The sequence below is a fragment of the Grampus griseus genome (assembly GCF_964374135.1).
Source record: "Grampus griseus genome assembly, chromosome: 1".
NCBI lineage: Eukaryota > Metazoa > Chordata > Mammalia > Artiodactyla > Delphinidae > Grampus > Grampus griseus.
This window is the reverse complement of record NC_139017.1, coordinates 182668387-182736031: the sequence shown is the minus strand read 5'-3', so window position 1 is coordinate 182736031 and position 67645 is coordinate 182668387. Positions and strand designations below refer to the sequence as shown.

Below are 67645 nucleotides of genomic sequence, written 5' to 3'. Positions count from 1 at the left end.
AATGGGTGAGGGTACCAATTTCTGCAAATCCTCACCAATACTCGTTATTATTAGTTTTTTTAAAGTCCTGTATAGTTATCCTAGTAGGTGTGAACTGGTGCCTCGTTGTGGTTTTGATTTGCGTTTCTGTAATTACTAATGACGTTGAGCATCGTTTCATGTGCTGTTGGCCATCTGTATGTGCTCTTTGGAAAAGTATCTATTCACCCAGTCTAGTCCTCTGTGCATTTTTTAGTTGGGTTGTTTGTCTTTCTGTTAGGTAAGAGTTCTGTATATATTCTGATTAGCAGACCTTTATCAGATACATGATTTGTAAATATTTCCTCCCATTCTGTTGGTCGTCTCTTCACTTTTTGGATAATATCCTTTAATGCACAAAAGCTTTTTTAAAAATATTTAATTTAATTAATTTGTTTTTTTGGCGTCTCTGCCCGGCATGTGGGATTTTAGTTCCCTGACCGGGATCGGACCCAAGACCCCTGCAGTGGAAGCTCGGAGTCCTAACCACTGGACCGCCAGGGAATTTCCAAATGCACAAAAGCTTTTAATTTTGATGAAGTCCAATTTACCAGTTTTTTTCTTTTATTGATCATTCTTTTGGTATCCTATTTGAGAATCCATTTTCAAATTCAAGGTCATATCTACACACTGCTATATTTAAAATGGATAACCAACATGGACCTACTGTATAGCACAGGGAATTCTCAATATTATATAACAACCTAAATTGGAGAAGAATTTGAAAAAGAATATACATGTATATGTATAACTGAATCACTTTGCTGTACATCTGAAACTAACGCAACATTGTTAATCAACTATACTCCAGGATAAAATAAAAACTTTTGGGGCGGCAGGGAGGCTCAAGAGGAAGGGACTCTATGTATACATACAGCTGATTCACTGTGTTCTGCAGCAGACACTAACACAACATTGTAAAGCAGTTATGCTCCAATTAAAAAAAAGGTCACACACTAAGAATATCTACATGTCTGCATTTAGGAGTTCTTTTAAGGTTTTTTAAAAAATTTAATTTTAATTTTATTTTTGGCTGCGTTGGGTCTTCATTGCTGTGCGCGGGCTTTCTCTAGCTGCAGCGAGCAGGGCCTACTCTTTGTTGCGGTGCGTGGGCTTCTCATTGTGGTGGCTTCTCTTGTTGCAGAGCATTGTCTCTAGGCGCACGGGCTCCAGTAATTGTGGCACACGGGCTTCATTAGTTGTGGCTCGCAGGCTGTAGAGCGCAGGCTCAGTAGTTGTGGTGCACGGGCTTAGTTGCTCTGCAGCATGTGGGATCTTCCTGGACCAGGGCTGGAACCTGTGTCCCCTGCATTGGCAGGGGGATTCTTAACCACTGCGCTACCAGCAAAGTCCCTGCATTTAGTATTTTTAATATAAATAAAATAGTTATTCTGAAAAAACCCAGAAAGTTTTAAAAAATAATAGAAAAAAATTCAAGATCGTGAAGACTTACCCTGTATTCTCTTCTAAAGAGTTTTATAGTGTTAGGTCTTACATTTAGGCCGTTGATCTATTTTAATTTTGTAGGTGGTGTGATGGTGGAGGTCCAGCTTCATTCTTTTGCATGTGGCTACCCAGTTTGCTGAAGAGGAAGTTTTTTCCCCATTGAATGGTCCTGGCACCCTTGTTGAAAACCAATTTGCCATAGATATATGGATTTTTTTCCAGACTCCTGGTCCTACCCCATTGATCTCTATGTCTGTTCTATGCTGTAACCACACTTTTTTTGTTGTTTGTTTTTCTCTCTCTCTTTTTATTTTTAAATTATTTTTTATTTTTGGCTGTGTTGGGTCTCCGTTGCTGCGTGCGGGCTTTCTCTAGTTTCAGTGAGTGGGGGCTGCTCTTCATTGCTGTGTGTGGGCTTCTTGTTACGGTGGCTTCTCTTGTTGCGGAGCACGGGCTCTAGGCACACGGGCTCAATAGTTGTGGCTCGTGGGCTCAGTAGTTGTGGTGCATGGGCTTAGTTACTCCGCGGCATGTGAGATCTTCCTGGACCAGGGCTTGAACCCGTGTCCCCTGCATTGGCTGGTGGATTCTTAACCACTGGGCCACCAGGGAAGTCCCACAATGTTTTGATCATGATAACTTTGTAAGTTTTGAGATCAGGAAGTATGTCTTCCAACTTTTTTTTTTCAATATTGTTTTGGCTATTCAGAGCCCCTTGAGATAACATGTGAATTTTAGGGTCAGCTTTTCCATTTCTGCAAAAAAAGATGTGGGAATCTTAATAGGGATTCCCTTGAGTCCGTAGACAGCTTTGGGTAGTACTGCCTCCTTACCAATATTAAGCCTTTCAATTCAAGATGGATGGATGGATGTCTTCCCATTTATTTAGGTCTTCTTTAATTGCTTTCCACAGTAATATGTAGTTTCTGGTCTTTCATCTCTTTGGTAAAATTTGTTCCTAGGTATTTATTTTTTTTGGATGCTATTGTAAATGGAATTGTGTTCTTAATTTCCTTTTCAGATTGTTCATTGCTAGTGTGTAGAAATAGAACCAATTTTTTAAATAGTATTTATTTATTTATTTAGTTTCTGTCTGTGTTGGGTCTTCATTGCTGCGTGTGGGCTTTCTCTAGTTGCGGCGAGTGGGGGCTACTCTTCGTTGTGGTGCGTGGGCTTCTCATTGTGGTGGCTTCTTTTGTTGCGAAGCACGGGCTCTAGGCACGTGGGCTTCAGTAGTTGTGGCTTGTGGGCTCTAGAGCGCAGGCTCAGTAGTTGTGGCGCACAGGCTTAGTTGCTCCGCGGCATGTAGGATCTTCCCGGATCAGGGCTCGAACCCGTTTCCCCTGCATTGGCAGGCGGATTCTTAACAACTGCACCACCAGGGAAGCCCCTATAACCAATTTTTCTGTGTTGATCTTGTATCCTGCAATTTGTTAAATATGGTTATTAGCTGTGGTCATTATGGGAGATTTCTTTAGGATTTTCTATATATAAGATCAAGTCACCTGTGAATACGGGTAGTTTTACTTCTGCCTTTCCCATTTAGATGCCCTTTCTTTCTTTCTTTCTTTTTCTAACTGCTTTGGCTAGAATTTCCAGTACAATGTAGAATAGAAGTGGTGAAAGTATAGTTTACCTGTCTGTATTCATGTTTTAAGTTTTACTACAAAGAACAAGGAAAGGACATCTGAAAGGCCACTGACTGTTCAGAAAAGTTGGAAAATTATTGGAAAGGTGACAGAGAAAGCAAAAATACTCTATCATGGGACAGAGAGAAACGTGTCATTGTGATTTTTATTAAATCTATAAACATCTGTTTAATAAAAATTACAATGACACGTTTCTCTCTGTCCCTATTTTATTTGTGTCCTCTTTTGTAAAAGTCTTACATTTATGTATATTAAGAGTACAAAATATTATTATTTTTGATATAAAGAGTTAAGAGACAAGATAAATCCCTGTATCACAAAACAAAAAGAAACATCATGAAAGTATGTTATATGTTTAGCACACATATTGTTTGTTTAATTAGTCCTACTGTTATTACTAATGCCATGTTAGTCATTGTTATTTTGTTTAAAAATAGCATTTATGTAACAGAAAAGTAAATAACACAGAAGAACATATAGTTTCAAAAAGCCCTGTTTCTCATTTTTTATGTTAAAGTAACAACAGTTGTTAGGGGACTTCCCTGGTAGTCCAGTGGGTAAGACTCCCAATGCAGGGGGCCCAGGTTCGATCCCTGGTCGGGGAACTAGATTCCGCATGCATGCCGCAACTAAGAGTTCTCATGCCACAACTAAGAAGTCCACATGCCGCAACTAAAAGATCGTGCATGCTGCAACTAAGACCTGGTGCAGCCAAAATAAATAAATAAATAAATATTTTTAAAAAGTAACAACGGGTGTTATACTATGTTGTGTAATTGTTTATTACATAGGGTGTTTCTCACACATGCTGTTTTATGTACTGTGCACAGTAGTAAACGTCGGCAGTGCTGTGTCTCTGGCTGGATGGCTAAAGGTTGGTCGGGAGCAAGCCTCAAAGGCACCGCCGCTGGGGGAGCAGAGATCTCGGCAGGTGTGTTTCTCTCTGACCCGAGGGTGGACACGCAGGGGGCCCTGAGAGAGGATCAGGAGAGAAGATGGGAGGGTTAGCCGGGGAGCCCCACAAGGCTTGGGACAGAGAGCAGTGCCCTCATCTAGGGACCATGGCCTGAGCAGGTCACAACTGGTGCCTCACACTCCAGGGTGCCTGCCCCTCCCTGGTAGGCAGGGTTCGCCCACCGCCCGCTTCTGTTTCTGGAAGGAAGAGGCCCAGGCTTCACTCAAGGGGAGAAATGGAAGAGTCCCAGAAGAAACAGAAAAGACGGTCCGCTCTGGAAGGTGGAGGATTCTCCAGCTCCCTTGGGAGGCCTCTGGAGGGGTCCAGGTTCGCAGCGCTTCCACCAGCTTCCGAGGGCGGAGACGCTAGGTCTCCCTGATCTCTGAGTAACTCCACCTCGGGCTGACCTGGGTCCTCTGCAGCAGCTGGACCAACAAGTTCTGGCCAAGGGGACACCAGCCGGTGGGGCGGCCCTCCTCCCTCTCCCTCCCGGGCTCACAGGTGGGACCTGAGCCTGGGCAGGAGCCCCCGTCGAGGAAGTCGGAGCCGTCAAGGAGAGTCAGGCGGGTCCCTGAGTCCTGGGGACCCTGCATCCAGCCCTAGACCACCTCTACTAAAGGGGGAAATGTCCTCTGCCCTTTTTAAAAAAATATTTATTTATTTATTTGGTTGCACCAGGTCTTAGTTTGGGAAGGCGGGCTCCTTAGTTGTGGCATGAGAACTCTTTGTTGCAGCATGCACGTGGGATCTAGTTCCCTCTTCAGGGATCGAACCCAGGCCCCCTGCATTGGGAGTATGGAGTCTTATCTACTGCGCCACCAGGGAAGTCCCCCATCCTCTGCCTTTTCAAGCCACTTTTATTTAGAGGTGTCCCGACACTCTCAGTTGAGCTGGATCCCAGCTGGTACGGCGGCCCCCCTGACGAAGGCTCCAGAGACAGCAGGGAGTGGGGAGACCAACGCAGACAGAGGAGAGGGACCTGGATGAAAGGGGTCAGTGCAGAAAGCAGAAGACAGGCCTTTAGAAATCTGTAATTGAACTAAAATGAGAAAAAAAGCTGCACTTAGGAAAGAGTACTATCTATGAGGAGAATCAGAAAAAAACAACACGAACTCAGGTAAATAACCCAGCCATTCTCCACGTCTGTGTGGACACTGACCCGTGTCCTACAATTTAACTAAATTTTTTAAAACCAAATGAACTAAAAGGCTTTATTGACATCACAGTATATTCGAGAATCATTTTAAGAGCATTACAGCTGAAAGAGAATGGCATGTTTACCGTCTTGTCATGCACTATTTTTTTGGAAAAAAAATAGAAAGTAATACAAAGAAATCCTATTAAGTAACTTGGAGCAGCATTTGGAAAAAGTACACCTATTTACAGATTTTTAAAAAATATGGTTTTACCTACATAGTCACAATGTGCCTCTATAATGAGACAAGCCCTTAAAGCTCATGGGATTTTGTAAACATCGTGGCATTCTCACCACGTCATTTCTCAGCATTTTCCATGGGGAGGGTTGATCATCGTGCATGGGACTGATCCCATCAAGGTTTCCACACAGCTCGTCAATTCGCCCCCATCCGGACCCCTTCTGCGCTGGACCATTGGTCCATTTGTCCCTCCAGCATCTGTCCCGCTCCATGTGCCTCAAGGAAACCTGTGATTTCCTGCTTTTTCTCTTTCAAGGCCGCTTGCCTTACCTCCTCAAACCTCTGACCCTTGCTCTAGACAGCTTGCTCTCACTGTACAAATAATAAATGTTGGAGAGGGTGTGGAGAAAAGGGACCCTCTGACGCTGTTGCGGGGAATGAAAGTTAGTGTGACCACTGTGGGAAACAGTATGGAGGTGCCTCAGAAAACTAAAAATAGAACTACCAACAATCCCACTCCTGGACATCTATCCAAAGAAAACTCTAATCCAAAAACATACATGCACCACTATGTTCATAGCAGCACTATTCACAATAGCCGAGACGTGAAAACAGCCTAATGTCCATCAACAAATGAATGGATAAAGAAGACATGGTACATGTGTACAACGGAATATTACTCAACCACAAAAAAGAATGAAATAATGCCGTTTGCAGCAACATAGATAGACCTAGAGATTATCATACTAAGCAAAGTAAGTCAGAGGAAAAACAAATACCATATGATATCACTTATATGTGGATTCTAAAATATGGCACAAATGAACTTATCTATGAAACAGAAACAGACCCACAGACACAGAGAACGGACCTGTGGTTGCCAACGGGGAGGGGATTGGGGGAGGGGTGGAGTGGGAGGTTGGGATTAGCAGATGAAACCTATTATATACAGGGTGCATAAGCCACAAGGTCCTGCTGTGGAGCACAGGGAACTATATTCACTCTCCTGTGATAAACCCTAATGGAAAAGAATATTGAAAAAAGAATGCATATATAGATATAAAACTGAATCACTTTGCTGTACAGCAGAAATTAACAAAACATTGGAAATCAACTACACTTCAATTTTTGAAAATGTAAAAAAGTAGGCAATTTGCTCTTGAAACCGGGAGGGGGTGTCCCTGTAGGCTCCAGGGCACAGAAGCCTTTTTTTGTCCCCGGTTTCTTGTAGGCAAGACTCCAGTCCATGACCTTCCCTGGGTTCCAAAGGGCGGATTCGAACAGTTCCTAATCAGGGGGGAAGCAGCCAGGAAACCACCTGAGGCGAGATTCGAGGGACCCGAGAAGCCCCTCAAGATTCGGAGAGCGACCAGCTGAGATGAGATTACGGGAGTACAAGCCCTGCACACACCCTGATCTTGTCAGCAACCCCTTCCTTGAAGTACTGAGTATTGATGGGTACCGCCTCATCAAATCGTCCCGGGTGGGGACACATAGTTTTTCAAGGCAAGTGTCCCCCTGTGCCTGGCAGAGCAATAAAGCTATTCTTTTTCTACTTCACCCGAAACTCTGTCTCCGAGATTCCATTTGGCACCGATGCACAGAGGCTGAGCTTTCGGCATCACTCTCGATTTTCATTCTGTGAGAGTAACCTCTCCTACTGTGTCCAGCTTTAGTGGTTGAGGATCTTCTCCTATTCTGCCTCATTTTCCTCTTAGGAGATGACAGTGTGGCGGCTGCCGGCATTAGAACCGCGCGCAGAACTGGGGGTGCCCAGCTGGTCCTGCGGGAACCACCGCCCCAGGGCTGCCTCACCTACTTCTTGTCTGTTTCTCTCTTTCTTTTCTTTAAATTTATTCATTTATTTATTTATTTTTGGCTGCGTTGGGTCTTCGTTGCTGCACACGGGCTTTCCCTAGTTGCAGCGAGCGGGGGCTACTCTTCGTTGTGGTGCGCAGGCTTCTCATTTTCACCACTTTATTATAAAAGGCTGTAACTCCGGGATGGCCAAATGGAAGAGGCGTGTAGGGCAAGGTGTGTGGCAGAGGGCATGGAGCTCCCTGCTCTCTCGGAGCACAACGCTCTTCCTGCATGTTCACCAACCCAGAAGCGCTCCCAGCCCCATCCTTTTGGGTTTTTATGGGCATGACTGACTAAATTATTGGCCAGTGGTGATTGAGCTCAATATCCAGCCCCTCCCCGCTCCCCAGAGGTCAGAGGGTGAGGTTGAGTCCCAACCCTCTAATCACTTGGTTGGTTCCCCTGGCAACCAGCCCCCACTCCTAGGAGCTTTCCAAAGACCACCTTGTTAACATAAACTCAAGTGTGATTGAAAGAGTCTTGATATGAATATCAAAATGCACCTTTATGACTTTTTACTTTAATAGACAGAATTATTATTTGTAGTATTTACACACATAGTCTTCCATGGTAATGTTAAAGTTACCATTTTCTTCAAATGCCCCTCAAAATAACACACTTTGCCTTCCTAAGTGAATCTTGGACAAGGAAATTCAGTGAAAGTGATCTACTTACGACTGTGTCCCATGTCTCTCTCTCTCTTTTTTTTTTTAACATCTTTATTGGAGTATAATTGCTTTACAATGGTGGGTTCGTTTTTGCTGTATAACAAAGTGAATCAGCTATATGTGTACATATATCCCCATATCTCCTCCTTCTTGCGTCTCCTTTATGACTCTTCTGACTTAGCAAATTCAAGGGCTTTAGGAGCTCTGTGCCAGAAGCTAGGGACAAAGACCAAAGGTTTATTTCTTGTTATAAATCACAATATCAAAGAGCTTAACTAACGAAAAGAAGGGATGGAAGGTAAATTTAGGAATATTTACCAGAAAAAGAGGTAAACACTAGGTGAGAGAAGAAAATTAGAGGTCCAATCAGAATGTGAGTAACAGGAATTTCATCAAGAGATAACACAGAATATGGAAGAGCCTTGTTCTTTACAAAGTTCCAAAACTAAGGACATGAGCCCGTAGGATGGAGAGAACCACTGTGTGCACAGTCCAATGAGCAAGGCCCACATCAAGGTATATTGTTGTGTCAGTTGAGAACACCAAGGATAAAGAGAAGATCCTAAAAGCTTTCAGAGAGAACAAACAGATCACACACAAATGGACAGGAATCAGAATGGCTTTGGACTTTTTAACAGCAGCCCTGGAAGCTGGGAGCTAAAAACTATGAATTGAAAAGTTTTGAAGGAAAAGTATCTCCAATCTAGAATTCTGTATATATCCTACCATTAGAGATGAGAGTAGAATAAACGCATTTCAGACACACACCCTTCCCAGGAAGCTACTAGTGGACTGACTTCAGCAAAATTAGAGAGTAAACTACAAAGGGGTTCCAGGAAACAGGGAATCAACACAGGAAAAAGGCAACAAGTCACGGGGATGACAGCAGAGGAAAGGTCAAGACAGCAGAGCTGTGCGGTGGGTTGAGAAAGCCATCAGTCTGGAGGGAACACGGGCCAGGGGGCTCTGGGAGAGGGGCCTCCAGGAATTAAACAGCTCTAAGGTGTTTGAGCCTTTGCAAAATGTTATTGATAGGCAAGTGGCAAAGAAAACTAGCCACGTAAAAATCTAGGCACAAGAGAAATACTAGGTAAGTAAGAAGGAAAAAAAATGCGGTACAAGATGGAGGCGTGGTTTTACACCGTCACCCGCAAATAGTCGTGAAAATGTGGGGGTGGGGCGGGCGGGGAGTTGCTTGGAAAGCCTGCTTCCTCCCTTACTTCGGGAAGTCCATAGAAATGTCTATATTTAATATATCAAAAACTAGCAGTCTCTGGTTGAGAAACGTGGAGGTTTCTGCCAGAGGAAAAGCTACAAGGGTTGGAAGTATTTGCCCCTGGAGAGACTGGCACGGGACCGCTGTTGTTCACTACGTCTTCAGTTCTGCGTGAATAAAAAACCATGCACTGGCGTGACTTTGATTTTATTTAAAAAACTTAAAAAAAAATTTTTTTTATACAGCAGGTTCTTATTAGTTATGTATTTTATACATATCAGTGTATACATGTCAATCCCCATCTCCCAATTCATCCCACCACCACCCCCGCCACTTTCCCCCCTTGGTGTCCATATGTTTTTTCTCTACATCTGTGTCTCTATTTCTGTCCTGCAAACTGGTTCACCTGTACCATTTTTCTAGGTTCCACATATATGCGTTAATATACAATATTTGTTTTTCTCTTTCTGACTTACTTCACTCTGTATGACAGTCTCTAGATCCATCCACGTCCCTACAAATGACCCAACCTCGCTCCTGTTTATGGCTGAGTAATAGTCCATTGTATATATGTGCCACATCTTCTTTATCCATTCGTCTGTCCATGGGCATTTAGGTTACTTCCATGACCTGGCTATTGTAAATAGTGCTGCAATGTACATTGGAGTGCATGTGTCTTTTTTTTTTTTTTTTTGCCGTACGCGGGCCTCTCACTGCTGCGGCCTCTCCCGTCGCGGAGCACAGGCTCCGGACGCGCAGGTCCAGCGGCCATGGCTCACGGGCCCAGCCGCTCCGCGGCATGTGGGATCTTCCCGGACCGGGGCACGAACCCGCGCCCCCTGCATCGGCAGGCGGACCCCCAACCACTGCGCCACCAGGGAAGCCCGCATGTGTCTTTTTGAATTACGTGACTTCGATTATAAAATAACTCAAGTCAAAAGGAGTTGGCTGTAACAACCCGGCCTAGCGGGTCTCCACGGCAACCGAACGCGTCTCCGAACTCAGCGGCGCCACGTAGGGTAGGGCAAGGGTGACGCACTTCCGCCTCAGGCCCCGCCAGGCAAGGCCGCCTGGTTCGCGCATTCCGCGCCCGCGCGTGCGCAGTCTTCGGTAGCCCGGGCGGCTCTGGGTGGCAGTGTACCCGCGCCCTCCGGGCCGCGGCCCCGGGTGGTGAGAGGCCCTAGAGTCGCCACAGCCTGCAGTCCGCATCCCTCTGACGACGTGCGCACACGCTGTCAGACGCGAGCCCATCCCCAGTCATGCGACGAACAGCCGACCCGAACCCTTCCCGGGAAAGCAGAGCTGGAGGCCCCCCTCTCCCAATCAGGGCGGGACTGGAGCCGTAGCTCACGCCCTCGCCCCCGTTACGTCACGGCGCTGTCTGCCCTCCTGGGAGTTGTGGTTCGGACCCGCCCCCCGGCCACGGTCTTAGCGGGCTGCGGACTACAAGTCCCGGCAGGCCTCGCGGCGGCCCCAGAGCCCCGAGCGCCGGGGGCTTCGGGCGGCCTTGGCCGGTGGGCTCTGGTGCTGCGCGGCGAGGCGGGGCGGCCTGGCTGGTTGGCTGACTCTGAGCAGCCTAGCTCGCTGGCCGGCCGCCGCACACACTGAGGCCGCAGTCGGCCGGCTGACAGACTCGGCTCTCTTCAGGCCCCCGGAGCCCCCACGCGAAGCAGGCGGGACGCAAACTTCGGGGCAAGTGGAGGGGTAGACAAGGGCACCAGGGCCGGGGACTGGCAGCGGCGGGGGCCCGGGGCGGCTTCCTGAGGAAGGTGACGAATGACAGGGGCGGGGCGGACCCCAGGGAGTGAGGGGGGAGTCAGTTTCGGGGCGGGCGCCCGGCCCAGCCTGTCCAGCCCCGCCCCCCCCGCAGGCCAGCTGCTCGAGTCCAAGGCTCAGCCCGGGGCCTTGCCGTTCGCCAGCCCTGCGACCCCATCCCCGGCGGCCCCAGACCCCAGGGAGCCCTGCAGGGCAGGAGCCAGGCCCCTGGGGCAGCTCTGGGGTCGTGGTCGTGGGCCCGGGAATGAGCCTGTGGACAGCGGGCGTGTAGATTGTGCGTCTTGGCATGTCCCCGCCGCCGCAGGGTCGGATGGCACAGGGCTTGCGCTGAAGCTCAGCAAGGCTCGAGGCCAGTCCGCAAGTCTCCAGACATCAGGGCTGCAGCCCACCAGTCTCTGGGCGGGCGGGGGGCGTCGGAACAGCTGGACAGGTGAGCTCTTGAGGGGCTCGGATTCTGTCTGATGCTATGTCAGAGGGTCTTTGCTTGTTTTTGAGCGTGTCTCTGGAGTGGTGGGGTGGTAGATAATCCTGCCTCTCCCTCTGAGCTCAGAGCCAATAGAGGCAATAAGCAAAGGTGCCAGACAGGGTCCTGGGGGGCCCAGCGGGGCTGGGGATGAGGCAGCGTGAGAGTGGGAGCCCTGGCAAAGCTGGTCCTTCCTGGCAGGTGCCCTCGTCTTGCCTTCTCACTTTGGCCTGTTGCTGCAGGTGCAACAAGTATCTGAAGGTTGTGCTCCCGTCCAAGATTGGCCCTGTGCAGTGGCTGGGTCGTGACACCGCAGTCTGCAGGGTGCCTGAGGGCTTCCATCTGGGTGGCCAAGATTTGGGTGATGACCTCCCTCTACTTCCTTCGGGCCTTCCCCCAGCTGGTGTGTTTGTACTGGGCCAAGTCGGGTCTCAGGGCTTCACCTGGTCTCTGAGGGGCCAGACTCCCTGGGCACCCAGGATGGCCACCTCTGCCTTAGCCAGAGCTGCCGCATGACCGGAGACTGTGAGTCACCAAGTCTTGCCAGTTGACTGTGCCACACATGGTGTGGATTTAAACAGCATCACCAGCCCAGCCGGAGGTGCCGGGGAAGGAGTGGCAGCCTCTGGTCGTGAGCAGTCAGCACACAACTTTATTCTTCTCAATAAAGGCAGTTTGCCAGCTCGCTAGCTAAATGGGATTTCATCTTTGCGGCTTGTTGAAGTTTATCCGATGAAATTGTCCAAATAGGGCAAACACCTTATTTCTCTACTGTCCCAATGTGTGCTTTAGAAATAGTTCTGCATTCCAAGAGACGCAAGTTTCTTGTGAAAAGAGAAACTAGTAAACCAACAGAGCAGATCCAGGTGTCCACCTGTTTGGTTGCGATGGTAAATACTAAAAGTAAAACTGCCTTTTAAAAACCATGTTTCCCCAGACTTGCTGGCTGGCTACCTGTTTGGTTTGCTGTGTTCTGTGTCGGCAGTCGCTTCTAGTTTCCAACAGGAAATCTTGGTGTCTGAGCAAACCCGTGACCCACGAAAGAGCAGCTAAGCATCCGGGATGCTGACGAGAGGCTGATGTGTGCTGTAAGGTAAGTGCCGACTGCTCGCACCTGGAGCGCTTCAGGGTAAACCGTCATAGTGTCGGCCTCGGGGGGTTCCGGTGCCAGCCAGGGGTGGGCTGTGAGCTCTGAGGAAGACGTTAAAGTACGGCGTTTCTGGCAAAGGAAGAAGAAGGAAGAATTCTTTGGGTGAATTTCGCACTGAAACGGGGGTCCCCTTCCTCCCTAGCCCCTCAGGGTTTCTTCGCTGCCCCCCTGCTCCTGACCCCGATCCATTCCTCGCTGGCCACCCCCTCTCCTCACACCCGGGTGGCACCTTCCGAGGTGAGGTAGTGACCCCTGACACTGGGCAGGCCGGGGACCTGAGGTCACACAGAGCACGAGCGGCCATCTGCTGGGCCCTGGTGAAAACAGTGACAAAGACCAAGCACGTGGTGGGAGGAAAGTGGCAGAGAGGCCTGGAAAGCCACCTGGCCTGCTTGACAAGGGTCCTGCTATGCTGTGCCCAAGCGCTGAGGCCCGGGAGCCAGTAGGGCGAGCAGGGAGGCGTCTCTGGGGGCCCTGCTCAGGCCCCAGGCCGGGTGACGCCAGGCTGGGCACGGGTGCTGCGGCTGAGGGCCAGCCCCGGGCCCCCCAGGGCTGGAGCGTGGAGGGGAGGTGGAGAGGCTCCCAGGCTGTGGGTGCCGCAGGGCGGGCTGCTCCTGTCTTCTCACCGTCCTCCTCAAGGGCCACTGGTCTGCGTGGGAGGAAGCCCGAGACTCAGCGAGTCCTTTTGGCTCTGTCCCCTGTGGGCCTGTGGGCTCCCGGGAGGGGCATCCTTGGGGAGCAGGGAGGCTGCTGGCCAGCACTGGAGAGCTGTCTGACTGTGCTCAAATAGGGGTGTGAAGGCAGCAGGTGCTGGTCAGAGGTGCTTCTCGCGACAGGCTGGACTTCCCTGGTGCCCCGGGGGAGCCACTGCTGGCTGGGACTTGGTCCTGTTTTCCCACAGGCCCTGCTGGGCGTCCTCCACCCTCTGTTTGCTCTCTGACCATTCCCCTGAGGGCAGAGCCAGGCACTGGGCACACCTGATATCCTGCTCAGGGGGTCCGCTCCCCGTCCCCTGTCTTGATGGAGATGGTTCTGCAGCCTGTGACCGGTGGGTCTGTAGGCTGCCAAGAGGGTGGGGGTGACAGCTGGCCCGGCAGGCGGAGGGGCTGGGCTCACAGGCAGAAGGCGTGCCACTGGCTGCAGAAGGGCCACAGTGCCGGCTCGTGGGACTGGCGTCCTTTCCTGCCCCTTTATCGCAGCGTAGGGCCAGTTTCTGGCCCTGCAGATGGCCTGCCCCTTGCTAGCAGGGGTCTCTCGTTGGGCCTGTCTCCCCACACTTGTTTGGGTCTGTGGTTGCCTGGAACGAGGTCGAGTCTGACTGGCTCAACAGGCGCGCCTGGGAAGGGCGAGAGGCAGCTCAGCACTGCCCACGGGCCACGACCAATTCTGGAGGCTCCCGGCGGGGAGGAGGGCTTGTGCCATCTGGCTGAGGTTGGCAGCCTGACCATGACAGGGCCTGTGCCCTAAGCGGCAGCGCCACCACTAAGCCACTGGGCCACTGGCTCAGGCTGTGCTGCTCTGCCTGAGTCAGACACGTGTGGCATCTGCTGACGGAGAGACACCAAGCAGGAGGCCAAGGCCACACGTGAAACGGCCCGCCCTGCGAGGTGGCGGCCCACAGGCCCTCAGCCCTCGTCTGGGGCTCGCTGGCAGTGAAGAGCCACGGGCATTCTCGTGTGGCCTTCTTGCTGTGGCAGGAAGGACGGCGAAGCCCTGGTGCCCCATCTTTGCAGGGGCCAGAGACCACAGAGGGGAGGGTGGCTGGAGGGCGGCAGGAGATGGAGGTGGCATGGCCCCGGGGGGGGGTCAGCCGGCCAGGTGAATGAGCAGCGAGTGGTTTCCCTGAGGAGATTGGCCACCGGGTTGGGAAGGCACGTCCTTTTAGATCGTCCACCTGCGTCTGGAAGCCCTGGCGGTCTTGGGAGGGGTGAGGCAGGAGCGGTCACAGACGCCTGCCCGGGAGGCAGGGGGACTTGCAGAAGCCGAGCTGGCTGAGCAGTTCATGCTGCTGAGAATCTGAGGGTCCTTCACTTGGACCCTAGGCTGGGCATTGACCAGGAGCCTCGCCCTGTGGGCAGTGCCCCTCCCCTGCACACCCTGTGCTGGCGCAGACCTCAAGGTGGGGCTGGACAGACGGTGGCCGTCAGATGACCTGTGGGCTCAGGCCTGGGATTCTGAGTTTTGGGCTGGGGGGGGCGGGGTCCAGGTGGAGGGGTGACGTGTGGTTTTCTTGTTGCTGGCTAAGCTCTGGGCTGGCCTGGTGGCCTGTGGCTTCACTGGGCCACTGGGCGCTAACAGGAACCAGCTGCACCCCAGCCAGCCTCAAGGTCTCCCTCTGGCATCCCAGGAGCTCTGCAGTGGGACTGCTGGGGGCCCCAGGCTAGCGTCTCCCCAGCCTCGGGGTCCCGATGCTGCCTGAGAGCCCGCTCCACTGCAGAGGCTCAGTCTCCAGAGATGGAGCGGCGACTGCCCCCTCCAGTCCTGGAGCCCTGAGCCCTCTCCCGCATCAGGTCCTGTTGATTTAACATCTCAGGCGTTGTCCACATCCATTCATGTCGTAAAAAAATTTATTGAGGAATCACATATACAGGGAGGCCCAGGTCATAAGTGATCCAAGTTAGCAAAGTGAACACGCGTATAATTGGCACCCAGATCAGGAAGTAGCATGTTCCCCTGGGCCCAAGTCCCCCGTGACCGCCTCCGCTGCTGTCTCCCTGACTCTGGTGCCCTGGATTTGTCTGTCCCATTTGTGAACTTTCTATTGGTGGAATCAGGCTCGTGGCTTCTTTCCTTGAATACACGTCTGTGAGCTTTGCTGTGTGTAGTGCAGTGGTTTGTGCTTTCTTGGAGGTAACTCACGTGTCACGACCCAGTTCACCCTTGAGCACTCGGGGCGGGCGCTGCTGTGAACAGTGCCACCTCCGTCAGGGCCTGCCTGGGGTGGCCGGCCGACGCTTCTCGGAGAAGGACCACGCAGCACTGCCCACTGGGCTGTGGGTGGCAGCAGACCCTGTGTGTGTTAGCTGCTGGGGGCACCTGTTCCAGCGTTTTCCTGTTTTCTCTTGGGTTATCTGCTTTGTGCATGAGATCTGCAGGCCCTCCTTCCACACTCCAGGTACAGGGCCTTTGTGGCTGGCGTACGTGTTGCTGCCTCTCCAGGCTTAAGTGCCGTCCAGCTTCTCAGTTGGCTACACAAAGAAAGTCTGCTTTCTTCGGGAAGTTTTATTGTCTTACCTTTCATGTTGATGTGTGCAATCCTGGCGGCCCCCTGTACGCCAGCCACCCAGAACCGAATCTGCTAGTGCGGGCAGACCCTCCTCTCAGCCGGGTCTTGTCCCCTGGTTCCCTGGGGACCTGCAGTCCTGTCACCAGGATGTCCCCCACACTTCTGCTCCAGCTCCCCACAGCGGCTGGCAGGCCCTTTTCAAAGAGGTGTCCCACCCTCCCTCCAGGACGGGCCCACCTCTGCTTTTGCAGCTGGTCTCCCGTGCTGCTGGCGGGTGGCCACGTGGGCCCCCTTTGGTCTCTACTGCACAGGCCCCCCTCCAGCCCCAGGGCATTCCCCGTGTTCCACCCCACCCCCGTTCCCATCCATCTCTCCCTGGAAGCCCTCTCAGAACTGGTGCAAGCCCGTGTGGCCTTCTCGATGTGGCCTGAGGGTGCCCTCTGCCCGCAGGTCTCCCACCATGGAGCCAGACCCCCAGGCGGGCGTGCAGGTGGGCATGCGCGTGGTACGCGGCGTGGACTGGAAGTGGGGCCAGCAGGACGGCGGCGAGGGCGGCGTGGGCACGGTGGTGGAGCTCGGCCGCCACGGCAGCCCTTCGACCCCCGACCGCACGGTGGTCGTGCAGTGGGACCACGGCACGCGCACCAACTACCGCGCGGGCTACCAGGGCGCGCATGACCTGCTGCTCTACGACAACGCCCAGATCGGTGCGCGGGCCCCGGGGGCGGGGCTGGAGGGGGCGGGGCCGGGCAGAGGGGGGGGCCGCGCGGCGCCCCCTGACGCTGCCCGCCCGCAGGCGTCCGCCACCCCAACATTATCTGCGACTGCTGCAAGAAGCACGGGCTGCGGGGCATGCGCTGGAAGTGCCGCGTCTGCTTCGACTACGATCTCTGCACGCAGTGCTACATGCACAACAAGCACGACGTGGCCCACGCCTTCGAGCGCTACGAGACGGCCCACTCGCGCCCGTGAGTTCCCCTGCCGACCCCGGTGTGGGCGCGGACTCTGACATCCGAGCGGCCTTGGTCCCCGAGGACTGGAGCTGCCTCCCGCTGGCCACTCCCCAGGGTACAGGTCGAGTCCTTCCTGAGCCATTTCCTGGAGGAGTGGCCAGGGTCGTGGTCATGCCGGGGGGCCTGGGCATTGACACCAGTCCCTACTCCCTGCGGAAGGCAACCGTGTCCACCGGGCAGGTCTGCGCAGATGGGTGCTGTGAATGGGGCCTTCTCCGGTGTCCCGGGCCCCTCCTAGAGCCAGGCTCCCCAGTGGTCCCCCAGTGCCGCCGTGGCCGGGGCGCTGAGGGTGGCCTGCCTGGAGTGTGCTGCCGGCGTCCGCACCTGTGGAGGTGCTGTTGGCCTGGCTGGCAGGCTCCCTTGCTGTGGTCGGGGTGGGGGGACCAGGCCGGGGAGGAGTCCACTGGGCTGCGTGGGTGCCCAGAGGTGCACCCCTGTTCCCTGCACTGTTGCCCTCGCCTCCTTGACACCCCCCACACACGGAGGGGAGGGGTGTGCTCCACGTCCCAGCCGCCCCTGGCCAATGTGGGAACCAGGATCAGCTGTCCGGGCGCCTCAGGCCAAGCCGGCCCTGCTCACTCCTCTGCTTCCCACGTGCTGAGCTTCCCTGGGCCAGGCCGTGCGCTGAGCTCTGGGGTCAGCTCTAACGGGAGGTAGCAGGTCTGGCGTGAGCGCACGTAGAGGGGGTGTGGTGAGGGTGGGCCTGGGGTGCCCTTCTCGCCTGACATCGTGAAAGGTCCCCCAGGGACTTCCCTGGCAGTCCGGTGGTTAGGACTCTGCATTCTCACTGCCGAGGGTGCGGGTTCAATCCCTGGTCGGGGAATTAAGATCCCACAAACTGCACGGCGTGGCCAAATTGAAAAAAAAAAAAGAAAGGTCTCCTGGAGGGACCTGGGCCGCAGCCCCACTCTAGGCCCAGAGTGTGGAGGGCATTGACCTGTGGGACCAGTTGCTCCGGGGGGAGGGAGAGCTGGGCCTGGGAGCTGGCGGCGCCCCATCCTTTAGATTCCAGGGCTGGGAGTGGAGGAGCAAGGCTGGCAGAGCCGGTCGCCTGCTCTGTTGCACGGTTGCTTCCATGGTCTGGGACCCACTCTTTCTCTCGTAGGGTCACGCTGAGTCCCCGCCAGGGCCTCCCAAGGATCCCGTTAAGGGGCATCTTCCAGGGAGCGAAGGTGGTTCGGGGCCCCGACTGGGAGTGGGGTTCGCAGGATGGTGAGTGGGGTCCAGGGTGGGAAGGTGGGGGCTGGGCTGCCACTGGCCATGGCTCATCCCCGTGGCGCAGGCTTAGTCTGCTGGTGGGGCCACTGTCTCCCAGGAGGGGAAGGGAAGCCGGGCCGAGTGGTGGACATCCGTGGCTGGGATGTGGAGACGGGCCGGAGTGTGGCCAGCGTGACATGGGCCGACGGCACCACCAACGTGTACCGCGTGGGCCACAAGGGCAAGGTGGACCTCAAGTGTGTGGGCGAGGCAGCTGGCGGCTTCTACTACAGGGAGCATCTCCCGAGGCTCGGTATGGGCGGGCCCCACTGACACCCACCCGGTTGCTCTCTGTCCTGGCTGAGCCTCAGTGGCAGCCCTGCGCCAAGGGTGGCCTGTGAAGTCACTGAGGGGAGGGGAGGGGTGGGGGCGGAGGGACCCTTGTGAGCTGGGCCTGCCACCTCGTTCCCAGGCAAGCCTGCAGAGCTGCAGCGCAGGGTGAGTGCTGACGGCCAGCCCTTCCAGCACGGGGACAAGGTCAAGTGTCTGCTGGATGCAGACATCCTGAGGGACATGCAGGAAGGCCACGGCGGATGGAACCCCCGGATGGCCAAGGTGAGCCGCCCCACCTGCCAAATCCCCATGCCCCCCCCTCCCCACATCCTCTGGACCCCCGCCCTCGTGCTCCACCTGGCCACAGCCTCCGTGACCCGCCGCAGTGTATCGGACAGATGGGCACCGTACACCGCATCACGGACCGTGGGGACGTGCGTGTGCAGTTCAGCCACAAGACCCGCTGGACCTTCCACCCTGGGGCTCTCACCAAGGTGCATGGGGGGCCGGGCTGAGCCCCTCTGCTCACTTCCGTACCCCCTTCAACGTGCTGGCTTGGCCCTGGGAGTGCCTCCCTCGGGCCCTGAAGGAAGAGGGGAGGGCATGGTGGGGTCCAGAGGGGACTAGGTCCAAGGAGAGGGGACCCTGGTGTGAGGCACGGGGGTGGGGGCCATGGGGAGCTGTTGGAAGCCGGGGCAGCAGGTCAGGCGCGAACATCTGTTCTGAGGGCCAGAGGGGCCTCTGCAGCCTCACAGGCAGGAGGTGGCGGGTTGGGGTACTTTCTTAGGAGGGCGGGGTGGGTGTGGTGAGAGCTGTCTGGGAAGCAGTATCCCTTGGATGAGGGATGGAGGGGGTGGGGGGCAGCGGCGTGTCCAGTGATGGCACCTGGGCGGGGGCAGCGCCAGCACTCGGCTCTGGGACTGCTGGGGCACATCTGCCTTCAAGGATGGGGGATGGTGGGGTCATAGGACAGGTGGTTTGTAGAGTGATCTCTGTACCCACGAGGGCACGGGTGAGGAGTGAGTTGCTAGGAAAGGTTTGGGGGTGGGGGAGATGCAGCCCTGACCCCCTCTGTGCTGTTCCGGCCTGGCCCCTGGTCATCCTGTGGGCCCCCCTCCCCCGAGCCAGGCTAGTCTGGTCTTGGCTGTGCTGCCCGCTCCCCGTCAGTGTGCAGGGACAGGCCCACCCTGGCCTGCACACCCCCCCCCCCACGCTGGCTTCTGTCCCGTCTAGATGTTGATGTCCACTGCCTCTCTGGCTGTCACCCGCATGGCTCTGAGGCTAGGCCAGCAAGGGCTGCCCTGGTGACCTGTTGCCCTTATCGGGCCAGACCCTCCGGCTGTGCTTTCGGGCAGGGGCTGGGGTCCTGTCCAGGCCTGTCCTGTGGAGCTGGGTGGGGGTGCTCTCCTGCTCTATGACCCCAGGCAGCCACACCTGCCGGGGGCCCCTCACATGCTTCTCTGTCACTCAGCACAACTCCTGCTCGGTGGGTGACGTTGTGCGGGTCATTGATGACCTCGACATGGTGAAGCGGCTGCAGGCCGGGCATGGCGAGTGGACAGATGACATGGCCCCCGTGAGTCCCTCAGCCCTGCCTCCCCACCCCCAGCTCCCTCGCCCCTGGGAGGCCCACCTGAGACCCCGCCCTCTCCCCACCCAGGCTCTGGGCCACATCGGGAGAGTACTGAAGGTTTTCGGAGATGGAAACTTGGGTGTGCTGGTCAGCGGTAAGCTGTGGACCTTCAGCCCCTCCTGCCTGGTGGCCTACCGCCCTGAGGAGGACGCCAACCTGGACGTGGCCGAGCGCGCCCGGGAGAACAAAAGTGAGGGCATCCAGCGCGGGCGGCTGGTGGGGGGCGGGGCCGCCCCTGGCCACCACCGAACCTCAGCCCTGCCCTCCCCAGGCTCCCTGAGTGTTGTCCTGGACAAGCTTCGAGCCCAGAAGAGTGACCTGGAGCACCCGGGGAGGCTGGTGGTGGAGGTGGCCCTGGGCAACGTGGCCCGGGCTCTGGACCTACTACGGCGGCACCCGGAGCAGGCAAGTTCCTGAGACCAGCCCCCGCCGCCCCCACCCCCGTCCCGGCCCCACCAGCCCCAGCGGGAGGGGCGGGGCCGGGGGCTAACTCTCTGCCCTCCCGGCAGGTGGACACCAAGAACCATGGCAGGACCGCCCTGCAGGTGGCTGCCTACCTAGGCCAGGTGGAGCTGGTGCGGCTGCTGCTGCAGGCTCGGGCGGGCGTGGACCTGCCGGACGACGAGGGCAGCACGGCGCTGCACTACGCGGCGCTGGGGTGAGGCCTGGCCGGGGCGCGGGGGGCCGGGCCTGCAGGTCCAGCCAGTGGGCACAGCGCCCCTCCTGCTTCCTCTCCCGCCAGGAACCAGCCCGAGGCCGCCCGGGTGCTCCTGAGCTGGGGTTGCGGGGCCAACACTCTTAACGGCACCCGGAGCTCGGCGCTGCACGTGGCCGTGCAGAGGGGCTTCCTGGAGGTGGTGAGGGTCCTCTGTGAGTGCGGCTGTGACGTCAACCTGCCCGTGAGTGCTGGGTCCCCTGGCCCTATCCCTGGGGTCAAGGAGGCAGTGGCCAAGATCTTCTTGCCAAGTGATCACTGGCCCACCACCGGCAGGACGCCCATGCTGACACGCCCCTGCACTGTGCCATCTCGGCGGGCACTGGCGCCAGCGGCATCGTGGAGGTCCTCACCGAGGTGCCGGGCATCGACGTCACTGCCACGAACAGCCAAGGCTTCACCCTGCTGCACCATGCGTCCCTCAAAGGCCACACACTGTGAGTTTGGGGTGGACGCATAGCCAGCAGCCAGGTCCTGCGGTGCTGCCGGGCCACTCTGGGGTCGCCCCTGACCCCAGACGCGTCTCCCTGCTCCCGCAGAGCCGTCAGAAGGATTCTGGTGCGGGCCCGGCAGCTGGTGGACGCCAAGAAGGAGGATGGGTTCACAGCGCTGCACCTGGCTGCCCTGAACGACCACAGGGAGGTGGCCCAGGTTCTCATCCGAGAGGTGTGGACGCAGGGTCCTGGGCGGGCCCGGGGACCGGGGTGTCAGGGCCCACCAGGGTCCCTGGGCTGAGCCTGTACCCCACCCCCACCCCCCAGGGCCATTGTGACGTGAATGTTCGCAACCGTAAGCTCCAGTCCCCGCTGCACCTGGCTGTGCAGCAGGCCCACGTGGGGCTGGTGCCGCTGCTGGTGGACGCTGGCTGCAGCGTCAATGCCGAGGACGAGGAGGGGGACACAGCTCTGCATGTGGCACTGCAGCGTCACCAGCTGCTGCCCCTGGCGACTGATGGGGCCGGGGGGGACCCAGGGGCCTTGCAGCTGCTGTCAAGGGTGAGGAAGCGTGACTCTGGGTGCTTGAGAGGTGGGCCGTGGCACCTGGCTGCAGGCCCCTGGGTCCACTGCCCACCTCCACCTTCGGGGACAGCCCTGACCAGGCCCTCTCAGGGTGGGACAGCCCGGGCCGCAGTGGTTTGCAGGCGGTGTCTTCTGCGACCCCAGTCACCGCCGTGTGGCCAGTGTTCCTGAGATTCTGTGCTTCAGACCAGCCTGGGAAAGGGGGTGGGGTGCCGTATGGGCGGGGGTCGTGTGTCAGGCCCCGGGCTCCTCTGCCGGCAGGGGCCTTTACCCGCCTGCCTCTGGCGGCTCCGGGGGTCTCGGGCGGGGCCCAGGTCTCTGAAGCCCGGTGCCAGCCCGGCGCCCTCCAGGCCAGTGTTCCCAGGCGCCCACCCTCACGTCGTCTGTCCTGCCACCCAGCTACAGGCCTCGGGCCTTCCGGGCAGCACGGAGCTGACGGCGGGCGCAGCGGTCGCCTGCTTCTTGGCGCTGGAGGGCGCCGACCTGAGCTATGCCAACCACCGCGGCCGGAGCCCGCTGGACCTGGCAGCTGAGGGCCGCCTGCTCAAAGCCCTGCAGGGCTGTGCCCAGCGCTTCCGGTGAGCAGGCGGGGCCGGGGGCCGGGGGCGGGCCGCCCGCAGCCCTGGGCCCTTTCAAGCCCCTTCTGCCCACGCAGGGAGCGGCAGGCTGGCGGCGGCGGGGGCGCGGCCCAGGGCCCAAGGCTGGCGCTCGGTGCCCCCAACACTGTTACCAACCTGCACGTCACTGCGCCGTCCGGGCCCGAGGCCGCTGAGTGCCTAGTGTGTTCGGAGCTGGCGCTGTTGGTGCTGTTCTCGCCTTGCCAGCACCGCACGGTGTGTGAGGGTGAGTGCAGGGGGCAGGGGCGGGGCGGGGGTGCGGCGACCGGGCTGGGGGGCCTCGCTCAGCCGTGCGCTCCCCCGCAGAGTGCGCCCGCAGGATGAAGAAGTGCATCAGGTGCCAGGCGGTCATCGTCAAGAAGCTGCGCCCAGGTGGGGCTCGGCGCCCCCCCCCGCCCCCCCCCCCGTGTGGGCCGCTGCACGTCGCCCCGCGGTTCACGGCTCCGTCCCCTGTCGTGGCCCACGCTCCTACCCCCGGTTCTCCCCCAAGCCCCGGGCCTCCACAGCCCCTGCCTCTGACCGGGACCCATTCCCGCAGACGGCACGGAGGTGGTCAGCGCCGCCCCCGCCCCCGGCCCACCGCGGCAGCTGGTGGAGGAGCTGCAGAGCCGCTACCGGCAGATGGAGGAGCGCATCACCTGCCCCATCTGCATCGACAGCCACATCCGCCTCGTGTTCCAGTGCGGTCACGGCGCCTGCGCGCCCTGCGGCGCTGCGCTCAGCGCCTGCCCCATCTGCCGCCAGCCCATCCGCGACCGCATCCAGATCTTCGTGTAGCCCGCGCCCCCTGCCTCGTCCGGGGCCACGCCCCGCGACCGCCTTCGCAAGCCCCTACTCTGTATTTTATAAAAAGATTAATGGACTTTGCGCCTGGTTGCCTGCCTGGGGCAGGGCCGTGGGTCCCCCACCCCGGACCATCCCGACCTGGCCTCTTCCGCCGTTGGCCCGGCGCTGGGCTTTGCGCTTCGGCCAGAGGCCCCGCCTGGCCCCTCCCGACCTGCGTGTCCTGCTCTTCTTCCCAGGACTCACGGGTCCAGAGTCCTGCCAGGATCCCGGTCTCTGGGCCAGAAAGGATGGGGCTCGGGCTCGCGGTGTCGTCCAAGAACACTGGTTGGACCGAAACCCCAGCAGCGCCTCCTCCCTGCGCCTGGGGCGGGCTGTGGAGACGGCAGGCTTTGGCCAAAGCAGAACCCGGCCTCGTGGCGGGCTGTGCAGTCCTGGCTAAGCGGGGAGTTGGGCGAGGCCTCCGATTCGAGCCAGAAGCCCCGGCAGGGTTTCAGGACCACTGAGTGTGGGAGGTGGAACGCGGACCTGGGGAGTAGGGCAGAGCACAGGACAGAGACGGTCGGTGTGTCGGCGCAAGCGTTTAGCCATGGGGGAGGCGGGCACTGCCCTGGTCTGGGCCCTGCGGCCGGGCGCTTTCCAAGAACCACCGAAGTGCTCCCCCGGAGCCTCAAGGCTGCCAGCCAGCCACTTGGCGCTGACCCCGCTGGCCCGGCGCGCCACTGTCACTCTGGGCTCAAGGCCTGGGTGGAGAACAGGGAGGGCCAGACCCCCTCCCCTCCCCGCCCCCGCGCCTCCTCTGACTCGGCCCAGCCCCCACCCCATCTCCCCTCCCCCCGGCCGCTCCGCCCCGGCGGGAGGCCCGTCCCACCCAGGATCCTGGTTCCCCAAGCCCAGAGGCGCCCTCGCCTACATCCCGCCTGGCTTAGCTCCTTAGTCAGGCATGACCTGAAAGTCGTCCCGTCGAGTCTCCCGCCCCCATGACACCCGGTGCCCCAGCCCCAACCCAGGACCGTTCAGACTTCGGCCCTGCGCGCGCTCGGCAGGCAGCGCCTGGTGGGGATTCCTGCGGCGCCCCCCCCCGCGCTCCCCCGCCCCTCGTGCGCTGTCCCTGTCGCCCTCCATGGGTCCTTCCGCTGGCCCCTGCAGGTCCTCCTCCCTCCTGGCACCCCAAGCCTTGCTCCGCAGGCGCCTCCTTCTCCCTCTTCCTCAGCCCGGTACTCACTTGCCACGTCCCCTCCCGTCGCATCCCTCCCCTCTCGTGGGGTCCCTGTCAGCCAGCGCCTGCAGGGGACTTGTCCCGAGCTGGCCGGGATGCAGGTCCCACTGCCGGGTCTCATCCGGTGCCCAGGGGCACTCCGTTTGGGAGAGAAGCTGCCAGGTCAGTCCACTCTCAGCGAGTCTGGGGACCCGGCTGACCACTCCTGCCTAAGCCCAAGCCCCCGGTGTCCGTCCCTTCCCTGGCGTCCAGGGCCCTCCTCGCAACACCACCCCCACCCCCGCCAAGTGACCCCGCCCAGTTGGCCCTGCCCAGGCCACCGCCACCGACCCACAGGCCCGGGTCCCCGCACCCCAGGCTGGAGGTGTCGGGGGTGCTCCCGACAGCAGGCGGCCAGCTGGTTCCCTTCGGGGCAGCCGCGCGCGCCCTCCCCCTCAGGGCTGTAACCCGAGCCGCCGCCGCGCTGCCCCGCCGCCTGAGCCCCGACAGCGATTCCGCAGGCGCCATGGGCCGCGGGGCCTGCGTCCCCTCAGCGGCGTCGGGGGCCCACGACCGGGCCCGCCTTCTCGGAGCCGTGCTGGGCGCGCTGTGCCTCCTCCCCACGCTCGTGCTGCTGGCCCGGCCGGGGGCCCTGGGGAACCGGCCCGTGGCGAGCGCAGCGCAGGTGAGAGGGCGCGGGAGCGGGCGAGTCGGCCCCGCCTGACCGTCCGGGCCTGAGTCGGCGAGTCCGCGTCCGTTGAAGGGGGGGTGGGGGGGTAGCATCTGCCGGCAGCTCCGCCCACTCCGACCTGGCCTGTTTTTTTTAGCAACGTTTTTCTTTCTGGCTGTTAAGTAGCCCTGGCTCGGGGTGGAAAACCAGAAAATGCCAAAAGACAAAGGAGTCCCTCCCTGGAGAGAGCGCCAGCGCTCCCTGGAGCGCGCGCCCTCCCATCCTTCGAGGTCCATTTCCTCGCGGCTTGGGGACAGTCCCTGCTGCCTCCCCACGGGGCACTTGCTTCCCTCGAAGGGAGACGCTGTGCCCCCGACCGCGGGTGTGCTCACCACCCCAAGCCTTGGCCCGCCGCACCCCCCAGCGCCCCGCAGACGCCGCTACACGCTGACCCCGACCCGGCTGCACTGGGACCACTTCAACCTCACATACAGGTGCGACCCTGGCCCTGGGGGGGGGGGGCGGTGCTGCCTGGCTGCCACCCCTGACCATGACTCCCACCCCAGGATCCTCTCTTTCCCGAGGAACCTGCTCAGCCCCAGAGAGACCCGGCGGGGCCTGGCCGCCGCCTTCCGCATGTGGAGTGACGTGTCCCCCTTCAGCTTCCGCGAGGTGGCCCCTGAGCAGCCCAGCGACCTCCGCATAGGTGGGCGCCGTGCCCCCAGTCCCCGCCCCGCCCCAAGGCCCCCTTTCAGCCCCGTGCTCCTGCAGGCTTCTACCCGGTCAACCACACGGACTGCCTGGTCTCCCCGACGCACCACTGCTTCGACGGCCCCACGGGCGAGCTGGCCCACGCCTTCTTCCCCCCGCACGGCGGCATCCACTTTGACGACAGCGAGTACTGGGTCCTGGGCCCCACACGCTACAGCTGGAAGAAAGGTGACGCCGGCCTGGCCTCCCGTGGGGCCCTCGCACCACGGGCGGGCACAGCGGGAGGGCTTTGGGGGTGTCATGGCTGGGATTTGGGATCAGGGAGGCGGGCAGGGGCAGGCTGGGAGGAGGTCGTAAGCCTGGGTTCCGGGAGCCCTGAAGCCCCTCCCCCCACACCGCTGGAGCCCGAGCTGGAGCTGCATTCCTGGGGGCCAGCTCACCACCTCGCCAGCCTGGAACACGCTTATCTTCCCACGGCTGCCCGAGGGAGGCTCCCGGCACTGCAGCAGCTGTTCGGGCCTCGGGGGCAAGGCCGGCGGGCGGGCGGGGGGGTGGGGGGCGGCGGAGGGCTGGGCCGGGTCCCGGGCGCTGACCGGCGGGGCCCGCAGGCGTGTGGCTCACCGACCTGGTGCACGTGGCGGCCCACGAGATCGGCCACGCGCTGGGCCTGATGCACTCGCAGCACGGCCGGGCGCTCATGCACCTCAACGCCACGCTGCGTGGCTGGAAGGCGCTGTCGCAGGACGAGCTGTGGGGGTTGCACCGGCTCTACGGTGAGTGCGGGACCGGGCCGGGCGGGGCCAGGGGCCGGGGCGGGCGGGCCCTGAGTCCAGGCTGCCCCCCTGCAGGCTGCCTGGACCGGCTGTTCGTGTGCGCGTCCTGGGCGCGGAGGGGTTTCTGCGACGCCCGCCAGAGGCTCATGAAGAGGCTGTGTCCCAGCAGCTGCGACTTCTGCTACGGTGAGCTTGGGTGTCAGGCACCGGCCTGCCTCTGGCCAGGGCGCCAGGTACTGATGTGGCCTCCGCCCCCCCCCCACCCTGTATGAGCAGAGTTCCCCTTCCCCACGGTGGCTGCCACCGCACCACCCCCCAGGACCAAAACCCGGCTGGTGCCCGAGGGCAGGAATGTGACCTTCCGCTGCGGCCAGAAGATCCTCCACAAGAAAGGCAAAGTGTAGTGAGTGACCCTGCCTGGGCGCCCGAGGGTGGGCGGGGGACTCGGGACCCTGCCCAGCCCTCCGCCCTCCCCGCAGCTGGTACAAGGACCAGGAGCCCCTGGAGTTCTCCTACCCCGGCTACCTGGCGCTGGGCGACGCGCACCTGAGCATCATCGCCAACGCCATCAACGAGGGCACCTACACGTGCGTGGTGCGCCGGCGGCAGCACGTGCTCAGCACCTACTCCTGGCGCGTCCGCCTGCGGAGCTGAAGGCCGCCCGCAGGGCTGAGGATGCCGATAAAGCAGTTTCTCGCTCACGTCTCCTGGCCCTTTCTTGGGAGGGTGGGCGGCCAGTCTTGGCCCACGGGGTGCGGAGCCTGCAGCCGGTTCCTTGCAGGGAGGATGCCGTCCACAGAGACAGACCGAGACGGGCTTCTCCAGGCCAGGCCTGGAACAGTGGGTAACGCGAGGCCCAGGCGCCAGCAGCATCACCAGGGCCAGCGCACTGAGCCAGTGGGGCCGGGGGTCTTGCGTGGGCTCAGGGCTGGGAAGGGGGTGGGCCCTGTGGCTGCAAGGCCTCCCTGAAGGGAGTAGGGTGAGCGCGGGCAGCGTGTGTGTGTCGGGGAGGCTGGCGGTGCCCGCAGGAGGAACTAGCTCGGTGCAGCTGGGGGCCCCGGGCAGTGACAAGTCCCCTTCTGCCCAAGCGCCACTGTGTCCAGCCAGACCAGTAGCTGGAGGACTCGCGGGCTGCAAAGAGCTGAGCCCACGGAGACTGCCTTTCCCCTCCTCCCTCCCTGAGTGTAGGGGCTGGGGCTCCCCCCGCACCCCGGGGAGGCCCAGGACCCAGCACAGGACCAGCCCCTTAAAGAAGGAAATGCCAGACCTTTTCTCCAAGAATATTTTACTACATCTTAAAACACGTAACCACCTTGTACAAAAACCCGCTGTGGCTGCGAGCTCGCACGCCTGGCTCTGGGGCCCTGGGTGAGAGGCAGGAAGGTGCTGGAGCAGCAGCCTGAAGATTAAGAAGTACCAAACCCCCCGCAGCTCTGTTCCCAGTCGTGGCCAGCACCCGACTGGGGTGGCCGCCGGTGGTCACCGTGGCTGAGTGTGTGTGTGTGGGTGTACGGATGCCCGCCCTCTCCTCGCAGGGCAAGTCCGATACATCTGAAAAAACACAGCCTTTCGTCCCACGGCAAGGAAAACGTGATTTAATTCTACAAATTTACAAACCAAGGTAAAGTGAAAACATGGAAAACCCCACGAGGCCAGCAGCCAGTCCTAGACTTGAGGTCGCGTCCACGGCAGCCCCGTGGCAGTGGCGGCACCTGATCAGGGCAGGACGGGGGTCTGGACCCAGACGTCGCCTCCAGTGTCTGCCGCTGTCCCAGCTGGGCCTCAGCGGTTGGCGCTCCCCAAGGTGGGTCCGGGGTCAGCTCTGAGCCTCAGAACTTGAGGCTGAAGCCTGGGCCCGCGGCCGAGGCCCCCTGGTTCGTGGTTGTGAGGTGGAAGCCCGTCTCCTTCAGGTCGTCGTCACCCTGTGGATACAGCGGCTTCGTGGGGCCCCAGCCGGGCCAACCCCGCCTTGGCGACCCCGCTCCTCCCACCAGCCCGCCCCTCACCAGCTGGCTGTAGCCCAGGCCTCCCTCTGGGGGCCGGGGGCTGGTGCCCCGCTTCACCCTCTGCTGTTCGCTCTTGGCGGGCCATGTGGGGAACATGGAGGGGTCGATGGGGAGGGGTGTCTCGCGGAAATACTCGTGCTTGAGGCCATCCTCTGCGCTGACCCTCCGTCCAGGGAAGTAGGTCAGAAACCTGGGAGAACAAGGCACTTGGCAGGGGCGGGGCTGGGCGGGGAGGAGGCGGGCTGAGGGTGGGGTGCAGGGAGGGACGCACTTGTTCATGAGGTCGAAGCCCTGGTCTGAGAGCAGAGCCCCGAAGCGCTTGCGGAGGTTGTTATACGGGTACTCGGTGAAGGTCATCTTCTTGACTGCGGGGAGGTCATTGTAGCCGGGCCAGATTTTCTCACTGGGGGTCCCCAGGTCCTGAAACAGGGCGGCGTCTCAAATAGCCGGGCCCTGCAGGGAAGGGTCACCTGGCCCGGGCGCCTGCACACGTCCCCAGGGGCACCCACCTTGAACACTTTGTTGATTTGATCGATTTCCGACTTCCCAGGGAACAGTGGCTTCTGAGTCAGCAGCTCCCCAAAGATGCAGCCCACCGACCACATGTCCACGGCCGTGGAGTACTCCTGGGGGTCAGGAAGCACTCAGGGGGCTGGCGGGTCAGGGCGCCCAGGGCACGCTCCTGCACACCCACACTCACCTTGGCGCCAAGCAGCAGCTCGGGGGCACGGTACCACAAGGTCACGACCACCGGGGTGTAGGCCTTCAGAGGGGACCCATACTCCCGCGCCAGCCCGAAGTCCCCCACCTGTGAGGACAGAGGGCGGGCTGTGGGCGGCTCCATGCCTGGGAGCGGGCCGCTCCCCGAGCCACCCGCAGGGCTCACCTTGAGGATGCCGGCATGGCTCAGCAGCAGGTTGGACGTCTTGAGGTCTCGGTGCAGGATCCAGTTGTCGTGCAGGTGCTTCACTCCACGCAGCAGCTGGATCATCAGGGTCTTCACCTCTCCTGGATGGCGACAGGTCAGCACGCGGCTGGTGCCCCGGGTCTTCGGCTGCCTCAGCAGCCACCAAGCTTCCCGGCACCCGGGCGCTCACACACACGCAGCGCGACAGGGTCAGAGTCCAGGTCAGCACTCCCGCCCCGGGCGACCTGAGCGCAGCACGTCCCTCAGGGGGACCTGGGCGTAGGGCCCTACCCGGCAGGAAGGGCTGCTTCATGGTCTCCATGAGGCTCTTGAGGTCGTGCTCCACGTAGTTCATCACGATGTAGATCTTGTCCATGTTGCTGCCCACGACGATTTCCTAGGAAACGACAGCAGGTCCCATGGCCCGGGGGTCCCAGGCTGGCCCTGCCGCCGCCAGCTCTCCCAAGAGACCTGAAATCCCGGGGCCCAGACGCTGGGTGACAACAGGGATCTCCTAAGTGCGACGGCCACCGGGGTGTAGCACTTGGGGGCCCCGCGGGGCAGAGGCGCGTGGCCGGCGGCCTCACCCTGACGGTGACGATGTTGGGATGCTGCGCCTTGAGGATGGTGTTGATCTCCCTCAGCGATGTGATCGGGAAGCCTTCCTTCTCTTTCTCCATCTTTAGCCGCTTCAGAGCCACGATTTCATCTGAAAAGAAAGCAACGGGAAGACCCAACGTTGAGCAAACGTTCTTCCACCCACACATTCTTCCTGTTTCATCGCTGTTCCCCCACGATCACGGGACATGGCCAACCGGCCTCCCCCAGGTGCTCAGAGCCTCGACTGCTGCTCTGAGGCCCCGCCAAGGGTGCACGCCTGCCTGAGGCTGCAAGCAAGCAACACAGAGCCTCACGGTCAGGCCGACTTCTGGCCTCTGAAGGCGCCGAGGGGCCAGCTGCTCAGGTGCAGCAGTCAGATGAGGCAAGGCTGAGGCCCAGCACCGGGGGGGGCGACGACCAGGATAGTAGGAACCTATACCCAGCGACCCTGACACTGAAGGTGCCGGCGCTCCGCGGTGCTGGCCGGCACTCTGGGCCACCCGGGCCATGCGCCACACCACCCCTTCCCTTTGGGGGCATCCTGGGACTCGCCCCACCTGTTTTCTTGTCCTTCGCTCTGTACACCACCCCGTAAGTGCCTTCTTCAATCCTGTTCAGGCACTGGAATTCCTCCACACTCCGACAGCCCTGAGAGGAAGCCAGCATGAGGGCGCGGCAGCGGGGCCACACCCCAGAGGGAAGCCCCGCCAGACAGACGTGTCAGGAGGGCCCGCAGGGCGCGTGGGCAGAGGCCCGGGAACGCTCTCCTCGCTTCAGTGAGCACGTGCCCCTTTATCCAAAAGCCAGCCCTTGCCAACCCCCCACCCCGCCACCTCCAGCCTCCTCATTCTCAGATGAGGCTGGGACAGGAGTGGCCCTGTGCACTGCACCCCCAGCTGGCGCAGGAAACCCCCAGGAGCTGGGGCGGCACTTGGCGCTGGGCCACTGGCCTTGGGGCGCCCGGAGCACCTGAGGCCGCTCACCCTCTGGAGACCTGCCCTCTCCAACCCCCTCCCTCCAGCATCGGTGTTACCGACTTTTCCCAACAGAAAACCTGGGCTGACTCATAGCACTGCCCTCCGACCCCTGCACAGCGACCGGGCGAGGGGAGCAGGTGCCCACTCCGCCCAGGCCGAGGCAGAAGTGACCGCAGAGCTGACCGCCTGCCAGGCTGCCGCCCCCTCCACATGGGGCCCCTGGCGGGCGTCCTGGCTGCGGACACAGGAACTGTCCCCCACCCCCCAAGACTGCTGGACAAGAGGCTGGACCATGATCAGGGGCACGTGAGAGGCCAGTGGCCGGGCCCGCCCACTGACAGACACCCACAGCAGGGACCCAGCTTCTGCTCTCAGCAACCGGCCCCGTCCACAAGCAGCAAGGCAGAGCCAGGCCTGGGGCGGGGAGGGCACCTGACCTGCAGGGCTGGCAGGTACTTGGGCAGCTCCTGTTTGAGCTCGATGGGTGACAGGGCTGGGGAGTCGGGCACGAAGTCCCCCTCGGTGAGGGCGCTGCTCTGGGGGGTGCCCTCGCCCACCTCCTCTTCCCCCTCTTCGCTCTCTCCAGAATCGCGGTCAAATCGTGACTCTGGAACTTCAAAAGTTCAACCCAATTACGAACCAAGAACAAGCAAGTGTGGCTACCCCACCCGTTCTGGGAGGGGACAGCGAGTGCAGAAAGAAGCCATATTGAGAGCCCCGGGGGGCTGGGCACAGGCTGTGCGTCCCACCGCCCTGGACAGAGGGCACTGTGTCTTGGACCCACTGGCCGGGCTGGGACCACTGTGAACCACTGGCCGGTCGCGAGCCACAAGGCCCGCCTAAAACTTGCGGCCACTGGCCAGAGGGCTTGGCCTGGCTGCCTGCGGAGGCCATGCAGCCCCTGGTCAGCAACGGCCCTGTGGTCGGAGTCGAACTGGCGTTTCCCAGCCTCCCCTGATGTCCAAGCCCATTACTCTCAGGATGGCGCTCACTCAGCACTGTCCCTTCTAAGGGACGCGGGCCCCCACGGGCCCAAGCGGCCAAGTGCAGGGTGCTGGGGGAAGCAGCTCCCCGCGAGCCAGCTGGGTCCTGGGACGCACCAGCCAGGCGCTCCCTGTAGCTCCCGGGGCACGATGTGCCTCTGGGAAAGGATATTTCTTAGGTCGCTGCCCCGCTCACGACTCAAACGTGAGTCAGCACCCAGGTCAGGGGCAGACGAGGCGGCGGCGAAGCACCACTCGGGGGGCCTCTCACCAACCAAGACGTGGTTTTCATTCTCTCGCTCCTCCTCTTCACTCATTTCTTCTTCACTCACTTCCTCTGTAACGGAAACAGGTGTCACCTCAGACCCTCCACAAGCAGAAACGCGGTCCGCGTTGGCCGACAAGGAAGCAAGGGCGCCCTATGTCGTCGACTCGGGAGCCTCATGTAAGTCCCAGACAGCCAGGCGTTTCCCATCTGGATACATTTTTACTGACGTTTCACATCACCCACCTGCAGCTGCTACGCTCTTACGGAGTTAAACCGCGCGCGCGCGTGCAGGCGGGGCGTGCGCGTGTGCGCGCGGGGCAGGGAGTGCGTGCGCGCTCACCGGCTGACTGTCCGGATGCGTCCTCGGAGTTGCTTCCGGTCTCCTCCTCCTCCTCCTCCTCCTCCCCCTCCGACTCTTCGCTGCTGCTCCCCTCCTCCTCCTCCTCCTCCTCCTCTTCTTCCTCTTCCTCCTCCTCCTCGGAACCGGACCCTGACTCCGCTTCAGGAAGGAAACAGCCAGCAGTGAGCTTCGGCCCCGGGGGGCCACGGACCTGGGCGGGGCCGGGCACGCCGCTACCTGACGAGGACTCCGCTGAGCTGGTCCTCCTCTCGCTGCCGCTGATGTCCTGCAGGTCGGACAGCAGGTCTCTCTCTTCCACTTTCTCTTCTTTTACTTATGGAACAAACCATCGAAGGTGAATGTGGGAAAACGTCTGAAACTAACAAGATTCGATGGCGCTTCTCACACGAAGACTAACTTCGGTTTGTATGGGAAACAGCTCACCCAGATACCCGGGAGGAAGACGACTCTTCAAAAGACCAGTAACAAACGTCTGTGCTGATAAACTTATTTCGTACACAGTCCCTCTCACCCACCACGGAAGCGTTTAGCGCATCGTGATGTGAAGCAGCAGCTTTCTGTGCTCAGACGCCCCTCGCAAAGACCGCCACACGCTGGCCCTGCGAGCGCTGTGCAGCCTCACCTGGCTTTCGGCTGTCCCCGAGCTCAAACCTCTCTCGAGGCGGCCGGAGTGGGCTCCGACTCCAGTGGCTGGGTTTCACCTTGTCGCCATAGTCCTCTCTCGCTGTCCGGTGATGTGCAGACACTAGGCACGAGAACAGAAAGGAGGTGGTGCCGGCAGCCCCCTTTCCCACGGCACACACGCCCCCACCCCCACACAGCAACGGGATGGAGCACAGGAAACGACCAGAGGACCCAGGTGGGCTTTCTAGACTGCTCTCTATTGGTCAAAAGGCAGGGGCCAGAACCCACCTCTCCAGCCTGGGCCTGACCCCCCGTGAGTGGACCCCAGACACAGCTGTCTGGGGCAGACGGCCCACATCCCCGGAGCCGCAGGGTCGTCCGGCCCCGCCCCTCGCCCCACCTCCCCGCCGGGCCCCGCCCTCGCCCCACCTTCCCGCCGGGCCTCCCGCTCCTTGCGTCGCTCCTCGGCCCGCCGCTCCCGCTCCTTCTGCTCCCTCTGCTCCTTCTGCTGCTCCCGCATCTTGCGCTCCCGTTCTCGCTTCCTTTCTAGCTGCTCGAGACGGTCCCTGGAACCAGCACACGCCACATTTTCACCCCGAAACAGGCAGTTCTCCTTTTTGCCCCCAGTGCTTTTGCTCGCGTTTATAAACCACTTCTCTGGGCCGTTCAACCCTCAGAGAGCTTTTTAAAAAGCAGAACACACACGCATGCGCGTCCTGGGAACCTCGATCCTAAAGCGTCACACGGAAGGAAGTGCCGGTACAAGGAGGTAACAACAACTGCCTGGGGCAGAAACCCCACTGGCTCCAGAACATTCTGCTCGCCAGCTCTACCGAGATCGCCAAGAGGATTTCCCTCCGTGCACACAATGTAAATCCACCTCTACCAGAAGCCAAGTCGTTCTGGGCCCCCAAGGGCTGGGAGAGCCCATCTGAGGAAAGGCGGGGGAGCCACAGACCTGGGCCGGACGCCCTGCGGATCCTGGGGCCAGCTGTCGTGTGGGGGTCAGGAAGTATCGGTGACCAGTGACCGAAACACGGGGGGTCGGCGGCACCGGACGCCAAAGAGTTAGAACTCATCAGTCTGTTAACCCTCAGGTCCCTACAGGGTTAAGTCCAAATACAACTTTAAAAGCGAACACGTTAAACAAAAAAGGCAGCATTATACACACAGAAATGAGCACAAGCAAAAAACGGTGAGCGCGCAGCCAGGGCCGGCAGTGCTTTCCACACAGTCAGACGTCACCACCGGAGGGGCCGGACCACGGCTACTGGGCTCCACGCACTGTCTTATAAATGCCAGTGAATCCAAACTACCCCCAGATAAAAGCGGAAGGAGACTTCCCTGGCGGCCCGGTGGTTAGGGCGCCGCACTTCCAGTGCAGGGAGTGCGGTTTCGGTTTCATGCCGCGCAGTATGGCAGAACAAACACAGAAAGTGGAGGTATAACTTACATATAGAATTCAACCAGCGAGCTCAGTTTCTCTGAACACATCCCTGGAATCGGGCAACCATCACAAGCCGGCTTCAGGACACTCCCAGCACCCACGGATCGTACCGCCTGTGGCCCCCCCCGCCTCCCAAGCCTGCTTCTCCCTGCTCTGCATTTCCCAACGTTTCTTCGGCTTGCTTCGGGATGAGTTTGCTTTTTTTCTGGTTTCTTTGGGTAGAAGGTTAGGTTACTGATCCGAAACTTCCTTTTCTGCTTCCCGGTTTAGCTGCTTACAGCTGAAAACACTTCACTCCAAGCACAGCTGGAGCCGCATCCCTAGGTTCTGACACACTGTCTTTGCTCTCGTTCAAAATATTTTCAGGGAATTCCCTGGTGGTCCAGTGGTTAGGACTTGGCGCTTCCACCGCTGGGGCCTGGGTTTGATCCCTAGTCAGGGTACTAAGACCCTACAAGCTTCGAGTCGCGACCAAAAAAAAAAAAGTTCAAAATATTTTGTTTTTCCTTACAATTTTTTCTTCGGGCCATGGGTTTTTCACAAACGGGTTGTTAGATTCCCAACATTTGAGGATTTCCCCAGGTTTCGTTCTGTTGCTTTTTTTTTAATAGAAATTTATTTTTGGCTGTGTTGGGTCTTTGTTGCTGCGTGCAGGCTTTCTCTAGTTGCAGTGCGCGGGGGCTGCTCTTTGTTGCGGTGCGCGGGCTTCTCATTGTGGTGGCTTCTCTTGTTGCGGAGCACGGGCTCTAGGCACGTAGGCTTCCGCAGTTGTGGCTCACGGGCTCAGCAGTTGTGGCTCACGGGCTCTAGAGCGCAGGCTCAGTAGCTGTGGCACACGGGCTTAGTTGCTCCGCAGCATGTGGGATATTCCTGGACCAGGGCTCAAACCCGTGTCCCCTGCATTGGCAGGTGGATTCTTAACCCCTGCGCCACCAGGGAAGCCCTGTTGCTGACTTCTAATTGAATTCTTCTGTGATAAGAGGGCATACTTTGTATGGCCTCAATTCTTTTAAATTTCAGACTTGTTCCACGGCCTTCCACGGCCTGGCACACGGTCTCTGTTGAAAACTCATCCCAGGAGCTCTTGGGGCAATCCATGTCCCGCGGCTGTGGCTGCAGTGCTGTGTCCACCTGTCCCCCAGCCTCTGTTCACCTGGCAAGGCCTTTATTTGCCCCTCACTTCTGAGGCTGGCTGTGCTGGATACAGAATTCCGGGCTGGCCGGGTTCCTGCCTGTGGCCCCCCGGTTTCTGATGAGAAGCACCCCGCTTGCTGTTGCCCTTCATGAATTTCTCACTAACTTCCCCAGTCTGGCTGTGACTTTGTACTTATCCTACCTAGCGCTCACTGAGTTTCTCGGATGTGTAGATAAAACGGTTTTCATCAAATCTGGGAAGCACTCAAGTCATTATTTAAAAGCCGCCTCTGTGCCCCCCCTTCCCTCCCACACGCCGCACGTGTGCTGGTACACTGGATGCTGTCCCACAGATCTTGAGATTGAAGATCCTTTCCTCTCTGTCTTCAGAAGGCGTGAAGTCTGTTGCTCCGTCTTCAGGTTCCTTGCTTCCAAGTCTTCGCCAAATCTGGAAACGCTGTCTACTGTGTCTTTCTTCCTTAATACGGGGTCAAACCTTCTTACGTCTTTGTATGTCTCAAAACTTCTTGTTGAAAACTGGACATTCTAGGTAACATCTTGCAACTACCCTGCGCTCGAATTTTTCCTCCCAGTTGTTGCTGTTTAGTAAGCCGCTGGGCTAATGACCCTGTGAACTCTTGTCTCCCTTGTACAATGTGGCCACTGCTGCATTTTTCCATGTGCTCCTCTTTATTTTCAAGCTTGGCTTCCTTGGTGTCACCACCGTGTCTGCACAGCTGTGTGACTGGACCACACTGGACAGAGCACAGGGCTTAGCAAACGTGAGTGTGTCATGTGCCAGCAGCCAGGACACTGAAGGCTCTGCTGGCCTCACAGTGGCCTTAGACACCAACCTCCCAGCTGCACCTCTCACACTCCCTGAGTCCTGAGAACGAAGGCTCTCCTCACACCTGCTGTACCTGCCCTCTGTTCAGCCCTGGCTGCTGGGAATGTCAGCACCTTCCAGCCTGCTACTTCCCTTCCGTGAAGCAGCGCAGCTCTCAAGCTCTCTCTGGAAATGACTGCAGGACCCAGAGGTGGCCCTAGGACTCACACCTGGGCCACGCAGAACAGATCTGGGGTGAACAGATGCTCTCTCCTGGAACTCTAAGCCCGCACAGAGGCACCTGGAGACGAACGCCCAGGAGTCTGGTATCCCAGCTCCTGGGCCATTTCAAGGCCTTTGGGATTGCCTTTGTCACTTCTCCTTTTGTTTCTTGTTTGGAAGAACCAGAGTCTATTTCTGCTGCGACCCCAGACAACCCTAAGCAACACATCTTGTTGGTCTTCCTGGACAAGGCCCCTTGGAACAGAGCTGGTGCAGAGCAGGCGCTCCGCACACACCTGCCGAGTGAGCAGACGGGGAATCGCCCACACCCCAGGCCTCCCCGCACTGACTCTGTCTCAGGACTCATGTGCAGGGACTGGCTACCCCCAGAGTGGCTCCACCCGGGCCTGGACAGCAGCCCTCGCCCTCCTCTCCGGGGGCGTCGGGCTCGGGTGTGGACAGCCGCTCCCCTCCTCCAGCCACCTGCCACCCCTCCCTCCTCTCTCTCCTTCCCCTACGGCTGTATGTCCAGCCCAAACCTTCGCTCCTCGTCTCTTGATTCCTCTTGGACCCCCAGCTCCGTCCAGCAGCACCCCTCCCTGCAGGCCCGTGTCACAGGCGGGCGCAGAGGCACCGCCCACCCAGGCCGCCAGCCTCACCTCTCCCTCCGGGAGTGCTCGCGCGCCAGCTCCCTCCGCTTCTGTCGCTCCCACTCCCGCCGGGCCTTATCCTGCTCTTCTCGGTGCCGTTTACGGCGCTCGTGCTCTCTCTCCTTCTCCTTCACTCTGGCATGCTTCCCTAGTGGCAAACAGGATGTGTCATACCAAGAAACTTAACCTCCAGAAACTCAACTTGAAAATACCCAGTGAAGAAAAGAAAAAATATCTAATCATTGACTTGGAGAAACAATCATGACTTTCTGTTAAAAAAAAAAAAAAAGAAAGAAAAAAAAGAGGATGAAAATATAACACTCTATGCAGTAAGCCTCCAGTTAAGAAAAAACCAAAAATAATGTGATTATCACTGAATAGAACTGTGATCTCCATCTTTCTTTCTAATTTTCTGTATTAAATAAACTGTGATTAGACTGTATCAGTTTCACGATTTAAAAAGAAATCCCCACTTGTAAAGGATACGGGACGAAGCTTATCGCCTTTTAGTTTCTACACTGTTATACACCACGTAAGCCAACTGAGTTTAACAATGAGATTTATATCAGGCCCCAGGCCCAGTTTTCCCTACACCCCTAAGAAGCTCTTTAATACTGGTATGAAATAAAACCCATTATTTCAGTTTTATCAAGCATCTGTTTCTTAGTTAAAGCAATTTAGCATTGAAGACTGTGTTTTCCCTTGTTGAATTAAGACAATTCTGTAGGTAGACAAACTACCCCAGAACAATGCAATCAGGGGGAAACACACAGAAGAAAACATAGAAGGAAAACAATGTATCTATTCGGAATGATCTACAATAAATTTATGTTGTTAGCTAAAATTTTATTCTCTTCGCTTTCAACTGTGCTTTGGAGAAGGCAGTAGATCATGAAATAGGAACGAGACCGCATCTGAACACAATACAAAAGAAAACAAATGCTCTGTACCCCCTTCTGTGGAATGACTACGATGCCTACGTTTCTCTTTTCTCTTTTCATCTTTCCTGTGATGAGCTTTTTCTTTCCGAGACATTTGCTGGGGTGGTTTGATAGCCAAAGAATCATCTTCCTCTCCTCTGAAATAAGACACCACAGCATTACATCACGCCTGAGAAAGTAATGTGAGGAGCACCGGGGTATCGTGGAGTGTCTTCAACCCAGAGAGATGACGGGTTCAGAACAGACAGGTGAACCTCAACCATCAGCTAAAAGATGATGTTCATTATGAAACCTAAGCCCAAACTGTATATTAAATACAGATTCAGATGGAAAGTGTTAAGTGGGGAATCAATGTGAAACATGGAACAGAAAGGTCTCTCTGAGGAACTTTTAGGGTATTCGTGATCTTGGTCGTGGGGAGAGCTTACAGGTATATAACAACGTATCAAACCACACACCTGAAATCTGTGCAGTTTGTCATTCACACCATAATAAAGTTGTTAAAAAAGGTCCCACAATTTTAATCAAACTTAATGATCTCAAAAGGTCATTTAACAATATTTTCAACTGATTATATAACCAAAATCTTGGAAGAATTCACACCCTATGCCTTTTTGCCTTAATTTCTGGTTATGTTGTTTTTAACTGCTTGATGATGGACATGAGAAGAAACCAAGTGAGGAGAAAGCACAGCACGGGAAGAAACGTCAGAACATACAGACCTCGGCAGGACCGTTTCTGTACCAAGGCCTTGCTCCAAGTATCTTTCAGCAGCTACTTTGGTTTATTTGTAGATAATTTTAGACAGTAATTATACAAATCATCACAAACATACAGCAGAATTCTTTACATGTACCACGTGAATGGTGTTCACTTCACTGCAGAATGATCACAAAGAAAGGAACACACGCTCAGGCTTTTCCTAAGAAGAGGGGAGAGCTGGTAACTGACACCACACAAGAGTCATTTCAGTCTAGAGGTAAACCTCAGGTCATGACCTCAAACTTTCAAAATAACACTGAGAAGGGCCAGCCAGGACCACAGCCCCGTCATGGGCTCAGCCTGCCTCCTCAGGGGAGCGCACCTGCAGCCGCTGGGCTCCTCCAGCGCCACGGCCCTCTCACCTGTCCTCCATGGAGCCCTCTCTTCTATACGGCGAGTTCCTTATCGTTATCTCCATGCGGTGGTCCCTCAGCTCCCCCTCCTCCAGGGAATCCCGCTTGGAATCCCGGTCATCAGACTAAGAAGCAAGGAGAAAGCAATTTTCCTTACAGATAAGCCTATTTTTCATAATACTCAAACCTTGCCACTATCCGAAAACAAACTTTCATACACACTTTGAGTGGACCAATGTTATAAAATATAAAAAACTTTCATTCAAATCCCGTTGATTTTTCGTACAACTCTCTGTAACCCAGAACCTGAGAAATTTAACACCAGCGTATATGACAGGGGACATTAGACTCTGTGACAAGTCTGTTAGCTGTTTATATTAGCCATAACTGAGCCTTAAAGCATATTTTATACACCAAATACTTTACAGTATTTCAAAAAGTACTCATAAATACGTAAGAAAGATCTGCTGCTAAACTTATCAGAAGAGGAATGTCTTTCAATGCCCCTTATCAAATTACTAAAGTTTTCCTATGTTATTAGGCAAACCAAGAAAGGTGTAAAACAATAATACTAATTTCAAGGCAGCTTCCTACTATGCTAAAAATACTTGGAAATGGTGTCATAAACATAATGATGAAATGAGAAAAATAAGCCCAACCGCACTAGTGATTTTAGGTTCAAAATACTTTATTTTCCACGTGGCTGTGGTCATCTATATGCAGCTTTAGTATGTTATCGATCTGCTGTCAATGTAAACTGAGTATCTGAATGTTTTTGTTAATTTTTAGAATAGATTTTGGGCTCACCTGCGACATTTGGAAGTACAAAAGAACTTCACCGAAGAAGCGTTGTTCTAATGGAAAAATGAGGGCAAAGAAATTAAATCTCCTTTAAAAAAAACACTTACTTAAAAAACATGGCTTACATTTTTTAAGCGTTTTATCTCTGCTTTCTCCTCTTGTTCCTTCCGTCGTTTCTTTTCCTGAAGAATTTCATCTAAAGTTTTCACTTTCCAAGAGTCCTTTTCATCACCCATTTGAGTTAAAACACTGCAAAAAAGACGAAGAATTCAAACTGTGTCGGGACTCAGCAAACTGTGGTTTGATGCTATGCTGTTTCTGCACACTTGTGCCTTGCCACTTTTGAGCGCTTCAGTACAAATCTTTGTTAAGAGGGATGGGCTCTGCCAGAAATAAACCCACACACCTATGGTCAATTAATCTTCGACAAAAGAGGCAAGAATATACAATAGGAAAAAGACAGTCTCTTCAGCAAGCAGTGCTGGGAAAGCTGGGCAGCTGCATGTAAATCAATGAAGTTAGAACACACCCTCACACCATACACAGAAATAAACTCAAAATGGCTTAAAGCCTTAAACAGAAGACATGACACTCTAAACCTCCTAGAAGAGATCACAGGCAAAACATTCTCTGACATAAATGGCACCAGTGTTTTCTTAGGTCAGTCTCCCAAGGCAACAGAAATAAAGCAAAAATAAACAAATAGAACCTAATCAAACTTACAAGCTTTTACACAGCAAAGGAAACCGTAAACAAAACGAAAAGACAACCTACGGACTGGCTGAAAACATTTGCAAACGATGTGACTGACAGGGCTTAATTTGCAAAATATACAAACAGCTCATACAACTCAACAACAAAAAACCAAACAACCCAATTGAAAAAAGGACAGAGAGCTTCCCTAGTGGCGCAGTGGTTGAGAGTCCGCCTGCCGATGCAGGGGACACGAGTTCGTGCCCCGGTCCGGGAAGATCCCACATGCCGCAGAGTGGCTGGGCCCGTGAGCCATGGTCGCTGAGCCTGCGCATCCGGAGCCTGTGCTCCGCAACGGGAGAGGCCGCAACAGTGAGAGGCCCGCGTACCGCAAAAAACAAACAAACAAACAAAAAGGACAGAAGACCTAAATAGACGTTACTCCAAAGAAGAAAACAAATGGCCAACAGGCACATGTAAAGATGCTCAACATCGATAATTATTAGAGAAATGCAAATCAAAACTACAACAAGGTACCACCTCACACCCGTCAGAATGGCCATCAATAACAAATGCTAGAGAGGGTATGGAAAAAAGGGAAACGTCCTACACTGTTAGTAAGAATGTAAGTTGGCTTAGCCACTACGCAGAACAGTATGGAGGTTCCTCAGAAAACTAAAAATAGAACTACCATATGATCCAGCACTCCCACTCCTGGGCATATATCCAGGCAAAACTATAATTAAAAAGGATCCACACACCTCCTCCCCCATGTTCATAGCAGCACTATTTACACTAGCCAAGATATGGAAGCAACCTAAATATCCATTGACAGATGAATGGATAAAGATGTGGTACGTATATACAATGGACTATTACTCAGCCATAAAAAAGAATGAAATACATTTTCAAGGATGCTGCCTGGAGAGAGCAATGTGTTACTGAGACCATTTGGACTACATATGCGAATAAACCTGTTAAGGCCTCTATATAAACTTTCCAGATCCTGGTGGGCAGGTGTGGAGATCTACTCATCTTGTGGACACCCAAGACAAGCCTCTATTACCTCCTATTGGTAGAACCTATGCGGGCGCCAGATGGCAAAGCGGAGATGCAGTGAGCAGCCCCAGCTCCAGCACCCCAGAGTTTGGAAGGATGGGACTGGAACTGGAAGACAACTGCTCAAAGACCACCAGAGGACCCCATTAGGATGCAGAATGTTCTAGGATGCACAGAATTTATGGCTATCTTTGGGAAACCACAACTTTCAAAAGTCCACTTAATTAGAAAGACACTGCCACTATTGCCACTGACTCCAGGGCCATGCTGTATTTGCTCTGATCTGCCCCAGCAACACGGATGCCCAGGACCCTGCTTCTCAACATCCACAGGTAGAAACTGGACAATGGCATGTCTCTTTAATTCTGCTGCCAAAAAATCGGTTCCTGTGCCTGTAGAAATGGCAAAAATGCGCCCCCCCCCCCAAATGCAGTCTCTGCCTCACTTCCAGCCTTCAAATCTCACGTATGTGTATGTGACTGGCTGAATGTAAATCACACTGAGAACCCTAGTTTCATGGGAGTCTGGAAACCATGGTATTCAGCGTTCCACTCTCTGCCTTTCAGAAAGGCAAACTAGAAGAAGGGTGAAGTGGATATTGGGCACAGGTCTACTGTTTCAATCTCGATAACGATCCTTTACCAGGTGTTTTTTTTTTTTTTGCTGTACGCGGGCCTCTCACTGCCGTGGCCTCTCCCGTTGCGGAGCACAGGCTCCAGACGCGCAGGCTCAGCGGCCATGGCCCAGAGGCCCAGCCGCTCCACGGCATGTGGGATCCTCCCGGACCGGGGCATGAACCCACGTCCCCTGCGTCGGCAGGCGGACTCTCAACCACTGCGTCACCAGGGAAGCCCTACCAGGTGTTTTTTGAAAGGATTAAATGTGGTAATATGTGGAAGTGCCTATTTCAGTAGCTGCATGTAATAATACGCAATAATCGGGTTCACTTAAACCACTTATTCATAATTCAAGAATAAATTTTCCATGTCCAAATGCTATAGAATTAATATTCCAAACATGAATTCACTATCAATTTGTCCATGGGTACAGTTGGAAATACCTCTACTTGTCTGAGATTATAACTGTGTATAGAATTCACACCTTAAATTAACTGCTGTCCAGAATGGTAGCCACTAGCCACATGTAGCTATTGAGCACTTCAACTGTGGCCAGGCTGAATTAAGCTGCGCTTTAAGTATAAAATACACACTGGATTTCAAAGACTTTGTGTAAAAAATGTAAAATACCTCATTAATAATTTTACACTGATTATTACATGGTGAAATAGTAATATTTTAGAAATATTGGGTTAAATAAAATGTATTATTAAAATTAAAAAAAAAGAATGAAATAATGCCATTTGCAGCAACTTGGATGGACCTAGAGATTGTCATACTAAGTAAACTAAGTCAGAAAGAGAAAGACAAATACCGTGTGATATCACTTATATGTGGCATCTAAAATATGACACAAATGGGACTTCCCTGGCGGTCCAGTGGTTAAGACTCGGTGCTTTCACTGCTGGGGCCTGGGTTCAATCCCTGGTCAGGGAACTAAGATCCCAGAAGCCACGTGTGGCCGAAAAAAAAAAAAGAAGAGACACAAATGAACTTATCTAGAAAACAGAAAGAGTCACAGACATAGAAAACAGACTTGTGACTGTGGGGGGGGGGAGGGAAGGACTGGGAGTTTGGGGTCAGCAGAAGCAAACTATTATACACAGGACGGATAAACAACAAGGTCCTCCTGTAGAGCACAGGGCATTATATATACAATTTCCTGTGATAAACCCGTAACAGAAAAGAAGATAAAAAAAGAACGTATATACATGTATGACTGAACCACTTTGCTGATTTTAGAAAAACTGAAAAACTAGAAAGAAAGATTAAAAAAAAAAAAGTGATGGGCTCTGGAAAATGACCACTTGGATTCCAATTTCTTTGCTGTCATTCCTGTGCTGTCCAGGGCTAGTTACTTCATCTCAGCTTACCATTCCGTAAACGGTAAGAAAACCACCTATATGACAGTATCACTGGGGATTAAATGAGATCACCCAGGTAAAGCTCGTAGCTCAGTACCTGGCACTCGCCAAGCACTGTTTTTGCCGTCAGGAGGATTTATTAGAAAGACGACCTGGGGGCTTCCCTGATGGCACAGTGGTTAAGAATCCGCCTGCCAATGCAGGGGACACGGGTTCGGGCCCTGGTCCGGGAAGATCCCACATGCCGCGGAGCAACTAAGCCCGCGCACCACAACTACTGAGGCCGCGAGCTACAACTACTGAGTCCGTGTGCTGCAACTACTGAAGCCCGCGCGCCTAGAGACCCTGCTCCGCAACAAGAGAAGCCACCGCAGTGAGAAGACCGCGCACCGCAGAGCAGCCCCCGCTCGCTGCAATCAGAGAAAAGCCCGCGCGCAACAACGAAGGCCCAATACAGCCAAAAAATAAATTAATAAATAAATAAAATAAATTTTTTTTTTTAAAAAAAGGAAGACGACCTGGGCTGCGTGGGTCACTGGCCCATCGGACGGCTGCAGCCCCAGCACGGGATACGGGGAGGCCTGGGTGGTTGCTCCGAGGGCGCGCTCGGAGACCAGGCCGCGGGTTCCCGGTTCTTGGGGTTCAGTCGCGCTAGCTCGTGGTTCGGCCCGGCAGAAGTTGGCTCGGGGAGCTCCTGGGCCCGCCGCCTCCTCCACCCCGAGTTCCGCGCCGGGCGAGATGGCCGAAGAGTGTCGCCCGCCCCGGCCCACGCGCTCGAGGCCCGCCGGGATCCGAGAGTTTAGGTGAGCCGGCCGCGCCCCGCTCCGCCCCGCCCCGCCCCGCCCGGCCCGGCCCGCCGCCACTCACCCCTACGCCACCGCCGCCGGACCCGGAGCCTGAGAAGAAACTGCCCGGCGCGCGCCAGGAGCGTCGTCACTTCCTGCGTCGGCGCGGGCTGATGACGACGGAGGGCGGGCCCCATGGGCGGGCCCACCCCACCCATTCACCCCCACCCCCCCAACCCCCCTCCCCGCCGCCGACACTAGACCTGCGCAGAGTGCCGGGCGCGCGCTAGCGCGTTATTACGGGCCTCGGCGCCGACTGCTGACGACACCCGGGGTGCCGGGGCGGGGCGAGTCCCTGCTGGCAGCTCGGGTTCGTCGGAAGTCCGGCCCTGGCCTGGTCGGGTGCCCGGTGTTGCGCCCTTTCTCCCAGTCCCCGTGACCCCGACCCCGGCGGTGGCGCGGTGGACTCCGAATCTTGCCTACGGAAGACCTCCCGCCGGACCGGGGCGGGGAGAGCGGTTGCCACGGGGTTTTAAGCTGTGCTGAGGCGGGGGAGGGGGGCCCTCAAAGTCCGTGCACTCGCTCATCGTGAGGTGCGGCTTCTAACCTGTTGAGGCTCTCAGAATGAAGTTCTCTTCCCTGGCTCCAGTTACTCTGCGGACCTTGGTGGCCACAGAAAACTGGCAGTTCAACCTCGAGAACCTCAGGAAAGAGAACGGTAAACGAATACCCACATTCACTGGACCTGACATGGAAAATGTAGAAAAACGTGACAGGAAATGGGGGCACAGAAAGGGCGGTGGAATTGGAATTCTTTCTCTTCCCGGAAAGAAATGTTTACTTTCTGTATCCAAGCGCTTGTTTTGCTTCCTGAGTTTTTGGTGACAGGAAAAAACCAATTTTTTTTTACTCCCTTCACGCTGAAAAGGGGGGAAGGCAATAAGAACGCACCCTTGTTCATTTCAGTAGCGCGAACACTGGAGAGTTACACAAGGAAGAAAACAGTACACGCTGAACATTTATTTTACTTTCGCAGAACAAGAGTCCTAGATAGTTGCTACCATGGTGGCTTAACTGAGACAAAAATAACCAGGGGGCGTCCACAGGATTCACTGTACAGCATCGATGCATTACCATAGCAGAATTAGCAGTGACTCAGCTATTTAACCACCATTTTCTAGAAAGAATTCATCTCATCACATAAATACTGAAATAAGTGAAATAGAAATCACTACAGACATTTTGCACAATGTACTTTTAGTTCTCCGCAGTTTTGTTTGGTATAAAGCACATATAACTTGGTTCTGATATAGACAATTATTGATATAATTTTCAAGTTTTTCAGTGTGGGAAAGTCACTCTCACTGTGGCCCTCTGCAACGTGGTGCCCACAACACCGCCCTGGGCGGGTGCAGACGCTACTCACACATCTGCAGTCTAGAAATAGCACATCAGCTGAACGCCAGTTTTCCTCTGATGAGAACTGGAAAAAAAACCCAAAACACCAAAGACTTTGCCAATTAGAACAGTTTCCAACTCAGTTTGGACATCTAGGCATGGACCCAGTGGCCATCAAACTCAGAATCTCAGCCCTCAGGAGGAGAGGAGGAGATACTACAGAGACAGCGAACTGGAATGTTTTACACCCTGAGCTGCAGGGTGAGTACGCCAAGCGATGGTCAGCACAACCTCATGACTCTGCTCTCGGCCCCTCAGCCAGGATAGAGAAATAGGCAGACTCTTCAGGGGAGCTGGGACGTTCTTATTTATAAACTAAGAAAACAAAGAGGTCCCAACCAGGGCATGTACGTGTTTTGGAGAAAAACAGAGCCCTTAGCACAATGTTGGTCAAAGGCAGAAAGAGAGGAGAGTTTCTACCTGTAATAACATCTTTGTTTAATTTTTCCAACCCAGGGGAACAGTGAAAATACTTTCAGGCATCAGGAAGCACACCCCCTGGACAGATGTAAAAAGACATGTTGCATTTCTTTGATCCCCTCTGGCCCGTCTATAAATGACCGTCCATGGGACAGTCAGCGCCGCACAGGAGGGGAAGCCCACCAGTTTGGGGAAAGTACTTCAAGGGCTGGTGACGAGCATGGCTCCATATGGATGACATTCCTCGTGCAGCAATTTTTTACTGTTTGATTCACAAATTAAAGACACATTTTGGATTGTGCAAGAGTATTCTCAGCTTTCCAAGGCATATGATTTTAATGCTGATATGCAGGAAATTATGACTATCAGAATTCTTTTTTAAAAAAGCCTTTTTTATGCCACTCAGTAGTGGAAATTTCCTTGAAAGCCAGAGAAGTGTGGATCCTACATCTCTACGTATCAATGTAAGTAAGCAGATGACCAGATTCAGAAGCCTGGTTCAAGAGTTTGTTTACAAAGGCACGGATGACGACCAAAGACATAGGAGGAAGGGACCCAATGTAACACACAACACCCGGTGTCAACACTGGTACGAGCACACCTGCGATGGTTCAGTGAAAAGAACATACTAAAAAACCACTAAACAAAGTTAATTAAAAAACATGTCTGTACGGTTATTAAACAAATGCCATTGCCAGGCTGCGGAAACGCCCAACATGTGGACGACTTAAGGGTGGGGATGCAGACAGAATGCAGCTGCAGCACATGTTTTGTGGTCTCCCACCCGGGATGAGGAGAAGTCTCAAAAGCAGCTTTGCTAGAAACTGCCTCATTTACTAATAATTTAGGAAAATCTTTCTTGGTCCTAATATCTAGAAAATCAAAACAGGATGAGAGTGGAGGGAGGGGCACGTCCACAGGAGGCAGGGACCCAGGTCCCTAACAACACTCGGACACAGGCGGCTGGCACCTGATAACACTCAGATGACAGTCTGCCGTGGGCAACCACAGATGCACCCCTTCTGTTCACGTCTCCCCATCAGCCGTGGGCACAGTGGCCACAGTCTGAGGGCAGAGGCAGCAGCCCCAGGGAAACGGTGCTTTCTCGCTGGTCCTCACAGATCAGTGCACCAGCCGCCACCCCAGCTACCGCCAAAGAATCCTCTTTAGTTTGGTTTTGGGGGGAAGCAGAAAAAGAGGAAAGGGATGAAACCTGGGAAAGTCACACGAGCAACCCCTGCACAGCGAAGGTGCGTGTGACCCGCCGTCCTCTGGAGCAGGAGGTCAGCTTCGTAAAAAGGTTGTTTGTAGTTTAAAAGGCCTCATTTTAATCCATCATCATTACAAGATTTTTAAAGTTAGCGGAACTTAATGAGATATAGTTATTGCTCTTTGTTTCCAAGAGATCTGCTCTCCAGGAGGGGCTCTTTTATATTTTCCAGCTGAGAAGCCAACTGGAAAACCAGAGAAGCAATCAGGGAGCCCAGGCCCCGAACAGCTGGGAATGCTGCCTGAGACTCAGGGAACGATTTGTGCCTTCGGGTGGCTCTGTCCGCAGGCTGGCTGGAGATGGCCAGGTGGCCAGCCCGCGGCCCCGAGTAGGGCTGCACCTGACAAGCCCCAGAGCTCTAGCCTGGTGGGAGGGAGGGGGCTGCGTCCCGATCAGAAATCCCAACGGGCTGCGAGGCAAGAGGTGAAGCGAGGGGTGGCGCCTCAGCCCACCACAGGCCTCAAACACCTGGCTGGCTGTCCGTCTGTCTGCTCTGGAGGAGGCGGGCCGGGCCAGGCCGTGGGTCCGACTGTGGTTTACCTGGCATACACGATGCGTTCCATAAGCCACCTATGCCTGTGTTTCCTTTTAAAAACCTACACTGTCATTTTAAACGCAGCATAACAAAAACAGTAAATATTCCACACTCGTCCTGCTCATCATTCACGAGGGAAAATCCTAAAAGCCTCGTTGATGAGACAAGGCAAGGCTCCTGACCAGTTGAGTGGGGACGGGTGCTCCCCAGGGGCGCTCCGAACAGCCTGCCTCTCACCCAGGGGAGCAGAAGGGACAGAAGCCCCCTCCCTGAGCCAAACACCGCGGGGGGCTGCCCGCAGCCTCGGGCTGGAAACCACGTCTGGGCCTCTGGGGAGCCCCGGCCGCAGGTGAGGGCTGGACCTTCAGGTGAGGAGCTCGGCGCAGCAGGCACGGAAAGGGGTGGGGCCGCCTTCGCTCCGTGAGTGACCTTCCCTAAGTGGTGCTGATGCGGGCAGCTCGGCCTCGGGCAGGAGGGCGGGACGCCGGGGCCGGACACTCCATCCTCAGGAGCAGGGAATGCCGGTCTCTGCACCCCAGCTGTCCCCTCTCCGCTCAGTGCCCCGATGCCGTGGCCTCCGTGTCTGGGCAGCGGACAGACTCCCTGACAGCCGAGGAGCCGGACGTACCTCGGGTGGCCGCCGACGGCTGGCGTGGGGAAGCGGGTTCTCTCCGCCGGCTACAAGTGGGGAGGGCAGCCGCCGGCACCTGGCTGCAGCCCCGGCTTCACAGCTGTCCCCAGTGGTCGTCACCCACAGAGGAATCGGGGCCTGGCCTGGCTGCAGGGGGTGCGCAGAGGCCGCCAGGAGGAGGTTGTCACGTGGCTCGGCAACGGCTCAGTGGCAGCTGTGGTCTGTGCCCCAGGGGCTGACATCTGGGACCCCGATTCGAGCTCCCACAGCTCTGACCGAACATCCCAGGAAAGAGCGGGAAAGGCTGCCCACCCGCACCTCCCACACCCGGACTGTGACCCGTGGAGCCAGAGGCCCCACGCCTGCCATCCAGGGAGCAGGAGAGGCGAAGGGGGTCCCCCACTGGCAAGGAGCGGCATGGTGCGCTGCGCCCCTGAGGCTCCGGGGCTCAGTGGTGTGGCCGGGGGTCCGGGGGGAGCAGCGGCTCAGGGCTGCTGTCTGGGGACTGGCTGGTGGCCGCAGCCAGGCTCTGCATGGCCTCCCGCTGCTGCTGCTTGGCCTTGTTGTAGAGCAGGACTCCTGCTGTCACCAGCACGGTGCCCACGGCTGACAGGCTGGTGACCCTGTTGCCGAAAACGATGACGCTGAGCCAGACGGACAGGGCGTGCTTGACGGTGCTGGCGACACTGCGGGAGAGGACAGCGGGGACGTCGGCGGGGGCCGAAGGCGTCTCCGCTAACCCCACTCTTTCATGCTGGGGTCCTTCCTACTAGGAAAAAGGTCACCGAGAAGTAGCGACACTTCCAACAAAAAGCCGAGTCCCATCTTCACACTCAGCGTTTTGCCTTATTTTGCTTCGTCCTTTTTTTGACGGAAATATTTCTAAGTACATTATAGCTATCGTGACATTTGACCCCTCACTACTGCAGCGTGCTCTCCACAGAACGAGGAAGGTTCCTCTGAGAGCGCCTGAGAGAACCGATCATTAGAGAGAGTATCTGGGAAGTGACACAGCCCTGCTCAGCCACTGCTGGGACCTCATGAAGATAAAGTGAACACGACAGGGCTTGTCTCCTGGGCTGCCATTGAGAACAATTTAAACTTAATTTTTGTACTTTTCTACCTAAAGCTATTTTCTTTAAAAAGAACTGGTTTGGGGACTGTCCTCGTGGTCCAGTGGTTAAGACTCCGCACTTCCAATGCAGGGGGCCCAGGTTTGGTCCCTGGTCGGGGAACTAGATCCCATATCCCGTACAGCAGCCAAAAAAAATTTTTTTAATAAAATAAAAAGAACTGGTCTTCTGTTTTCTGCCTTTTTTGAACCGTCAACTAACAATCACTGAAAAACAAAGTTTCAGGGGTATGTGGATATAATTCCTGGCCCTAAATGGAAACAGGACCGTGTGACAGACTGTGACAGCGAGAGCTTCAGGAGACCTCAGCAATCAGCAGGCAGCTCCCCTCCAGGACTCGGGCAGAGGGTGCGTGCACCCCGGGAGGCCCCAGCGCAGCGACGCACCTGCTGCCATCACTCCTGGGTACAATTCCGCTCTCCAGTGACAGTTCTGAAGTTAAAGGACAAAGGCCCGTTGGCTTCTACGACAACTTGACGGGCAGACCCGCTGACATCACTGCATGGATTTCCAGGCCTGCTGGCAACCTCAGCGGACTCCTTTCTATTTGTTACTGAAAATGCTCCGGTGTCAAATCACGCTTTCGCTTTCGCTAAGTCCGCCCAGTTACAGAGAAGAAGCCTGTGAGACCTGAGCTCAGTGCTAAGTTACCAGCAGGGAGCCGATGGCCACGTGTGGCTGCTCGTGTGAACTGATTAAAGTTAGAGAAATGTCAGACGTTGGTTCCTCGTGGCACTTGGCACGCCCCAGGCGCTCAGCAGCACACGTGGCCTGCGGCTCCCACCCTGGGCGGCCCAGAAGCGGGACAATCCGTCATCCCGGGAGATTCCACGGACAGTGCTGTTTCGGGCAGAAGTACACTCACACCACTCCAAGGATTTCTGCTTCTGCACAAAATCCCAGTGGGGATTCCCCTAAAGATCTGTTTCACAGACTTTCCTGTTCACGTTTCAAACGGCACCAATACAGAACGGCCTAGTAATTACGACCTGTGACCACAGCGATCGCTACATTTGTGATTCCACAACCACGAACACCTCTTATAAAACGTCTAGATGGCAAGCGTTCCCCTCTGCACGTGACCTGGAGGCACCTCACCTCTTGGGAGGTGCGGTCCTTACCTGAAGGTCACGGGAGAGATCCTCCCCATGAGGGCGTAGGCTGTGACGCTCTGCAGGTGGAAGAGGACGCCGTCCGCCAGCAGCAGAAGCAGCACGTCCTGGCTGTAGCGGAAGCTCCTCGCGTTCCTCCCGATCACCGGCAAGTCCTGCGCCAGAGCCAGAGGGACGCCCGCGGTGCTGACACCCAGACCCCAGCCCAGGGGCCAGCGCAACGCTGGAGCCCAGCCGTAGGACAGGACAGCCCAGTTCCACGTGTGTTAAAAAGAGAGGTGTGCGTAGACGCGCACCTGTGCTTCTGTAGGACCGACGGGATCCCACGACACGCGTGAGCACAGGAGCGTGTTTGTGCCCACGCAGACACGTCTGGGAAGCAGCTCCACCAGGAGCGGGCCTGGGAGGGGCTGGGGGACATACTGCTCTCTGTTTCATAAGCTTCTGCCCTGGGACTTGTTCAACAGTGGTCACAATGTTTTTAAATAACAGTAGTAATAAAAAACAAGTGCAGGGGGACTTCCCTGGTGGCGCAGTGGTTAAGAATCCGCCTGCCAATGCAGGGGACACGGGTTCGAGCCCTGGTCCAGGAAGATCCCACATGCCGCAGAGCAACTAAGTCCGTGTGCCACAACTACTGAGCCTGTGCTCTAGAGCCCGCAAGCCACAACTACTGAGCCCGTGTGCCACAACTACTGAGCCCACGTGCCGCAACTACTGAAGCCCACGCGCCTAGAGCCCGTGCTCCACAACAAGAGAAGCCACTGCAATGAGAAGCCCACGCACCACAACGAAGAGTGGCCCCTGCTCGCCACAACTAGAGAAAGCCCATGTGCAGCAACGAAGACCCAACACAGCCAAAAATAAATAAACAAATAAATTTAAAAAAAAAACAAGTGCAGGAATTCACTGGCGGTCCAGTGGTTAAAACTCAGCGCTTTCACTGCCGTGGCCCGGGTGCAATCCCTGGCCGGGGAACTAACATCCCACAAGCCCTGAGGTGCAGCCAAAAAACAACAGAAAAGTGCACCTAAAAACGCTCACAGCAACGTTTCCGGGAACCGCTGGCTGAGGTTTGGCCCCCGTGGGCACCGGACCCACATAGGACCCGCACGGGTTTGCTCCGCTCGGTCCCCCCCCCACCCCCCTGGGCGCGTGGCGGCCTCTGTATTCAGCACGCCCGGCGCCCGGGGCTCGCCCTGACCTGGGAAGGCACCAGGGCTGGACTCACCATGAAGAAGATCCAGGCCGGGACGAGCATGGCCACGGCTGCTGCACTGGTGTAGAACTGCAGCTCCGCGGCCCTGCGGGGACAGGCGCCTGATCCTCTCCCCGCCTCACCCCCGCCCTCGCCCTCCGCGGAACCAGGGTGCCCCAGTTTATTTATCTCCTCCCAGATGATAACGGACGGCCGGGCCTGACAGGCGACCCACCGGCCACGGGACAGTGACAGGCAGCCTCAAACGAGTCGGCCAGGGGCAGTTGGAAACAGGTGGGGTTTTCTCCCAAGTTTCAACGAGGTTCTTTTAAAGGCACCATGAAATGGGAGGGGTCAGGGCACAGGGTGGTCTGGTCTCCATGGAGCAGTGACACTTACGAGAACCTATATTTGTCCCCGCTGAGGAGCTTTTTGGAGAAAACGTTCTGCAAACTAGAATAAAGAAAAGAAGAGGTTACGAGAGGTCAGATGGTACCTCACACGGCCGAAGCGCCCTGTCCTCCAGAAACAGGGACACACGGCAGCTCCTTGGGGATGGCCCTGGCGTCTGCTGTGAGCCGGGCTGAGCTGCCCCTTTCACAGATGGGTAACCTGAGGTCTCAGAGGCTGAGGACATGCCTGAGGTTACCCAGCTCTGCTCGGCAGCGGCCACGGAACAGACAGTGTGAGCACAGGAAGACCCTGGGAAAAAAACAGAGACAAAACTGCTGGCCGGGAAGGCCCGCCGTGGCCAATGGGAAGACCAGACAGCGTCCAGCTTCCCTGGAGCCAGAGGGCTCAGCATTCTGAAGAACGACGCTGCTCCCTGGACGCTGGGTGCACAGCAGCTCTGGCCAAGGGGGCTTAAACCAGAGCAACAAGCCTGCTGCACAGGTTTACAGGCCCTGTCCCCCCCCGGGGGTTTACGCTGCAGGCCCGTCAGAAACCTAGAGGGAAAGCCGTGTGAAGATGTTTCCTGCAGATCTAAGTCACGAGGTCTGCAGCGTCTGCAGGTGAGCGAGGAGGCTTCTGGAGACCATCCTGTGCTCGGAGTTAACAGGCGATATGCAAACTACGACGTGAGCTGGACTGTGTTTCTGGGAAAGGCTGAAGGAAACACAGCAAAGTGTGAGAAATGAAATGAAAGGTGATTTTTCATTTTTCAGCTGTATTATTCAAATTCAAACCCTCCAGATGGGCCTGTTTCTCTTTGGAAGTAATGGCAACAAGAAACCCTTGGAAACCGTGTTGCTGCTGTTTCCTCTCTTTTCTCAGAAGTGGTGACGCTGAGACAGCAGGCTGTGCAGAGGTGTCAGCAAGACGGCTCAGCCGCCACTGGGGTGTGACATCTATCCCCCGTCCTGCGGGACACGGAACCCCACGCGGCACGGGACTCACCAGTCCATGATGTTGGTGGACAAGGCGGCCGAAAACCCCAGGAAGTTGAAGCTCATCTCAGTGGCCGTGCACAGCGCCAGGCCGCCCATGACAGGGATGAGCGAGAGGTTGACCAGCAGCCCTGCGGAGCGACAGCACACAGGGGCCGGGCTGCAGCGCCCCCCAGCGGGCCGGGCTACCCCCCACCCCGCCCCAGGAGTGCTCTGCACACTCACTTTGTTTGATTCTTCTCGCTGGACGGAAAATATAGCACATGCCTCCTGTCACCCGCTCCAGAGCCAGGTGCCAGGGGCACGGCAGCCAGAGCCACCAGCTCCAAGCCCTGTTCCCTGCACCCCACCCCCTGACCCCGAACCCTCATCTGCAAAACGAGTTGGGTGAAGGGTGGTCTCCAGGGAAGGCTGGGAGAGGAGGGAGGCCCCAGACCCTCAGAGTGTCCAGCGCTCCAGCCTTCGTTCTGAAATCTAACCAACAGCCTTGACGTGAAGGTAAGGCTAAGACCACTCGGTGCAACAGAAAATCACGTCACTCTGCACACAGGGCATCCAGCTTCATGTGGTACCGCTGCTTTGATTTCAGACACAGCATTCCATTTATCTTGAAATTCAAAGCAGATGAGGGGACTAGCCTCTCGTGTTCAGCAAAAAGGAGCAGAGATGCAGCCCTCAGATGACCGTAGCCCCCACCCCCGCCGAGGACAGCGCTGTCCACACAGCAAACCCACAGGCCCACGTGGCCTGAGGCTGAGAGCATCACCACAGAAGGAGGCCTCTGCTGGATGGCGGACCTCACGCAGGGGCCATGGCTGGGAGGCCGTCCAGGGGCCAGGCGCCTTCGTGGACTCGGGGCTCTGCCGGGGCTGACCCACAGGGCGTCACTCCTCTGGGGACCCCAAACCTTGGGGTCCCTCAAGTCCTGGCACCTTCATCATTCTCCAACGCCTCCCCAACAGACTTTTTTTTGCTAAATTTTATCAAGATTTCCTAATTGTTCTCAGCAAGACAGCTGGTTTTCTACACACGTACCCACCGCAGCTGGAGCCCAAAGTGTGATGCTTTTAAGGCCCTTGAGATAAATCCTTTCTGCATGGTGAAGCTTGATGTGCGGTCAGGCTGTTTCCTGCCGAGTACGATTTTAGGAATCGCTTTTACACTTTGATCTGATGCTGTTTTACCATCACCTAAGCGTTTGTGCGGCTCCAAGGGCACGTCTGCGAGAAGCCTGGCTGCGCCCCGTCCGTCCCCATCCTCCTCTCTCCCTGAGGCAGGTGCCGCCTTGTTTTACCTTTTTGTCATTTTACTAGTTGAAGCAAGCACGTGTCTCCCTCTGTGAGCGCCCCCCACCCCCGGGGTCAAACACGACGTGTCACGTCCACGAGTCTGCACTCTGCTTGTCTTCACGGAACCACACTCTCTAAACGGTTGGCGGGAAAGTCCGGGACGTGTGCAGCTGGCAGCGCGTGCCCGCAGCCCAGGTTGGAAATTTGTAACAAGTCCCCTCTGCTGAGCTTTGGGGAGCCACAGTGGAGGGCAGGAGGGGGTGCGGAGGAGGGGCCGGGGCGCCTGGCAGATTCCTGGGACAGAAATGGCACCGAGGTTACCTGCCTGTCACTCCTTCACCCAGCTCCTACCATCCCGGGCCTCTGAGGCTAAGAAACGACAAGGAGGGAAGTGGAGGGAGCTGAGCTCCAGGGTGACGTGGGTGGGAGCGGCCCCCGGAGGAGCTGGCACGCCCGGGCGTTGGAGGCTGCTCACCGGTGTGCTCCCCCAGGACGGTCCGGGACAGGATCACAGTGAAGATGGGGGCCGAGCTCTTCACCGTCTCAGCAAAGGACACCGCCACATTTTTCAGGCTGACCAGACCCAAAACCACTGTTGCAAACCTAAGACAGTCAACAGCGTCACAGGGATGAGTTGGTGCCTCTGCAGCCACGGGGCAGACCTGGTAGGAGCCCAGAGGGTGTGCGCGTCTGCCCCGCCCCCGCCCGGCCCCCTCCCTCCCAGGATCACCTGATGGTAACAGTCAGCCAGGGGGAAGTGTTTTACGTGTAAAAAACTCAGTCCCTCAACCAGGAACGTTAGCTGCTTACCTCATGAGACCCACGAACAACATGGTCATGATGAAGTTGGGAGGGTAAGAAAGCCGGGTTTTGTGCTGATACAAACAGCAGGGAACAAATATTTTAACACAGCCGATGAGCGTGGTTGACAGCATCTGCACGGCCCCTGGAGGAGGAGACGGGGGGGGGGGGGGCGGGGGGCGCCAGCTGAGCAGAGGGGCTCCGCCCCGCCGGGAGCTCCATCCCGCCGCCAGCGCCCGGTGGGGTACCTAGCATGCTGGGCTCCCCTTCCAGAAGGGACAGGATGTACTTGTTGAGAAACAGGGTGCAGAAGCTGAAGAAGAACCAGAGTGTGAGGTAGATGAGGGCGCGGGCACCCCACATGCCCAGGTCCGCCTCGATGACGGTTGTCTCGGTGACGGTGACCGTGAGCACCTGCTCGTCGGGGCCACCTTCGCTCTGGCCAAATGCGATCTTCTCACTCCGGTGGCCAAACACGGGGCCCCAGGCCAGGAGCGGCCGTCCCCCCGGCTTCTCACCGGGGCCCGGAGCCAGCTCTGCCAGGGCCGCGGGCTTAGCGGATGCCGACATCTCAGGGGCGGCGGGCAGCGCAGGGCAGGGACGCGGGGACGGAGGCAGCGGCCATGCAGGTGGCACTGGGCGGGGCGCGGGCTGGAGTGGGAAGGAAAGGACGGCGTTGCGTGAGCGGCTAAGGTCCTGCCGAGTTTAATCACCCACTTAGAGTTTTCAAGACGCAAACTCGGGGTCCTGGCCTTGTTTCCAGCCCCAAAGGAGCGGGCGCCCCGACAGCTCGGACTTGTCTTCCAATAAGTTTCTGAGACCAAAGCCTTTACCAGCCTCCGTTCCCTCCTCACACACCTGACCCTCCAGCCGATCCCGCCGGAACTCCTTCTACAGTACCTGCCAACCCCTGCCTCTTCCAGCCCCGCCCCACCCCCAGGGCACCCCGCACCCCCCAAGCACCGGCCCAGCCTCGCGCTCATCCTCCAGGCTGCCCTCCCGCAGCTCGGCTGAGGCCTGGGCTCTCCGCCCCCACCCCGGAAGCTGTCACAAGTGCTCTGCACCTTCCCACCCACCCTGGGACCAACCAGAGCCGCTGAGGAAGGGGCCCCCTCGCCCGGAGCTCTTCCCACCAGGCTGGCTCTCCCACGCCCTCACCCAACTTCTTAATATTTCATCCAGTGTTCTGAGTTGTCCTTTGTGGGAGGGTTGACCTGCCCCGTCAGAGACTCTGAGTTTCTGTCCCTCCATCGGGTTTTGAGTTCCAACCCCTGCGTTCTTCGAGTTCTATTTGTTACCGTTTCAAACTGGCCTGTTTCTCTCAACTTTCGATTCCTTCTTTGCATCCTCTCTTTCACGGTCCAACAGTTCATCACCCAAGCCCTGACAGTATGACCCTCAGCCTCTCAGCGGGTCAGCGGCCCGCTGGCTCGAGGGGGCTGTTCGCGTGCACAGATCCTCGGCCAGGGGACCTCCTCCTGGGCTTGAGGGCGGGCGGGCCTTGGAGCGGGCATGGGCACTGCCTCTGCAGGTGCCCAGGAGAGGGTGATCCTCCCTCAACAGACCCACACCTGCTTGGCGCTCAGGCCTGTGGCCACGACTTCTCAAGAAAGACCCCTCACTCCCTCAGATCACAGGCGAAGTCCGACCCGGTCTCTCCCGTTTGCTGGTGGGTGAGCGCTTCAAGTTCCGGCCCTTCTTTTTTTTAATTTATTTTTTTGGCCACGCCACGCAGCTTGTGGGATCTTAGTTCCCCGACCAGGGATTGAATGCGTGCCCTTGGTGGTGAAAGCGCTGAGTCCTAACCACTGGACCGCCAGGGAAATCCCAGTTCTGGCTTTAAGCAGCATCCCAGTGACACCACCTGCCCAGCTCAGGAGCCCTGGCCACTCCTCCTCAGTGACACCAAACCGCAGTTCCCAGCCCCCTGCCCCCACCTCTAGGCAGCCAAGCTGGCTGCCTATGTCCTCGTCCCTCCGATGCTGACATTCGGGGGGCGCCCGTCGTGCTTTAACCTAACTTCCAGGCATGCGTGACCCAGACGGACTTGTGACTCCCTGATCCCACCTGAAGCCAGGCTCCTGGCTGAGCAGCCCCCCAGCTCCCCGTGTCCACCCAGTGCTCTCGGTCACCCCACAAGCTCAGCAGCACCAGGTCCCGGTGGGCACCCAGGCCTGACATGCACCCCGACCCTCGGGACACCAGGGCAGCTCCCCAAACGCACCCCAGACCACGACGAATGCACGTGGTCCTCCCGTGGGCCCCCACTGCCCCCGCGATACACACGAGCCCTTCGAGCCCTCTGGGTGCTGACGGGGCCAGATCTCCGCTAACGCCCCGTCCTCCTTCCTCTTCCCAGCCCGGTCCCGCCGTCCTCTCTGGGCCACACCCTGCTGGAAGCTGCACCTCCGTGGGCTGGACCGGCTGTGGCCCAGCGGGGGTATGGGGAGCCCGTGCTGCCCCCCAGCTGGGAACAGGGGCGCAGCTGCGGGTGGACGGAAAACACAGGAACAAAGCCCGTGTGTAGCTCGGGATCCCCGAGAGCAGAGAGATGGCGCCCCACCCCCGGGCCCCTGGCTGACCCCGTCTGGATGCCCAGCCCTGCAGCCGGGCCCCCCCCAGGGCACAGCTCCCACTGGCCGCGGGGGCTCTGCCTCTCAAGGGAGCCCCCGTCAGGCCCACTGATGGCGCCAAGCCCCTCTCTTCAGGGCCCCAGACCCGGTGTTTGTCACACAAGCCCCGACGCCACCACTGAGGCCCCAAAAGCAAACCTGTTGGCGAGGTGACGCTCCAGAAGCCCCCGGGGAGGGTCCCATCGCCCTTCCTCTCTCTCGTCACAAAACGAGGCTGGAGGCAAGGTGCAGGCGCTTCCCCCGACTCTCTCCACTCGGTTTCCGTCTGGGAAACGCACAGCTTCCCAGGCAGCACCGCCAGCCGGGCCTCCGCCTCCTTCTCTGCAGCTCAAGGAGCTCTGGCCCGACGCCAGAGCTCCGCTGCTGAGCCCCAAGGCCCTGGGGCGCCCGCTCTCCTTCCTCAACAAGAAGCTGCTTTGAAACAAAGACGGGTCCGTGCAGTTCCACAGCTGCCGCTCACCTGGTGACGGTGTGGTATTTCACTGGATGAACAAGCCACAAGGGACTCATCCCCACTGCTGACCACACCGGGCCCCAGACCGTCCACCACGTCCGTCCTGTGCAGGTCGTTCCTTGTGTTTCTGCTGGGTCTGCGCCCACGGGGCACCCACGACCCCCGAGGTCATCGTGCTGGGCTGTACCCTTACCCGCCCTGGAGGTTCTGCCCCATCTGCCCCGAGGGTGGAGGGTGTTGGCGGCCTCTGAAGAAGCAGAATCCATCACACACACACACCCCCGCCCACCCAGCACACGAGGCTCCAGTGCCTCCCGACTGTCCCAGGCTGAAAGCAGGTGGCAGCACAGACGCAAACAGATTCAGACCGAAACGGTGGGGATGGACCTTTCAGGAGTCACCGCAAGTGACAGGGAACGTAAGAAAGAGTCAGCAGAGCCCGTGGCCGGGATGGCACGGGGACAGAGCGTCCGTCAGATGGGGTCAACGCGGCACTTTTTTGCCAGCAGCAAAACAAAAGCCAAACAGAACCTAGGCGCCTGTCGACAGGGACGCAGATGGCAGCGGGTGGGGATGGACGCCCACAGCGGGCAGAGGGAAGCCGCATACGGGCGATGGGTGATGGGCAAACCTTACAGCCGTCGGAAATGCTGAGGCCGAGTCGCGGAAGGAGACACACGACACAGCGCCACCAGTGCACTCAAGTGTGTCCAGACACAACATGTCATTAGAAATAAAAGCACAGAAAGTGCTGTTAAGAGCAAAGAACTGGGAACTCAAGCTGGGGGCGGGGGGGGGGGTCTGGGTTGGGCCGCAAGGACAGGGGACGCAAGCGGGCAAGCATGGCGGGCGTCGCGCTGTTTTCTAGGCCGTTCCGAAAGCTGAGGATTTATACATGAAAAAGAGCCAGGCAGCACCTGGGGAGACAGATGCCTGTTCAGACCAGAGCCTCCCGGACCGTCTGCCCTTGGTGACCTGGTCTCAGGTGGCGCCAGGAGCTTTCTGTGTCCTGCCGCAGGTTCCGGACTGGAAGGCAGCAGGCGCTCCATCACAGACCAGCACTGCTGTCCACTGCGTCCAGAGCAGGGCCCAGGGAGCCCAGGACGGATGCTCAGGCTCCCTCCAGCGCGTGACCTCTTCCTGACCATCGACAGTCCACAAGCAGCCCACCCAGCCTGGTGACCGAGGACGCGACAGCCAAGGGACAGGCAGACCCCCCCGCTTTCGCGTGCAGCAGGAGGGGTCGGCAGCCTCCGTGTGTGTAGTTTCCGGAAGGAGTCCAAATGCCTCTGGAGTCAGAACAAGGGCTTTGAAAGTCTTAAAAAGTGAAATCACGGGACTTCGCTGGCGGCCCACTGGTTGGGACTCTGCGCTCTCACCGCAGTGGCCCGGGGTGCAATCCCTCGTCGGGGAGCTAAGATCCCGCAAGCCGCGTGGCCCAGCCCCCAACAAACAAACAGATGAAATCAGCTTGGGAATGGACGGTCCTGTCTTGCTCCTTCTCGACAAGACTCCCCAAGTCACACCAGGGTTCCTAGTTGTTTGCTTGCTTTTGCTTCGTCAGGCGATGGGGGTCTGAGGCCTGGAGGGCTCCTCCAGCGGCTCCGGGGGTGGGGCCGGGGGGCTGGAATAAGGAGGGGCCACTACAGAGAAGCGGCGGAGACCAGGCAGTGAACGAGGCCCCTGGGCTGTGATGGAGGCCGAGGTGGCAGGGAAAGCAGAGACCAGGGCGGGTGGCCCTCCAGGCCGGACGCCAGAAGACCCTTCTCTGGGGAATTCAACAGGCACGGGACAGACCTTGAGGACAGAAATCAGGGCCCCAAGGAGAGGCCTTGACGGAGAAAGCAGCTGAGCAGCCCCGAGCTTCTGGGCACCCTTCAGTGCCCTGGGAGCTGAGCCAAGGCAGGAGACGGGGCAGGGGGAGCCGAGTGCCCACCGGCAAGCAGGACGTGCTGCTTTGAAAGTCACCAGAACAGGGTCCCTGGGGATCAAGACCAGGGTGGCAGAAGTGGAAATCTCACCAGGGGCGCCGGGCTCCCAAGAAGATCCGACTCAGGACAGGACTTGACGTGGAGGCTCCGAAGGCCCCCAGAAGCACACGGGGAGCTCGAGGTGGCGGGCATCAAGGATGCAGCCACCAACGTGACCGGGGGTCCTGCTTCTGGACACAGTCCACAAGGGCCAAAGCGGCCCCATCCACAGCCCAGCCACCAGAAGGAGAGGCAAGGCGCCTGGGGAAAAGCTTCCACGACTCAGCCTGAGGACAGGTGAGGATCAAAGATCAGAGACCACCTGGCCCGCAGGCTGCCAGTGGGGGAGAAGCAGCCTCCTGGCTGCTCCAGGAGGGACAGATGGACAGGATGCAGTCGTGCAGACAAACAGACAAAGAAACTGTCAGGAATAAATCAGCGGGATGAAAACATGGCAAGACTAGAGAGGAAACGTCCCACTGCTGAATGAAACTACGGTGTCCTCCGACTATTTCCCTGCGAGGTGTTAACTGGTGACCAGGGTCAATCACAACTTTACCCCCCGGAGAAACGAGCGGATGCCCCTCCACGGAGCCACCAAAGTGGGAACCACCAGGAACGAGACAGAGACACCATGTCTCCCTGACCTGAGGCGCTGAACCCGGCACCGCTGCAGTTTCCCTGCCACAGGTGCAGATCTGACAGTGAGAAAACGCAGGCGTCGAAAGCCGAGGAGAGGAGGATGGACGGCAGAGGCTGAACACCAGGCCAGGGGCTGCAGACCATTACAGCATCCACAACGCGCAGATCCTGCCAACGCCACGCACCTTTTCAACATTCACGCCCTCTGGAACCAAAAATGATCAAATCAATGACAACTCTAAAACCAAAAATCTCTAACGTGCAATACAGACAGAACTACCCGAACCAAGCCACCACTCGGGTGAACAACGTCATCCCACTGAAGAGCGAAGGACAGGAAGCCGGCCAGTAACTGGGCCAGCGGCACGGAGAACACGCGCAGGCTCCAGATGACACCCCAGGCAGGCGAGGTGCGGCAGACAAGGGTGTGCGCTGCGGGGAAGGAGGGGTGGCCGCAGGACGCCTGTGCAGGCCGCTGCCCCCCCCCCCCCGCCCCGGGAGGCCTGGAGGCAGGGACGCCCCCAGCAGCACAGCCGGCTCCTAAGCCTCATTCTCTGCTGGGCTGAACCAGCCTCCTTGGAGGAACGGCTGATGCCAGGGCTGGGGCAGGAACTGGGCCAGAAGGAGAGGGAGGGCTCCTAGGGTGATGGGGACTTATCAGAAGGACACAGGGGCCAGCGTGAGGGATGCAGTTTGAGAGAGAAAGTAAATAATAGCAAAGGGTTAGAAGCCACACATCCACCACGATCACTAAACGGGAAAAGGAGAAAGCACTTCCTTCTGTTACAAAGTCAGATGACTGATGCAATTAGAAAATCTCCGTTTGGCGACCATGCCCATGATCACACTAACAATCGACTCGGGCTGGGTGAAAATTTAGAAATAACAGAATATTTAGTCTCAAAGTGTATCCCTACAAGGTACGTGTTAGTAACAAAGGGCACTCGATGGAGGTCCAAAGGGGAGAAGACAGGAAACTTCCTTGAAGAAGGAGGAGAAGGGGGAGGCGCCTATCCAGATAGGAGGATTCCAGGTCACGTGCCGTATCGGTGCAGAAACAAGTAAACAAATTGGAACGGAGGCCCAGAGACTCCGCACAAGCAGAATTCTGGTCCAAGACAGAGTGGGGCTGTGGCTCGTTGGAGAAGGGAGGCCACTGTCGCTGATGCTAGGATGGCCGTTATCCACACCAGAGAAAACAAACTGGACCCTGATCTCACAATTCTAGACAAATAACGATTAGCAACACCCACAGAGCACTTCCTAGGAAGCAGGTAGGGTCTGACCGAGCATCTCACACATATTAACTCAATGAATCTTCACAGCAACCCTTGCGGAGGGACGCTGTCACCCGTGTGAGACACGTGAAGTGGGGAAACGGCCTCTGGCCACAGTTCAGGGCTTGAACCTGCGCAGCCTGTCTGTGAAATGCAGCTGTGTAAACCCTTACGTTTAGAGGAGAATGTAAGAGAATATATTCCTGATCCTGGTATAGGAAAAGAGTGTCTTTTTTTTTCTGCCCGCACCACACAGCTTGCAGGATCTCAGTTCCCCGACCAGGGATTGAACCCGGGCCCAGCAGTGAAAGCGCTGAGTCCTGACCACTGGACCAGCAGCGAACTCCTGAAAAAGAATATCTTAAACCAATGCCCATAAAGGAAAATATAAATAAAACAGACTGTGTTGGCTAAACTAAGAGCTTCTGTGCCATCGAAACGCACTATAACGTATTGTAACACGAACACACTAAATGACAAAGCGACAACCTGGAGGAGGCAGTTAGGACGTGACAAAGGAGAGGGAACGGATTCCTACAACTTAATAGGAAATGTGGGCAAAAGCACCAGCGCAGGAGAGCGTTTCCAAACGGCCGATAAGCACGAGAGAGGATGCTTATCAGCCCTCCAGCGCCGTGTAACGCGGCACCGCACACCCGGCGGCACAGAGCAATGACACACCTACGACCCCGCAAGCTTCTGTGGTCGGGACTCTGGCAGCAGCTGTGCTGGGCAGTTGGCCGTCACGATGGCAGGAGGGGCCGAGGCCTCACCCGAAGGCCGGGGCGCCTGCTTCCAAGCCCACACGCGCAACCCCCGGCCAGCTGTTGGGGGAAGACCCCTCCGCGGGGCCGCCCGCAGCCGGCACCTGGCCTGCATTGGAACGGCTGAGAGAAAGCGCCCGAGGAGGCCCGAGTCTTTTTGTAACCTCGTCCCCTTCTCGTTTGCTGGTTTGCTGTTCGGAGCTCATTAGAAGGCCGGCCTCGAGGGGAGGGGCTACAGAAGGTGAGAATGCGGGGAGGGAGGCAAGGTCACGTCCAACCACGGGGGTCGACCTCACCAGCGGTCAGGGAGCTGGACACACCACCCACCCCCACTGCCAAAAACCATCAGGTCTGACAACACCCAGAGCTGCTGGAAGGTGTGGATCCAGAGGCCCCCAGACACGGCTACGGGGCGGCTGGTACGAGCACTTGCGCAAATGGCGTGGCAGCCTCTTGAGAGCTACGCGCCTGCGCACCCTACACATCAGCACTTCCACTCTCGAGGTTCCCCCAGGGAAGTCCTGCGAGAGCGTCCAGAGTGGGAGTGCCCGTCATGACGGCTGGGAAGTGCGACCGGCCACCCATCGGAGAATGAACGTGTGCTGTAGACGTGGCCCAGGAGTGAGGACGAGACACGTCCTGCAGTAGCCACGGCTGACGGCCGGCCAGGCCCTCTCTGCCCGGATGGTGGGCGGGCACGTGACCGCAGCACTTACCACTGGTTACCGGCCGCAGCGCCGATCCTGAGCAGAAGGCCCGCTCCTGGCTGCGGCGAAGCCCCGCGCGGCTGCGCTGGGCATCGCACATGGAGGCCGGCAGCGGCCAGGTGTCAGCGGCCCAGAGCCCAGCAGGTGTGGCTCACCCAGCCCCGCGGAGACCCCAGCTGCCCTCCCCAGCTCCGGCTCGTGTTTCCACCGCCCGTTCTTCTTTCTCAGGCCCCGTGACTCCAGGTGCCTCCACGAGAAGCAATTCTCATCCTGCGAAAGACCGAAGGTCAGCGGCCCCAATCTGACAACGAAAAACTGACCCCACCTTCCAGGTCGGCCTGGAAACAGGGCGGACAGGGCTGAACGCAGGGCTCGTGGGGCACTGCTCCCCGCCCAGGCCCTTGGTGACAAAGGTCTGAATTATTGCCCTCTCAGATTATAGCACAAATAACAAGAACCGAAACGTAGCCTTTTCCACCCAGCACGGAGTAGGTGGCTCACGAGGCCAGGGTTGACTCTTAACTTTACTCCTGCCTAGAGCTGTCTTCAGAAGAGGGTTCACACGTGGGACTGAAAGGAAACCAGGTCAGCGACACGTAGCGAGAAGCACACCTGTGACACTTCCGTCACGTGCAGGCGCTGAGCCCCCTCTCCCACGGCCTGAACGGCCCAGCCTCCGCCAGCCCTGCAGCGAGGGCTCACGACCCACGGGGAGGGTGCCTGGTTCTGAAACGGGGGGGGGGGGGCAGGACCACCACGGCACATTCTCCACCGAAGGGAAGTTTGCGTGGAGGTTAGCGAAAATGAAGATGTCAACTTTCCCATCCAGTTCCGTAGACCCTTAAATTCTAGGGCCTGTCAGCCTGGGGTCAAGAGTCCCTGTTCTCCAACAAACAACTCAAGATGCTCTCAAATGCCTAGTGAGGAAGTCTAGGTTGGTTCAAATTGTCAGCAGGGCAGTTTAGACAAAATATACTTAAAGTCTACAAATTTTATACACTAATTCAGAAATTCCACCTCCAGGGATTTATCCTAAAGAAATAATCCAACAAAGGCCCAAGACTGTACATACAAGGATGTTAAAAAGCTTTGTTTTTAAGACTAAGAAGCTGACACTAGCCAAGTGTCAGATAAGAAATTTGTAACAAACCCTGTCACATAATGGGACACTGTAGCCCTGCAAGTGTTGACAAAAATAGATTTGTCATAGATTAAGTGAGAGCAGAGTTACAAGCCCTCTGCACAGTATGTTCCCGTTTAAAAAGTACAAATGGTTCAGAAGCACACAGGCGAAGTCACCAACTGTGGCCCGCTCTGGGAGCAGAATCTCAGGTCCTTTACATTTCGTTTGCGTTTGGGCTCCCCTTCATTTTCTAATTTATGTGCACTGAACATGGATTTCTTAACAACAAGGACCTGTATATAGCACAGGGAACTACAATCAATATCTTGTAATAACCTGTAATGGAAGGGAAAAGAATCTGAAAAAGAATGTGTGTGTATAACTGAATCACTGCTGTACACCAGAAACTAACACAACATTGTAAATCAACTGTACTTCAATTTAAAAAAAAAACTTTAAAAAGAAAATGGACTTCTGTAATGTAAAAACTTTCCTATTCCCTCCCTTAATGTTCCTTTTCATGCTGTTTAATATTGTTTTATTCTGCTTTACAATGTTACTTACAAGTTTAAAGATTTTTGGTAAAGTACATTGCACTCTACTAAAAAACAAAGAACTTTAAGCCACTAAACAAAGAGTCTGCCTCTAAATAGCTTTTTTTTTTCCTCTCTTTTTTATACAGCAGCAGTAGGTGAGCAAGGTCCTCAAGGCTTCAGAAGATGAGCTTGGGGCGGTGGGGCGGGGGCACTGCCTGTACCCCACAGGCCCCGTAAAACCCGCTACAGGAAAGTCACCTGAGGACTACAGTGAAGTCTTAGCTCTGGGCCTGACTGGGAGTTTCCCACTCCAATCTACAAAGTAACAGTCCGCTAGGACCAGCGCCCGGCAGGATGTAGGCATTATATAATTTCCAGTTTTCTAAAATCCTGCATAGAAAGACACCAACTGCAATGAATTTGCGGGCGATCGCGCCCTTTGGTTCCGGATCGGACGGAGCATCTTTACCCGGTTCTTTCGGAAGCGGTTGCACCTGCCGCTCGGAGGCCATGCCCCACTTCGGGGGGGCATCGGCGGGAGGGGGGGCTAAAACGCAAGGACACCCGACCCTGTGCCCCCCCATCCCGCCTCTGACAGCCCACCCCCACGACCCGGGCGCGGCTCCCCCCACCCGCTCCGGAGACCCCAAAGCCCCGCCGCACCTGTGCCCAGCCGCCCCGCCTCAGGCGCCGTGCGGACCCGGGACGGGAACGCGGCGCCGGCCGTGGAGGCCTGGGGTCCGAGCGGACACCTGCGAGGTGGGGCGGGAACTCCATGCGGTGGACGCTGAAGGAGCGGACCGGTCGTGAAGGCGCGAGGGACTGTGCCCCCCGGCGGCGTCGGACGCCCAGGCGCGCGCGTGCCAAGGCCCTGGGGTGGCTCAGCGGCCGCGCCCGCAGAGGGTCCTGGGCCGGGGAAGGGAGGTGGCTAGTGGGGGGAACTTCGGCCCAGACGCAAAGGGCGACCCCCGCAGGCGACCCACCCCGCCAGCTTAATTCAGCGCTTCACCCACCGAGAAGTCCCCGGGCTAGACGCCGCGCGGGCCCCGCAGCCTCGGGGACATGCACCGGGACCCGCAGCCGCATCCGGGCGGAGTTTCAGCGCGCCGGGGCGAAGGACGCGGTCACCCGGGGCCCCGTCGCCCCCGCCTCCACACGGCGACCCGCCCACGTCTCGGCGACTGCGGCTCCCCGAGCGAAAGCCTGCGGGTCGGGCCCGGTGGGCGGGCCCCAAACAGACCCCCCCCCCACCCCGATCCCTGCGGGCGGTGGGGCGGGGACGGGGGCGGGGCGAAGCGGGGCGGAAGTGCCGCTACCGGCCCCGGAAGCCATGAGCTAGAAGTGACGCGCCGGAAACCAGCCACGGCTCCCCGCCGGCCCGCGGGACTCGTTCCGCTTTGTCCTGAGCGTCTGGGCTTCTCTGCCGCCGCTGCTGAGCCGGTGGAGGGGCCACGCTACT

General features: G+C 57.3%; 4 protein-coding genes across 12 annotated transcripts; 2 read left to right on the top strand and 2 right to left on the bottom strand.

Moving 5' to 3' along the window:
• Positions 1-10666: 10666 nt before the first annotated feature.
• MIB2 (MIB E3 ubiquitin protein ligase 2) lies at positions 10667-23197 on the top strand. Of its 4 annotated transcripts, none has more exons than XM_082658349.1 (20): positions 10667-10880; positions 12365-12520; positions 16254-16510; positions 16600-16771; positions 17922-18028; positions 18132-18326; positions 18486-18628; positions 18745-18840; positions 19818-19922; positions 20007-20169; positions 20251-20384; positions 20489-20637; positions 20722-20878; positions 20971-21131; positions 21234-21360; positions 21456-21689; positions 22113-22291; positions 22369-22556; positions 22637-22702; positions 22869-23197. In XM_082658349.1, exons 2-20 carry the CDS (start codon positions 12507-12509, stop codon positions 23105-23107), a joined length of 2886 nt encoding a protein of 961 aa, XP_082514475.1. In that variant the 5' UTR covers positions 10667-10880; positions 12365-12506; the 3' UTR covers positions 23108-23197. The 4 variants fall into 4 exon arrangements, with proteins under 4 accessions (XP_082514475.1, XP_082514474.1, XP_082514477.1 ...); XM_082658348.1 differs by having other exon boundaries at positions 18733-18840; XM_082658351.1 differs by lacking the exon at positions 18745-18840.
• A 1640-nt stretch (positions 23198-24837) lies between these two features.
• Positions 24838-27119, top strand: MMP23B (matrix metallopeptidase 23B; the record flags this gene model as incomplete). Its single annotated transcript, XM_082662556.1, has 8 exons — positions 24838-24996; positions 25339-25475; positions 25548-25687; positions 25753-25920; positions 26301-26465; positions 26541-26651; positions 26742-26868; positions 26945-27119. The coding sequence occupies 8 exons, from the start codon at positions 24838-24840 to the stop codon at positions 27117-27119; spliced, it is 1182 nt and encodes a 393-aa protein (XP_082518682.1).
• A 627-nt stretch (positions 27120-27746) lies between these two features.
• Positions 27747-44996, bottom strand: CDK11B (cyclin dependent kinase 11B). Of its 3 annotated transcripts, none has more exons than XM_082651650.1 (20): positions 44928-44996; positions 40453-40576; positions 39536-39651; positions 38421-38548; positions 37480-37618; positions 33621-33757; positions 33190-33312; positions 32784-32879; positions 32547-32705; positions 32210-32275; positions 31393-31568; positions 30536-30626; positions 29966-30087; positions 29670-29775; positions 29358-29479; positions 29172-29279; positions 28981-29097; positions 28743-28891; positions 28472-28661; positions 27747-28387 (listed from the first exon to the last, which is right to left on the bottom strand). In XM_082651650.1, the coding sequence occupies exons 2-20, from the start codon at positions 40561-40563 to the stop codon at positions 28295-28297; spliced, it is 2349 nt and encodes a 782-aa protein (XP_082507776.1). In that variant the 5' UTR covers positions 40564-40576; positions 44928-44996; the 3' UTR covers positions 27747-28294. The 3 variants fall into 3 exon arrangements, with proteins under 3 accessions (XP_082507776.1, XP_082507777.1, XP_082507778.1); XM_082651651.1 differs by having other exon boundaries at positions 31393-31562; XM_082651652.1 differs by having other exon boundaries at positions 38451-38548.
• An 862-nt stretch (positions 44997-45858) lies between these two features.
• SLC35E2B (solute carrier family 35 member E2B) lies at positions 45859-67366 on the bottom strand. 4 transcript variants are annotated; one of them, XM_082649292.1, is made up of 10 exons: positions 59174-60838; positions 56495-56731; positions 56329-56393; positions 56090-56225; positions 55755-55882; positions 54001-54121; positions 53002-53055; positions 52636-52708; positions 51414-51559; positions 45859-49845 (listed from the first exon to the last, which is right to left on the bottom strand). In XM_082649292.1, the coding sequence occupies exons 1-10, from the start codon at positions 59431-59433 to the stop codon at positions 49608-49610; spliced, it is 1458 nt and encodes a 485-aa protein (XP_082505418.1). In that variant the 5' UTR covers positions 59434-60838; the 3' UTR covers positions 45859-49607. The 4 variants fall into 4 exon arrangements, with proteins under 4 accessions (XP_082505418.1, XP_082505420.1, XP_082505419.1 ...); XM_082649293.1 differs by having other exon boundaries at positions 49706-50724; XM_082649294.1 differs by lacking the exon at positions 59174-60838 and adding an exon at positions 67200-67366 and having other exon boundaries at positions 56329-56731.
• Positions 67367-67645: the final 279 nt, after the last annotated feature.

What these genes read in the sequence shown, in the direction of transcription:
- SLC35E2B (XM_082649292.1), bottom strand. Translation starts at nt 59,433, where the DNA reads ATGGATTCTGCTTCTTCAGAGGCCGCCAACACCCTCCACCCTCGGGGC. An exon ending in AAGGTGGCCCCGACGAGCAG is followed by an intron (nt 56,394 to 56,494) that starts GTGCTCACGGTC and finishes GTTCTTCTTCAG; the next exon opens with CTTCTGCACCCTGTTTCTCA. An exon ending in CGGCCTGGATCTTCTTCATG is followed by an intron (nt 51,560 to 52,635) that starts GTGAGTCCAGCC and finishes GCTCTGGCGCAG; the next exon opens with GACTTGCCGGTGATCGGGAG.
- MIB2 (XM_082658348.1), top strand. An exon ending in CTACGACAACGCCCAGATCG is followed by an intron (nt 16,511 to 16,599) that starts GTGCGCGGGCCC and finishes GCCCGCCCGCAG; the next exon opens with GCGTCCGCCACCCCAACATT. An exon ending in GGCTGTGCCCAGCGCTTCCG is followed by an intron (nt 22,292 to 22,368) that starts GTGAGCAGGCGG and finishes CTGCCCACGCAG; the next exon opens with GGAGCGGCAGGCTGGCGGCG.
- CDK11B (XM_082651650.1), bottom strand. Translation starts at nt 40,563, where the DNA reads ATGGGTGATGAAAAGGACTCTTGGAAAGTGAAAACTTTAGATGAAATT. An exon ending in TAGTCATTCCACAGAAGGGG is followed by an intron (nt 37,619 to 38,420) that starts GTACAGAGCATT and finishes GTTTGCCACTAG; the next exon opens with GGAAGCATGCCAGAGTGAAG. An exon ending in GCCATGCCGGCATCCTCAAG is followed by an intron (nt 29,280 to 29,357) that starts GTGAGCCCTGCG and finishes CTGTCCTCACAG; the next exon opens with GTGGGGGACTTCGGGCTGGC.